Source organism: Eulemur rufifrons, chromosome 7 (assembly GCF_041146395.1).
Source record: "Eulemur rufifrons isolate Redbay chromosome 7, OSU_ERuf_1, whole genome shotgun sequence".
NCBI classification, from domain to species: domain Eukaryota; kingdom Metazoa; phylum Chordata; class Mammalia; order Primates; family Lemuridae; genus Eulemur; species Eulemur rufifrons.
Window position 1 is genome coordinate 204,596,299 of NC_090989.1, and position 72,089 is coordinate 204,668,387.

The following is a 72,089-nucleotide window of genomic DNA, read 5'->3' on the forward strand; positions in this document are numbered from 1 at the left end:
TCCTTTCTTAATTTCCCATATCTAGTTCTGGGCTCTCCAGGGTAGTAAACATCAGAAAATTTCAATAGTTCCAACAACTACCACATAACAATTTATTTTTAAGGATTTAAACATTCCTACGTTAACTCTTTACTGTGATGTTTTGCTAAAGTGTACCATAAATCTTCGTTAAGATTTACTTTAGAAACTTACACCATCCGCCTATTTCTTGGTCATTAGAGAAGGGAATCTAGCTAAAAGGCTGAGAGTTCAGCGATTAAACTCATCTTTGGCTGCAGTTGTTGCAAAGCCAGCAGAGGGAGCAGCGTGCCCATCCTTTCATTTCTGGGGTTGAAATTAACGTGGCTAGATCGAATACTGCTCAAATAATCTAGGTAACCAAGACTTCATTTCCTCTAGAGAGAAAGGAGCCTGGCCCTGTGATCTGGGCTTTTGGCGATCATGATTTTATGTTACGGTATTAGCAGACTTACCGACCTGCCTCATTACCGTTGGAGAACGTTGATGAGGCTGCTGCGCAAGGACCGTCCTTCCGTTTTGCTTCCTTTAGTGAAAAATCATCTGAGCATTTTTTTTTTTTTTAAATCAAGTTCACAAAAAGCTGACCTGAATAAACTAATCAACTGGATTAGATTCCTGGTATCCAGATAGCTTGCGCAACGGGGAGGGCACTTTCGCTAATCCTTGCAACCTTTGATGTGGCGGCAGAGTGGGATCCGGGAGGCGTCCTTCCTCCCTGACTCATCGGCCCCTAGTCCGCCAGTCTCCAGCGTCTGTCCCGCACTGTCTCCGCAGCTGACTTGGCGGAGATAGGAGCCCTCCTGCTCTGTCTCGCCCAACTCACTCCCACGGTGTTACTCTTGCTTAGCGACAGGGCTGTGGGCTGAGCAAGCGAGGCAGCACCCCGCCTCGCCACCCCCCCACCAGCGCCACCCCCTTGGGCGACTGTTGGTTCACGCAGCATTGCCCTTGTCCTTTCCCATAGGATTCGCCCTGTGTTTCCAGTTACCGGCTCACCGGCTTAGGTGGGGGCCCCTTTCTTTGCTTTCGCTTATCTTTCGGCATTAAAACAAATGCTTTAGCAATATTATCAGCTTATCTTTGCTGACATTTCTTTTGGATTCAATTCTTTTGACAGTCACTGTTGGTCTTGTGATAGCTCTTCTATTTCTTCAACAGGTGTTTAAATCTCCTTGTTTCATTTAGCGTTTTTCCCTGTTTTTCTCCTGTTCATGCCTTCTCTCTCCAGCTAGGATGTGCAATAAAACCCGTGGCTGAAAAGAAGCTCTTTTCACCCAGGATCCTGGTCTTCTACACGACAGTCGAGACTTTTCTCATTTGTGTTTTAGAGAAGAGAGATACAGAAATTCAGCACCAATCAGCGACTTCCCCTCTGCCCTTTTGAAGAAAGAACAAGGCATTGTGTTATTTGAAAGTCGATTCATTTCCTCCTTTCCTCAGACAGGTTTTGGTAAATGTCCAACTTCAATACTAAGATAACATTTGCAGGGGCAGTCTGGGTTAAAAAGTAAGTAAATTCTGTTTTGATCTTATTTCCTTTGGCTTTTTCTTACTGTCACTTTTGGGCCTTTTTCAGGGGTTGGGGAGAAACATTCTCTAACAGATCAGAATGTGCCCTACGTTTGTTTCAAGTCAGTATACTTGGAAGAAAGAATTCCAGTCCAATGTTCAATTAATCACTAATCATGTGCTTTGTGAACAAGACTAACCTGACCATTCTTGAAGTATAATTATAATGACAAAATCATTACAAATGTCTTTGGCCACTGTATTCATAAAATATACTAAATGTAAGAATTTTGGAAAGGCAGCTCTATTCTTTAAGAAGGTGTTATTTTGTACTCCCATCTGCTTTACTGTTATTTTGCAAGCTGTTGAGAAACCAAGAAGGACCTGGTGCCTCTCAAATCTCCCAAGGCCAAGATGAGATGGGAAAGGTTGAGTTTTGAGGGTTTGGGGAAGTAGAATAGGTTTGACAAGCATAATGGAAAAAGGGAGAAAGTTTAAGGGTGAGGTTGTGGTAGTTAGAGATGGAAGAACTGAGATAGGGAGCTTGGAATGTGGGACCAGAATCTGTGATGAGGATTCCACGTGTGGCTTACGCCAATGAGGAGTGAAGACAGAAGTCTAAGGGGTTATGGAAGATCAGGAAAAAGAAAAAAAAAAAACAAAACAAAATTGCCATATCTGAAGAATCATCACTGTTGACCTGGGGGTTTTAAAGTTTAGTGAAAGAAGTTCAATTAATCATTCTAATCTCAGAAATAGAAATCTTACTACTGCCTTACTATTTTATCTGATTTTTATTTTTATTTATTTTTTTCTTTTGAGGCAGGATCCAGCTCTGTCACCTGAGCTAGAATGCAGTGGGGTGATCATAGCTCACTGCAACCTTACATTCCTGGGCTCAAGTAGTCCTCCCTTCTCAGCCTCCTGGGTATCTGGGACTATAGGTGCGGGCCACCATGAATGGCTAAGTTAAAAAATTTTTTCGTAGAGTTGGGTGTCTTACTGTGTCGCCCAATTTGGTCTTGAACTCCTGGCCTCCAGTGTTCCTCCCACCTCAGCCTCCCAAAGTGCTAGGATTGTAGGCACGAGCCACTGTGCCTGGTCTATCTGATTTTTATATAGCCACTTTAGCTTTTGTTTTGTTGGTTTAGTACATATTTTCCCATGCTTTTCAATCATTATACATCCTTTGGTTTTAGTGTATCACTTGAAAATTACCTAACCTGGCTGCTTCTTCTCTTTCTGTTTTTAAATCCAGTTTTTTTCCTCTGTCTTTACTTAGTTCATTTAACTTTATTATGGACTTTATCTTCATCTCCGTTTTTTTGTCCTTCTGCTAATTTTAAAAAATTTCTTCCTTCTTGATCTCTTTTAGATTTAGTTTTTATTTGCTTTCTTTAAAAGCGAAATTTTTTCTAATTCTATTTTGGTTTGGAAATTATATTCTCTCTGAGTCACCACCAAAGCTAGTTTAATATATGTGCTTAACAAAGTTTAAGTTAGTCAGTATCCTTATTGTTCTCTCATAAAATATCAAGACCTTGGAATGTTTAAACTCTATTCACTTCCCTTCCACCTTATACACTGTTGCAGTTGTGTTTTATTTTTAGAATGTTTTCCTCCACAAAATAGATTATGCTATTGTTTTAGACAGTGGATTTCCTTAGAGTTACTCATCTAGCTGCTAGCCCAGTACCTTTGCTCACCATTGTTTTTTACATCTAATCCTTTCTATTTTAGATAATTATATTGCCTGAAATAAAGCCCTTACAAAATTTTAGTTTGCCTGAAAATGCCCTTATTGCACCTCATACTTCGAAAAATGTTTTTCCAATATTTTATTGAAAAAATTTTCAAAGATACAGCAATGTTGAAAGAATTTTATTGTGAATACCCATCTACCTACCACTTGGATTCTACCATTTGTGTGAGATATATATATATATATATACACATTTAATTTCAAAATATTTAGGGTGTACAGATGTTTTTGGTTACATGGATTGCTTTTGTAATGCCTTGAGTCACAGGTATAAGTGTGCCCATCACCCAAATAGTGTTCATTGTACCCGTTAGGTAGGTTTTTGCCCCTCTCCTCCTTCCCTCCTTCACCCTGCTTGATTTCCACTAACTTTTACTTCCCTCTGTCACACCTGTGCTCACCAGTTAGTTCCCATTTAATAGCAAGTATATGTGATGTTTTTCCATTCTTTAGATACTTCACTTAGGAGAATGGTCTCCAGTTCCATCTGAATTGTTGCAAAAAGAATTAACTCATCCTTTTTTATGGCTGAGCAGTACACCATGGTATACATATACCACATTTTGTTAAACCAATCATGAATTGATGGGCACCTGGGTTGATTCCACATCTTTGCAACTGTGAATTGTGCTGCAATAACACTTGAATGCAGGAGTCTTTTTGATAAAATGCCTTCTTTTCCTTTGGGTAAATAAATACCCAGTACTGGGATTTCTGTATTGGATGGTAGGTCTATCTTAGTTTTTTGAGGAATCTTCGTACTATTTTCCATAGAGATTGTACTAGCTTGCAGTCCCACCAGCAATGTATGAGTGTTCCTTTCTCTCTGCATCCACACTATCTATTGTTTTGGGACTTTTTGATAAAAGCCATTCTCACTAGGGTTAGATGGTATCTCATTGTGGTTTTGACTTGCATTTCCCTGATGATTAGTTTGAAATAAATTGCTGATGAGAAGTTTGCTGTGAGTTGAATTATCCTTTATTTATACATAGTATGCCTTTACTTTCTCATTCTTTTGTTGTTGAAGCTCTGAACATTTTCTATAACATAGCTACATGTGGATATTTTTATTTGTTTTTAATTTCAGTGAGTTTGTCCTTCAATTTTAGAAGTTTCATTTGGCTTCTTTTCAAATTGACCTGTTCTTTTTCATAGCATCTGATCTTTTCCTTATGATTTTTATTCCTTTTAAAAATCTCTTTATTATCTTAAATAAACTTGTTTGTAGTCTCTTTCACACTGTTTGTAATCTAGATTTTGGGAGTGCTACTTTTTCTGTTTATTGCGTTTTCTGAATTTCCCTCACAGTGTCTTGATTTCTCATTGGGCTTATAAATGATTTTCATCTATTGTAGCTCCCTCTCCCTGCTTTAGGAGTTTCTTAAGACTTTGTTTTTAAAGTATCCCCTAAGAGTCGTTTTGCATTTTCTAAGATGCTTAGTTTGCCTTCAGATGATCTTTATATCAACTACCTGGTTTCTGTGCCTTAATCATATGAGTATTTCATGTTTCAACCTTACTCCTATGTGTGAATGGGCATCTGGAGTTTTGATTTCTCACAGGTAGTTTATTTTTAACCCAAGGCCCTGGAGAGGTGGTAGCCTTTCTAACTGCTTTCATAGTCAGATCGGAGGAGTTATTTTAGTGTGTTCATGGAGGAGGTAGTTCTTGAAGGCTCTATGCTTTATGTGGGATATCCAATTACAGCTCTTCCCACTTCTACAGACATTCTGTCTCCTGTTTTTACAGAGGCATTAGGACCCAGTGCTGAACTTCTAGGGCCTGTAATGGAGTTTGAAACTGCTGTTGAGTCGCCTCTGTTCTGGCCTTGATTTCTCTGTTTATCTGGCACATGGGGTTTTCTATTTTTTTTCTATTATGGCTATGTGTTAGTTTTTTTTCTTGTTTTTGCTACATTTTACTCATGACTTCTGAAAGTTTATAATGAGGAGCCAGTTCCTTCACAGCATAGAAAGTCATGTTCTTGAAAATCTTATTAGTTTCAGAGATTTAAAAATTTATACTCATTTGGTTCTGGCCTGTTTCTTGGTTTATTTTTGTGTTTCTTTGTTGTCCTTTAATTTTTTGGTCTTTTTTTGTAGTTGTTGTTTGCAGTTGAAACTCTAAGATTCTGAAATGATGCATTATCTTAAAAAGTTAATGTAAAGTTAATACATAACACATGTATGTAACCACTTCTCCTTTATCTAGATGACTTTTGCCTGGTATTCCCATTAAATGCATATATTCTTATAAAAATTGAATTTGTTTAAAATTACCCTTCTCAAGATAGAGGACCGTCCTTGAGAAAGTAGGCGTTAATCTTGAAATGACGACAGTTTTCTTCCCTTATTATTATTAATTCAGAATGCTGAAATTAAGAATTTTTAGGATATCAGTGCCCAAAGACTGGTAGGATTTTTTTTTTTTTTTTTTTTTTTGAGACAGAGTCTCACTTTGTTGCCCAGGCTAGAGTGAGTGCCGTGGCGTCAGCCTAGCTCACAGCAACCTCAAACTCCTGAGCTCAAGAGATCCTCCTGTCTCAGCCTCCCGAGTAGTTGGGACTACAGGCATGCACCACCATGCCCGGCTAATTTTTTCTATATATATTTTTAGCTGTCCATATAATTTCTTTCTATTTTTAGTAGAGATGGGGTCTCGCTGTTGCTCAGGCTGGTCTGGTAGGATTTTTTAAGCAAGAAATTCTGGATGATCAATGATTTGTTATTCCTTTTAACTTTTTATTCATTTCCTCCATATGTCAGACAACAAAAACACACCGAACACTTGCCTTGCAGGATCATTAGGTCTTAAGGATGTTATTTTCTTGGGTAAAAACCCATTATTTATTTATACAAAGTTTTTCAATGGAGATTGGTAGTTTGTAAAAGATATGATAAATTATAGTCAGTAAATTCTGTTTGTACTAAGGATATTTCATTTAGTGTTATTTAAAAATTGACATATCTTGTTTCCATATTTATGGAATTTTTCTATTAATTAGGGCAAAAAGTGTTAACCAGAATAATTTTTACAAGATAACAGCACATTTACTGTACACCCCCCCCCCCAACAGAGCTGTTCCATCCCATCAATGTCATTTTCATTTACTTTTTGTTTTTTTCTGGCAACACTTGAACATGCCCTGACAACCCAGCTTCCATTATAAATATTTTAAAAACTAGGCAAGAGAGAGTCATCCCTTAACTCTCCATTACACATAATGTAATGGAGATACACACAGCTGCAGCAACACCATGTAATTACCTAATTTGTTTTTGACAGCTCCCATTTGCAGAGGAAAGGAAAGTATGAACCACACATGGGCGAGGATTTTACATACGTCCAAATTTGTTTGATCATTGTGAATATTCACACATTTTCTCCGTGAATGGCACAGGGTATGTGGCAGGGAACCAAAGCCAATATCACCCCTTTCTAGTGTAGCAAGAACTCAAGATGTTTGCTGTCCATGGAAAGCTGAAGCAAACGTTCACGTCAGTGTCTCCTTACCAAAGGCAGGAAGGATTAATTGGTAAGCACTTCGCAGCTTGTGGCGATGAGGCAGCAGAGAGAGTCGGCAAGGTAGCCTTGCTTATTAGATGGAAGACCTCATTTTAATGAGTAAATGGAGCACAGGGCAGACACCCCAAGCAGAATTTCCAAAGCCACCTTTCTCAGCAGTTATGTGCCGGGCAGTGCAATCGCTCTTCCTGTGTTTTCTGTTACCCAACGGTAAGGGCTCAGGCTGCTCCTCCTCCTGCACCTGTTGGGTATCTATTAGTACTTGTTGGCCTATATGTGAAAGAGGTTGATGGGGCCATGGCATGTTCCCTGGATTCCCTGAGGCATGTCCTTAGTTGTCTGGGACTGGGGTTGAGGTGGGATTGGGGCAAGATAAAACCCAATGAGAGGGGACATACGATTGTGATTTGGGCTCCTCTCAGGGGTATGAGAACTATTCTTCTACACCAACTGGGAGTTGGAGTGATGATCCTGAACAATGCATCCAGATAATTCTGTGAGGAGATGATGGAAGCATCACATAGTAAGGAACAGTAAGAAAAATGGGACAATTTGAGTTAGCTCAGAATTATCAGCAATGGTCAAAACTATGTTCTGGATACAGCAATTGGGTTTGCTTAAGAGGATATCTATCACCTTAGGAAGAAAGGATGGAGAAGTTGATATCTTACATAAATTAGAATAAGGAATTATGATAGAGGATATATCATTATTTTATTAGTACTGTAAGAGAGAGAGAGAAGGAGAGAAACTAGGCAGAGCTCTGAACTAGTTTGCATCCTATCATTGGCCTGGTAGAAATGTGACCTCCTAGAGTCAAAGATGCCTATACCTTCTCCAACCCTGATTGCCTCGGTTCCTTCTGGTGATAGAATTACTGTATAATAAGTCAAACCACATGCAAATATTATAAATAGTAATTAGGGCAGAGCCATATGTGGTCTAGTTAGCTCCACCTTGAAGAGAGTTCTAAGGAGGTGTTTGGGAGGACTTGTTCCTTAAAGAAGGAAGTTATAAATACGGGGGAATTTGACTTATGGAAAAGGGGCTAACTTGAGGCTGCAGGCCCCAGAGAGCTCCTGTTGTTGCTCCTGTTGGTCAAATCATGTAATACATTCACGTTGCTTTGTGTGTTCTACTCAACAGAAAGGAATTAGAGCCTGTAGAAAGTTCCTTTCATGTGTCCAGAGTTCTTTGACCCAAAGTCAAAGGTTGTCTGCAGCTAAGATTGCTCTCACTGCCCTGGCCAGCCTCCCAGAGCAGGGGTACAACATGGCGTCGGGATACGCTGGAGCCTGCCTGAAGGCAACGGGGATGTACACAATGGAAGGTGCCGAGGTTGTGGGGCCTCCTTATCTTCTCTTATTTTTATGTCGTCTCACTCCAGTTATCAGGGTCAGCCTTCCAAAGAGTGTACTTTTAAGCTGTGGTACTTAATTTAGGGTAGTAGTCACCTTTTTCTACAGTCTTTAAGTGTTATTTGTTACTTTCACTAGGAGCACATTTATGTATATTTACTTGAACTTTGGAGTGTGATTTTACTTTATGAATCTCAGCAGCTTAGTATATTCCTGTAAGGATTTGTCTGAAGACATCAGCAAATATAGATAAATGTGCTGAAGTCAAAGACCTGTGGTCCTGCATTGATTTTTCAAGTCCTCTCTTTCACAATAGAAACATTCCAACTTTGATGGCTTACTACTTAGCTCTTCTTTTTTACAGAGCATTGCTTAATACTAGATTATTCCTGAATGTGTATAGATTATTTTTATAAAATTAGTAACTGCTAGTCAAGTTAGATAAATCTAATTCATAAAAAATATTCCTGGGAGAATAATTCAAGGTGGAAAGAATTAACCAAATTTCCAGAAGAAAAAAAATAGTAAAACGATAAAACAATCTAGGTTACTGGAACTAAATGATTGGCAATTAAAACTTAGAAAGAACTTGTTAGCACCATCGTACTCCTCTCCCCCTCTATTTTCCTTTTTTTACTTTTATTTATTCTTCTCCTTATTGCTGTTATTTATAAGGATAATTCATGATTATTATAGCTAATGAAACAATATAAAGATGTATAAGGTCAAATTTAATAATGCCCCCTACCTCTGTTTGCAGTAGATAAATATCCATGGCCCAGAGGAAATGTTTCCACTCTTTTTGCTTTGCATATAAATATGTATACATATGTGTGCATATATATTTATGTGTGCATATGTGTACACAGGTGTACACAGACACATTCCATATACGCCTACATGGGGGAGTTATTTTTGATCATTTGGTTTTGTAAAACCAGGATTATATTATACAGATTCTGCTGTAAATTTCTTTTCTTAGTTTATACAATGTAGATTTCCCTCTGGGAGATAGTTCTAGATCTGAACTCATTTTAAAATATAAAGCTATGGGTTAGCAACATGGCAGAACAGGAGACTCCTGTCTGTCCATTCTCCCACAGACCCACCAAGTAAACACCTACGCCTAGATCAATTATCTCTAAGAGAAATCCAGAATCCAGTTGAAAGACTCCTACACACTGGATCATGAAGAAAATATCCACATCAAAATAGGTAGAAAAAGCAGAGATATATTTGTGCTCCAACCCCATCCTGAGCACATAAATAGATGAAAATATAAAACTCACTAGATAAATTAAGTACACAGTTAAACTCAGAGGTCTCTTATACTTTAATGATGGTGTAAAAGTTAATTATATCTCTAGTATGAACTTTAAAAGACAAAAATGTTAAAAACAACTATAGCTGCAATAATTGGTCAAGGAATATAAACTATAAAAGATGAAAATGTGTCATCAAAAACAAATTAGGTGGGAATAAAAGTGTAGAGTTTGTGTAAGTGATCAAAGTTAAGTCATTATCAGCTTAAAATAGCCTGTTATTAGTACAAGACGTTTTATGTAAGCCTGATAATAACTACAAAGCAAAAACCCTTAGTAGATATACAAAAGATAAACAGAAAGGATTTGAAGCATACCACTACAGAACATCATCAAACCACAAAGGAAGGCAGCAAGGGAGGAAGAGAGAAATAAAAGATCTACAAATTAACCAGAAAACAATTAACAAAATGCCAATAGTAAGTCCTTACCTATAATAATTACTTTGAATGTAAATGGATTAAATTTTCTGATCAAAATACATCGACTGGTAGAATGATTTTTAAAGAAAAGCCTTTTAATTTAATCAAGTGCCATTTATTAGTTTGTGTTGTTGCTGTGATTGCCTTTGAGGTCTTCTTCATAAATTCTTTGCCTAGGCCAATATCTAGAAGAGTTTTTCCAACATTTTCTTCTGGAATTCTTATGGTTTCATGTCTTAGGTTTAAGTGTGTTACCCATCTTGAATTAATTTTTTGATCCATGAGAGATTTGAATCCTGCTTTAATCTTCTACATGTGGCTATCCAATTTTCCCAGCACCATTTATGGAGCAAGGATTCTTTTCCTCAGTGTGTATTGTTATCTCTTTGTCAAATATCAGATGGCCATATGTGGATGGTTTTACATCTGGGTTCTCATAACATTGGTCTATGTCTCTATTTTTGTGCCAGTACCATGTTGTTTTGGTTACCATAGCCTTGTAATACACCTTAAAGTCTGATAAAATGATGCCTCCAGATTTGTTCCTTTTGGTCAAGGTTGCTTTGGTTATTTGGGCTCTTTTCTTGTTCCAAACAAAGCATAGAATTATTTTTTATAGATCTGTGAAAAATGATGTTGGTATTTTGATGGGAATTACATAGAATCTGTAAATCACTTTGGGTAATATGGACCATCAACACAGAGAATAGACAACCTACAGAATGGGAAAAAATATTCGCATGCTATACATCTGATAAAGAGCTAGTAACCAGAATCTACAAAGAACTCAAGCAAGTCAGCAAGAAAAAAAACCAAACAACCCCATTAAAAAGTGGGCAAAAGACGTGACCAGAAGTTTTTCAAAAGAGATAGACACATGCCGGGCACGGTGGCTCACGCCTGTAATCCTAGCACTCTGGGAGGCCGAGGCGGGTGGATTGCTTAAGGTCAGGAGTTCAAGACCAGCCTGAGCAAGAGCGAGACCCCGTCTCTACTAAAAATAGAAAGAAATTATCTGGCCAACTAAAAAAAAAAAAAAAATATATATATATAAAAATTAGCTGGGCATGGTGGTGCATGCCTGTAGTCCCAGCTACTCAGGAGGCTGAGGCAGTAGGATTGCTTAAGCCCAGGAGTTTGAGGTTGCTGTGAGCTAGGCTGACGCCATGGCACTCACTCTAGCCTGGGCAACAGAGCGAGACCCTGTCTCAACAAACAAACAAACAAACAAACAAAAAAAGAGATAGACAAATGGCCAATAAACATATGAAAAAATGCTCAACATCACTAATGATCAGGGAAATGCAAATTAAAACCACAATGAGATATCACTTTACCCCTGTCAGAATGACCACTGTTATTAAAGAAAAGTCAAAAAATAATAGATGCTGGTGTGGAATCAGAGAGAAAGGAATGTTTGTACACTGTTGGTGGGACTGCAAATTAGTACAACCTCTAGGGAAAACAGTATGGAGATTCCTCAAAGAACTAAAAGTAGACCTACCATTTGATCCAGCAATCCCATTACTGGGTATCTGCCCAAAGGAAAAGAAATCGTTTTATCAAAATAACACCTGCACTCAAATCTTTATGGCAGCACAATTCACAATCAGAAAGATGCAGAATCAACCAAAATGCCCATTAATTCATGAGTGGATTAACACAATGTGGCATATGTATACCATGGAGTATTACTCAGCCATAAAAACGAATGAAATAATGTCTTTTCCAGCAACTTGAATGGAACTGGAGACCATTATCCCATGTGAAGTATTTCAGGAGTGGAAAAACAAACACCACATGTTCTCAAGAATACTTTGGAAGTAACTGATGGGCACATACGGCCACAGAGAGATGTAAAAGACATTGGAAATCAAGAAGAGGGGAGGTGTAAAAACCTACCTGTCAGGTACAATGAACATTATTTGGATCATGGACACACTAATAACCTTGACTTAAGCATTATAAAAGCTATCAATGCAACAAAAAACACTTCTACACCCTTAATATTTTGAAATAGAAAAAGAAAAAACAAAATAGAACTTTTTGGAGGCTGGGAAGACCAAGATAAATGTGGCAGCAGATTCAGTGTCTGGTGAAGGCCTGTTTCCTGGTTCATAGAGGGCTCCTTCTCGCTGTGTCCTCACATGATTGAAGAGTCAAGGAGTGTCTCTGGGGCCTCTTTTATAAGGAGACTAATCCCATTCCTGAGGGCTCCACCCTCATGATCTAATCACCTCCCAAAGTCCCCACCTCCTAATGTTACAACCTTGGGGTTTAGGATTTCAACATATAGATTTTGGGGAACACAAACATTTAGATGGTAACAATGGCAATAAGGCTTCGTATGGTCCCATATCTTGCTTTGTTTGACTCTTGTATTTGGCTTTCACGGAATTTCAAAAAAGACTGTAATGATCAGACATGCTTGGTCTCAGGGCAAGGAGCTCAAATATTCGTGTTAGTTGCTTGGCCACCTTTGCTGTTTGAATTTGCAGTCTCTGGCTACCTTGATGGCATGGGGTGACGCAGTGATTAATCCTGAGTCTCCAGGGATGGAAGGATCCAACACCATGTGGAGGTGTAGCCAAGGATAATGTTGAGCTCTGAGCTTTTCGTACAGTTTCTATTCTCCCAGGTGCACTGGGGAGGGGTTAGTTCTGTGTTTTTACATATGGTGCTGCCTCCTGAGCTGTCCATTTCTCTCTGTGGTGAGAAACTGACCTTATATTATCTTTGTATTGAAAAGAACAAAGTTATCCTATAGAGTAAAATGCAACCTGGCCATTAATTTTTAAGATATATAATATTTACAAATGCTGCCTCAGTGCCTGTGTTTTCTAGGCATGCCTCAATCTTCAAGGGTGTGGATCAACTCTCTTCTATCACCAGGAGTTTTTTGGAAAAGTCTGAAGAGCCCAGTGTTAAGGTGCACCTGGGTCTCTTTAGCTTTGCCCTATTTTGGTAAGTGAGCTTGAACCCTGGTGATTTTCTGTCCCTTCCCTCCAACTTGGACTGTTCTGATCTTGGATTGATGGCCTGCTTCTCATCGCTTCTGTTCCTGACTTTTGTGATTCTCTTTGGCTTCAGATTTTTATGTTTGGTTTTTTAACTCTGGTCTAGTTTTCTGATTCTGGTTTTTCTTTTTCTTTTTCTTTTCTTTTTTCTTTTTTGAGACAGAATCTCGCTCTGCACCCCAGTTGGAGTGCAGTGGCATCACCATATCTCACTGCAGCCTCAAACTCCTGGGCTTAAGCGATCCTCCTGCCTCAGCCTCCTGAGTAGCTAGGGGTATAGGCGCACACCACCACACCCAGCTAATTTTTCTATTTTTTTTGTAGAGATGAGGTCTTGCTATGTTGCCCAAGCTGGTCCCGTACGGATTCTGTTTAAAGCCTCGATCAGAAGGACCTGGGTACGTTCCTCCTGACATTTGGGCAAAATGAAGCAAAGGATAAAAAGTGCATGGGGCTTCCAGCTCCTCGGATGTAGCTTCCTCATTCTTGCTGTGGGGCCTTCCTTGCTGTGCTGCTTCTTTCTCTCCTTGTTTGAGACTATCTCCACGTAGTTATTTTAAATGGCTGTTTCACAGACATTTCTGTTTCAAAATGTTCTTCCTGTTTGCAAACGAACTTTTCTTACAAGTGGGTTGCTGACGCTATGCTAACTTATTTCACTTTAACAATAAGATTTCTTGTTTTCTTCAGATTTTTTAAAACCTGAGAATTAAATTTCCAGAAATGTCAAACCACTGCATTTCATCTTGACTAATTGGTCATGTGGGCTGGCTTCACACTGCAAAATCAACATGTGTTTTTTTTTTTTTTTTTTTTTAGAAAAAGAAAGCAATATGATTATTTGGCAGATACTTACCATTACTTTCTCAGTAATCTGATAAAATTCCTTTCATCCACTCCCCAAAAGCAAATCTAAACTTTCAGCTTTTTTTTTTTTTTGGAAAGAGGCTTAAACAAATGCACTCAATTTTGGGAAACAGATCTTCCTCTGGGCAAGGCAGACGGAGCTACATTCCTGTGTTTCTCATGCTGCAGTGGGAATAGTTCACGAATGTAAGGGAATGCTTTTCTAAAGTTATCTGTGAAGGGAAAGGAATAATCACTTCTGTGTATTCAAACCTGGGCACCATCCAGGTTCCCCAATTAGCTGCGAGAACAGGGCCTGTTATTGTGTCTCAAGTTTACCTTGAATTTTCCAAGGAAACTTTGTTTTCTGATCACTGTGAATATCAGAAAGCAGGAGCCCTCACAGTCTCCTGTCTGGTCTTGAAGCAAAGGAGACTCATCTGACTACAGGAGAGGTTAAGAGAAAAACAATCGCTGTAAGCATTTCACTGCCAGGGGGTGAAAAGGGAACTGCCATGTGATTTAAAAATATTTTCTTCGGAAAAAAAATTCAGAAATCTCATGAGGAGTGCTTGGATATATAGACACTTCTTCATGCATGGGGACATGATGGGAGTTATAAAATGTCTTTTCTTTTCCTTTATTTGTGTAACCCTGTTTTCTCATACAACTTGTATTTCCGAAGTCACACTAGACTAGGGGTAGAATTAAGATGAAGTCACAAAGGAGTATTTTTCTGGCTCTGCTTCTACAAACTGTGGCAATTCTAGACTCTCAGATGATTCCCACATGGCTTTGGGAGTCTGCATAGAATAATTTCACACGTGCTTCTTGGGTACTACGTGGGATCTGCCATTCCCACCTTTCTAGGTGTGGTTCCTATGGGACTTTGATGCGGTCTGTTTTTGCTGACAGCAAGGTGGGGAGCTAGTCTCCTGATGACCCTGACACCTGATATTGAGGCTCTGGGGTCTGTTAGAAGCATCAGTGCCATAAAGGCACCATTGCCAACCGAGATGCCCGCTGAAGGGGCTGTGGCCCCCAAAGCTCACTCCAAATCTGCACCCCAAAGCTCACTCCAAATCTGCAGGCTCTTGTTCATGGCGTTCACCTCTGCCACGGTTGTTCTGACAAAGCCATTGCCCCAGTGTGGCTCTGTCTTGTGCTCTCAAAGCCCCATGGAGATATCTGTGTTTCTTTCTTTTTGATAACCCCATCACAGCGGAGGACATAGGGCATGTATCCCTGAGGACTGGGAGGCTAAAGTGAGCAACAGACACATGTTCTATTCAGAAATAAGCTTCTTCTCTTACCTTGGCTTGTTATCCCAGAAGGAGCCTTACGTCAAGTCCTGGTGGTTCCTCGGTCCCTCATGTGTGCAGCCTCTGCTCTCGGACATGCCCAGGTGTGCCTCACATGGCTGAGACATGCCTGAGTACAGATGAATTAGCACTACCACGTGCACCTGACTCCATTCCATGCAGGGCACAAATGTGAACTAAGAGGTAGCATTTTGCAAATTTGTCCAACATACTGACCAGAAAAGATCTTTGCCTCACCTACATAGGTAAAGACAGGCATGTGTTTTTTTGTGGGATGAAAATTTTACAGCCTGTTTCAACACCTCTTTTGTAGAATATCCCACAAATTTATGATTCCAATCTAGATCTTTCTCCTGTGCTTCTGAGTCTCATCTTCCCCTCAAAATGATCCTCCTCTAATCCTGTTTCCATCAGTGGACCACCCACCCAGTCACTGAGCTACCATCATCCTTACGCCCTCGAACCCGTGCACAACCAGAGACTCAGTTACCAAATTAAACACTAAACCTCTGATAATTCTAATATTAGTGGGGAGGAATAGAAGGGTGGGTATTATGAGACCTGTTCTTTTCTTTGGAAAAAATGTCCTGGAAAACAATATCTAACAATAGAAATATCTAATAATAGAAACTTTATTAATACTTCTTATCCCAACAGGAAGAGAAGATTTCCAGTACACATTTAATGGGATGAAACCAACAGAAATTCTTTTCCGGTCATTTGCTATTATCTTCAATAGCCAAAACAAGGGAGGCTTTAATGTGGCCATGTTTAGGATGTGAAAAAAGGAACATATTGTCCTAAAAATAAGTCCGGTTGGGGGGAGCCCATATTTTGTGAATTTGCTACAGGTGCATATGTTTCCCCCTTCAGTGTAGACTAAGGAAATCACTATGTGTAATTGTTTTTAAAATGGTGGCTATTCTCTGCGTTGTATCCACAGAGCATTTTATAGTATTAAAAAAAAAAAAAAGTGACCCATTTGTAAACGCCCCTTAAAAATCCAGTCAAGAGAGAAGACAATTCTACTGTTTGTTGACTGTCGTCTAGGTCAGTTGAAGGTAAGTCTCCAAGGCATAATGGACATCCTGGGAGGTAGGCAGTGGAGGGAGGCCTCCTAGTCAGACAGACTCCACGTTTTCTGTCACTGGATACCAAGGGTGATGTGACAGGCTCCATCTTGCTTGTAAGTCTGGTTTGGTGTGGAATTGAGTGGTGCAAAAACCCGTGGAGGAAAGACTTTCCTCATTAGAATCTGTGAATTAACAGTTGAACTAATTGGACGTCTAATTCAACTAGTTAAACACCTAACCAACAAACTCCTAAACTTCCACTGCAAACCCTGATAATCTCTGCAGAGAGAGATTTACATGAGCACAAAAAGCTCCATGAACTGCTTTTGCTGCCTGACTGCTGCCATCATGGGGCGCATGCGTGCTCGCGGGCAGGGCCTGTCCCAGTTGGCTTTGCCCTATCGCCACAGCGTCCCCACTTGGCTGAAGTTGACATCTGGTGACGTGAAGGAGCAGATTTACAAACTGGCCAAGAAGGGCCTGACTCCTTCACATACCGATGTGATCGTGAGAGACTCACATGGCATTGCACAAGTACATTTTGTGACAGGCAATACAATCTTGAGAATCCTTAAGTCTAAAGCACTTCCTCCTGATCTTCCTGAGGATCTACCGTTTAATTAAGAAGGCAGTTGCTGTTCAAGAGCATCTGGAGAGAAATAGGAACGATGAGGATGCTAAATTTGGTCTGATTCTGATAGAGCCGAATTCATCGATTGGTTCGATATTACAAGACCAAGCAAGTTCTTCCTCCCAATTGGAAGTATGAGTCATCCACAGCCTCTGTCCTGGTTGCATAAATTTGTCTATGAACTCAAGTAATAAAATCATTGTTTAACAACAACAACACAAAACCAAAAACAAACAAAAACCAAATAAAATAAAATGAAATAAAAAATCCAAAAAAGCTCCATGATGAGGTTTCAGATATATCAGGATGCATAAGGGAGCTACTCCAGAATAAGGTTAAAAGGTGTTGTAGGCACATCGAAATGTTCAGGAGATCTTTACTTCTAGCTCTCACATGAAGTGGAGCCCTTAAGTCCTAAAACTCTATATAATCTATTATAGTTCATACTGTGGTTGAATAAAAAGTTCTAATTTTCCAAAAGCAAATTATCTTGACAATTCAGGGTTCCCTCTCTCACTGCAACAATATTAGTTTGCAGTAATATAACAAAAGGGCCAGTGAAGGTTGGTTTAATCTACAATGAGATAATCATGCAGAGTTTAATTAAATCAGCATGGAATGCGGAGCCAGAGGAACTTCAGGGGTTGACTTTCCTGCAGAAATAGCTGTGTGACTTAAACATTCTGAACCCCAGTGTTCCTTACCTGTAAAGTGGAACAAATTGTGGAAGTTAGGCTTAATATTATGATGCTCATAAGGTGCTTATGATAGATTCCTGTGCTTTCTATGTGCAGAGGTGCTACTATTAATCTCTTTATCCCTGGAAGAGTCGAGAACAGTCATGAACTGAGTTGTTTGTGGAGTGTTTGATCCCGGTGGTGGCACTGAGGCATTATATTCCAAGTGCTCACTTGCCATTTTCTTCCACTAGACTGTGAACACTGTAAGGGGTGGCAGGGCCTTATTGGTCTGTGATATCTAGTAGGCTCCTGACGCATGTTTTTAAACAATGATATGGAATGAACTTAACTTCAGACATGCTGAAAAATTTTTAGGAAATAATTTGAAGAGCTATAGATGGCACACTGATTTTTTTTTTTTATTTCCTCCCTTCTTTGACTAAAAAGGAAGGTATGCATTATCTGTGGACATTCGACTGGAGGAGGATTTTACTAAAGTGATTAATTAGAAATACAATATTAAATGTCAAACGCTACAAATTAGCATGAATATAAGACCTGTGTTTTGGGGAGAATTCTTAGGCTTTTTTTCTCACAATTTTTCATTAAAAGTATTTTAACAATTTGCCATAAGAATATTTTAGGTTTAATCAACTCATTGTGCTAAATTTTTTTTTTCCTTAGAGTCAAATGGTTTTGTTGATAAAATTCACTAATTTCATATCACATCTACAATATGATATTGTTGAGTGTGATTTTTTTTTTTCTTTCTGGCCTAAATTGGAACCTTATGAGCATTTAACCTAGAAACATATGCCAATGTGATTTATATGTAGAAATCTCTTTTTATATTATTAACAAAATCACTATTGTGTTCTAGTCTTTGTTCTCTGGGAATAAATCTTAGTAAATCACTTCCTGTCATTCAGATACCTCAGAGCTCAAACTGCCTGAAGCTTAAGAAGAGATTCATCAGAAAATACAATTAAAAAAAAAAACACTGACCCAAAAAGGGTTACGATGACAGGAAAAATGTTTCCTGTTTTTCCTTAAAGGATGGGGGAGGGGGCAAAAAGGAAAGGAGAAAATTTTAGAATCTGGTTTTTCTATGTCTGAAAAAAGACAGTTCAGATTAATTACTACTGCCTTAAAATAAGAAACAGGGAAAAATGTTTTCCATGGAGAGAGTCACTTTACCCAGCCGTAAACATTTGGTACTCATCTGCAGGCTTCAGGCCTAAAGAGTAATGCAGGCAGATTTGAAAAAACTCAGGCCAAGAATACTTTTAAGAATGAAAATAGAACCTATTGTGCTCACACAGTTCCTTTTCAGACGTATCAGCACTCTCTGTATCTTGAGTCTATCACTTTAACAACCCTGGAACGTCCAAGAAGGTTTAGTGAGTATATAACCATATACTATTGTTTTTCCCCTCTGGATAGAACATATTTTACTGATTTAGTTTACAAAGAGAATTCAGGTCTTCCCTATCTTGTTTGACTCACCTATAACTTAGGGATCATAAATACATTTCCATCTCCTAGTGAACATACTCTCATATTATATTTCAAAGATTTGCTGTCCAGATGTGATAGGTTTTTTTTTTTTTCCATTTTTAAAATTGCTTCAGAGCAAGGACCTCTTGATGGAATATAGTATGTTATTCACAAAATGCCAGGTCAGTAAAGGATGTCTTTTGTTAGGACAGACAAGATGTAGTGGAGCTTCTTTTCTTTTCCTGTGTGATCCTGGACTTCTAGTATGGAAGACATGATAGAGAAGAGGCTGATGGTTTGGAGGATGTCAGATTGATTCAGATACATTATTTTTCAATTCCCAAACACTCTGGTTTTATAAGCTTGTTGCTACCTGTGAGTCCTAATTCTTGAGAGGCAGCATACAAAAGCAGGCAGGGCTCCATTCCAGGTGATCAACGCTGTTCCTGCTCAGAGCCCTCGGCGTGCTGATCCGCCAGCGAGGTGCAGTCAAGATCTGTGAGAATTTCCTTTGAATGAAATTCACAGTGGCTTGATCCAGGCTATGAATTAGATGATGCTGGCTTTTTTTTTTTTTCCCTATGAAAACTGACCCTTGCTTTATATCAGTTAGAAAAAAAAATACAGTTTTGGAAAAGGGAAACACTTTAAATTAAAGGGGAAGCAGATGGTCTGGGAAGCCATGTAGTCCCATGAATTAATTTCCTAATAAAGGAGGAATTAATAGCCCCAGAGATCATGAGTACAATAGGACCTTTTATAGGGCTTCTGCTTCTTTTTCCCTTATCCTCATAATTTGCTTTCCAGAACTTAAATAAAGGTAATCTCAATGGTTCTTGGGCTTGAATCTTTCCTTTCAAATACTTCAATGTATATAGGGAAAAGAGATTGTTTAGATCTTGGACATTCTATACAAGACCCCTCCAAAGCACTGAACTATGTATTAATTTCAATATGTAATGGAAAAAAATAGGGTTCAAGATCAGAAGATTTGATGCCTAAGTATTGGCCATTTACTTACTGAATGGTTTTGTGCCAGTTACTTAAACTTTCTGCATCTCAGTTTTATTATTTGTAGAACAGGAATAATAATGCCTGTCTCACAAGTTGCTGTGAGGATTGAATGAGATAATATTACATGGAAGCATATGAAATTGCCAATATTCAACTGTTTTTGACCTTCACAAACAACTATTTTAAAAGAGGAAAACTCACATAAACGATGATTTATAAATTGTAAAGATGATGTAAACTTTATTTAAAATAAAGTGAAAAGGTACCTTGTCTTCTCATGTGCTCAGGGAGAGGTAGAACTTCCCTAACAACCAGAGAAAAAATGTACAGGAAGGTGTATGCAGAATTTAAGGAGAAACAACAAGGCAGATAATAATATTAAGTGAGGAAATAGATTTTTATTCTTTGGACAATCCTTTTCTAAAAGTTAATATGGGATAGTGATTAGGTTGATCCATTTAATGAGCTGTATATATATGTGAAATAGTCACACCATTCTATATTAATAGCACAGAAAATCCTTTTCAAAGGACAAAATGTGTCCTATTCAAACCCCTTAATCAAAATCCTTCAATTTAAAGTGGTTTATAAGGTCATCTGAAATCTGGATAATCTTACACATTGCATAAAGGAAAAGTAACTTGATGTTAGAGGTTATCAGGAATAGATAATTCATATATTTATTTTAAGAAAATGGAAAAGAAAAATATAGCACCAGCAAAATTTTTTTGAGGTGATTAGAGCTTAAGGTGCAGTAAGTGTCAGGAAATGAACTGGCCGGCTATGGTGGGTATCACACTTCTTATCCACGTGAGATATGTTAATACATAAAGCTTGTTTCTGCTTTCCATCTCTCAGACCAATGTTCTGCAGCCAGAGTTAATAGCTTAGGCTTAAATCCTTTAATAAAGATTTTGATGGTCAAAAGTGGAAGATTTAAAACAGTGCTAATTCTCTACATTAAGAGAAAGAGATCAATAAGCTAAGAGCTAGTATTTTCCAAAGATGTGGGAATCCTGTAATCATGTGGTTTTGTGTAATAATCAGATGAAGAGTTCACAGAGACATTCTCATACATGAGTTTTTGTCTTGGGTTTGACAATGACCAGGGATAGGGAACTTGTGGCCTCAAGGCCATATGTGGCCCTCTAGGTCCTTCAGTACGGCCTTTTGACTGAATCCAAAATTTACAGAACGAATCCTTTTATTTTTATTAATACATTTTTGTTTGTCTTTTATATTATTTTTTAAATGAATGTATTTAAAATACCAAATAATAAAATAAGTTTCAACAAAATAATCCTCCCAGATGGACAAGCACAATTGGAGCATTAGTAAGCAATAAGGGATAAATTGATGGCTGCCACACTTATAATTTAGTTCTAACTTCCCCTGACTGACTGGCACCACAGGAGGCTGGTTGGCAAGAGTTTATGGGGTTATGAGTTATGAGTATGCCAGTCTGTTATCAACTTTTGACAACAGTGCACTGTGTTTCTGTTTGAAGTGGAATTTGTGAACAGTTGCACAGCTCGACAGTGTTTTTTAATTCTGTCTGCTTAACAGCCCATCATGTCAAAGAAGACCAAGAGAATGCTGAAGGAAGAAAATAGATTTTTAAATGAGGATTGCGAATTGCAATATTATCTTGTTTCTGTTAAAGATAAGATTATTTGCTTGCTTTGTGATACTGCAATATCAACATTAAAGGAAGTCAATTCCCATCAGCATTATAACATTCATAAAGACCACAGATACTTTAAATTAGTGGTAAAGGCATGAAAGTTTGCATTGCAGAAATAAAAAGATGAAAGGCAAAAAGCAAAGACAATTCTTTCAAGCAGCAATAAGACCTGGCAATAATGCCACTGAAGCAACTTATAAAGTGGCTTATATACTCCAGGAAAATAAGGGAAGCCATTCGGTGATGTAGAAATTGTGAAAGAATGCATTGTTGAAGTTGTAGGATGCTTAGACCCCAGTAATGTTTCAAAGTACAAACAACTGCCTCTTTCAAAGAGAACAACTGATCGACAGCATGAATTAGCCTTGAACTTAACAGAACAACTTCATGCAATATTATAAAAGGATAATACATATTATTCGATCACTTTGGATGAATCAATTGCTGACTTGGTGCAGGTTTCATACTTCATTCAGGTGATAACAGAAGATTTTCTTTGCTGTGAAGTTACTTGCTTTGGGCACTCTTGCAAACAGAACACGGGGAATAGATGTCTTCAACAACTTTCAAGATAAATGTCAGGAAGTTGGACTGAATTTGGTAAATTTAGTGAGTGTATGTACTGATGGTGCACCTTCCAAGACAGGAAAACATGAAGGGTTTATTGAACAGATTAAAAAATGTACTAACAGATCCAGATGCTCTCATTTCTTTTCATTGTATCTTGTATCAGCAAAATCTCTGTGCAAAAGCTACTATTTTAAGTGACACTTTGCAACAAGTTATAAGTATTGTTAACTATATTGGTGCAAATGCAACACAACATCATTAGTTTCATAACATGCTAAAGTTGAACTATGAGGTATTCAGTGTGGGTTTGCTGTATCATTCTAAAGTGCGTTGGTTAACACAGGGACAGGTGTTAGACAAAATTTTATCTCTGTGAGAACAGATAAATTTTATGAAGAACAGAATCAGCAATGTGAATTATCAAAAGAAGATTTCTATAGGAATGCAGCATTTCTGTGTGATGTCATGACAAATTAAAATGACTTGAATATTTCTTTGCAAGGTAAAACTAAGTCTACATATGATATGTGGCAAAAAATCCAAGCATTTTGAAAAAGCTGTCTTTTTTCAAAACACTTATTCTTCAAAAGGAAATTTTTTTTTTTTTTTTTTTTGAGACAGAGTCTCACTCTGTTGCCCAGGCTAGAGTGAGTGCCGTGGCGTCAGCCTAGCTCACAGCAACCTCAAACTCCTGAGCTCAAGCGATCCTCCTGTCTCAGCCTCCCGAGTAGCTGGGACTACAGGCATGCACCACCATGCCCGGCTAATTTTTTCTATATATATTTTTAGCTGTCCATATAATTTCTTTCTATTTTTAGTAGAGATGGGGTCTCGCTCTTGCTCAGGCTGGTCTCGAACTCCTGAGCTCAAACGATCTGCCCACCTCGGCCTCCCAGAGTGCTAGGATTACAGGCGTGAGCCACCGCGCCCGGCCCAAAAGGAAATTTTGGATAAACATTTTCCCCAGTTACCAAAGGTCATTGATGAGCAGGATGATATATGTGAATCATGTGAAGAATACACAGCTGTTATAGACCTATTCATTGGAGAATACAATGAAAGGTTCACTGACTTTGAGAATCAGACATCACACTCAAATTAGCATTTCAGTCTCACCCAGTTGACGTCACTAAGGCACCTGAAGAACTACCGATGGAATTGATTGAGCTCTCAGTAGATGACATTTTAAAGTCATTGTTTGATGCTAAGAAAGATCCAATTGAAATATGGAAAAATGCAGTAGAATACCCATGCCTTTGGCAACATGCCCCAAAAATGCTTTCTTGCTTTTCAACCACTTATTGCTGCAAATCTGCTTTCTCCTACCTAACCCAAATCAAGACCCCTTAAGGTCACAAGTGACTGTGGCCCTCTAATGCTGCAACCAAATATTCAAATGCTTTCTAACAAAAAGCAGACACAACAAAGTCAGTAAAAGTTTAGTTAACTTTAAAATTAACAAATAGTTTTCATTTTTTGACATTATTAAGTATGTAGTAGTTAGAGTTTTACAAAACAATGTACATTTTAAAGTATATCTGATTGAAGTTTCTTGAATGCAGCTTTATTTGATTACAGCTAAATTAATGCGGCCTTCCAACATGAAAATGTTCACCACCTCTGGACAATGACTTATGCAGACTGTTAAACCATTTGCACTTGTACTTTCACTAGTAACAATGCTTCTTTATGGACTTGACTTTTTGTTTTTCATTTCCATTGGAACGAGAGTTTCCATATGTTCAGAAGACTCATGATGAATACTTGGATGTTTTTGGGACTCTGTAAGATAACTTAAAAACACTGAGAAGCTTCACTTCTTGCTCTATACTATTTTGATTCTAAATCATTAGAAAGATTTAGAAACCCAGGAAAGGTTTTTCTTAGGGAAAGACCTGATCTGTGAAGAAATGCTCTGAGTGACCAGTCTTACCTTGGGGAAAAATCCCAGTGGAAACCAAATTGGCCAGCGAAGACAAAAGTGAATACATGTCAGGCCTGTGTGTAGTCCCAGAGCAGGGGAAGGAGACCTGTCTGCACAGACTCACGTGAAGCAGGAGGGAAGGAAGAGAAGGTGAGCACCCCACACATCTTACCTGGAAAGCTCTGTCCCACCATAGTCATTATTTGCACTTGTTTTTATGTTCAAAAGTGCCTCAGCATGGTTGATAAATTATATGGCTACCAAAGGTTTAGGGAGTCTTATGCTCAGGAATAAAACCAGGAACTCAGATACGCCAGAATGTCCACTGGCCACCTCAGGAGGGTTACTGTAGAACTTTTACCGTTGCCTACTTTTCATGGTCATTGCTGATGTTAACTCTTCTGTTTGCCCACAGACATTAGTAGCCTGATCTTAGAGCCTACGAGTTTGTCTTCAGAGTCAGCAGAGGTGGAAAGATCGTGGGGGTTTGCCAGTATTATGGGAGAAGAGCAGTAGAGAATGAGCTTGGTGGTCTTGGGAAGGACCCTGGGGCTGAGTTGCAGAAAGTGCTATGGGCTCTCCCACCAGTTTGGTTGAATCATTGGGTTGTGGTTATATAACAGCAGTTTAGAGTTGGGAGTAGTCTAAGAAGTTAATCTATTAAATAGTTTCTCCTTTTGCCTCAGGTAGACATACGCTGACATTTTGACGGCCTATGGAATCTTGTTCTAGTAGGTAATTGCAGCATCTGCCCCCAGGAGTATTCAGCAGCTGATTTCCCTAGAGAGTCAAACCAGCCTTGGTAGTGGATATTTTGAAGAAATTAGTGCAACAGGATATTAAAATAGAAATCCTAGGTACAGCCTGCTCATTGTTAAATATATTATATAGGATAGACTTTAGCCAGGATATCTCTCTCTCTTTATTTTATTTTTTTATTGTTATTATTTTTTGAGACAAGTTCTTGTTCTGTCACTCAGGCTGGAGTGCAGTGGTGTGATCAAAGCTCACTGCAACTTTGAACTCCTGGGCTCAACCAATTCTCCTGCCTCAGTCTCCCAAGTTGCTGGGAGTAAAGACACATGCCACTATGTCCAGTTGATTTTTCTTATTTTTTTATAGAGATGGGGTCTCACTATGTTGCCCAGGCTGGTCTCAAATTCCTGGCCTCAGTGATTCTCCCACCTCAGCCTCTCAAAATGCTAGGATTATAGGCTTGAGCCACCATGCCCAGTCTCTCTCTATTTTAGATATAATTATATATATATTATGTATATCAGATTATATTTATAATTTTAAATAAAATTGGAACTATAATTCCAAAGTGAGGGTGGAGACTAAGTTGCATAATTTTTAAAGAATATGCGCAAAACCCAATCTGATTATTCTCATATCCTTTCTATTCACATCAAGGTTGTAACAGAGTCAGACTTTGGAGAACAGAGTAGAGGAGTTTTGGGACCATTTGTCTATGTGCTGTGAGTCCTCCCCAGCCATGCAGTAGAGCTGTGGGTGCCCAAGGGACTTGAAGGGGCTTATTTAGAGAGCTTAACATGTGGCCCCCGTAGCTTGGTAGATCCAGTGAACTGGTGTTTGACTTAAACTTGAGGAATCTGAAGGATGAGCGGCTGACTGTGCACTGCTTGATGGTGACCAGGGGAGAGCTTCCTGCTTCCCTGGGATCAGCCTGCCCTCCAGAGTTTGAAGGAACAAAGGATACATGAGCGTTGCCCATGGGCCAGACGTGGGCTACTCAGGAGGGAAGACAGAGCAGGGTGGCCTTAATTTCCGCTCAAGAGGGCCTTCCGGAAGGGCAAAGGATCCTCACCAGAAAGACTCGAGGCATGTCGCTGGGAGTCTATTTGCTGCAAGAGAAGGCTCCAGCAGTCAGTTAGACTAGAGACTCATTCTCCCAGGTCAGAGAAACTGCAAGTACGCAATCCCTAGCCACAAGGGGAAAGGGTGTCCGGAAAACTCTTGAAAGCATTCAAGAAAGGGAAAGTCAGTTTTAAACAACCATCAACTTCAGAGATCGCCATGGTCAGATTCTAGGACAGTGTCAATCAAGAAAGAACTTGCCTGCTTCTGCTTCTCTTCTTTCATGGCTGCAACCGTGGAGGGGTGAGGAACCACGGATGGGGCAGAGGAATAGTGGGTCCAGCTGCGGGAAGAGAGAACGTGCCTGCTGCATCTCCTCCAGCCCTGGGCTTCCTCTCTGCAGCGGACCGGACTTGGGGGAGTGAAACATTCTCCAAAATTTAAAACAAATGAAAACTTTAACCAATTACATGACTCTGGACATTCTAAGTCTGAAACTGAGACTGTGCTATATGACCTGGAATTCACTGTTATTATGTAAAAAGGATCAGAAAAATAAAGGGGCTGCCCAAGTTTTCAGCTGGGGCCGTGGGAAGAAAGGGCCCCACAGAGCACATTTAAAGGGACAGTAGGAAATAAGAATGAAGTTGCTTTCTCTTTAAAGCCTATGATTCCTCTTATTTCAATGTAATATTTACATTGTTTTCTCGTGTTGCAACATTTGGTTTGGAATAAATCTATTTAGATTGTCCTGGTTTATCTAATAGTACTTAATATACATTTGGCCATATCATAATTCATGAGTATCACCTTTAAATTTTTTTGCCTTTTGACGCCATTGTTATACATTCTCTAGGAGACGTTCCAGAGATTGAAAACACACTTTCAAATTGGCACTAGGTATTATCAATGTGTTCTTGCTGCCTTATTTTTCTTTGGTTTCATAACTTTGCCATTAGTTCTAATGATCTGCTGTTCGTCAACTATTATCTGCTTAACTAAAATAGGCTTTCCAGTAGTTATCAGCAGATAAATCATGTAATTGTCACACACTTCCATATTGCACAAATTAAGTGTTAGTTCTAACATCTACATGTCAACTTGCTGCTGCTTGAATGTCATTAAAAAATGCCCGGCATACTCAAACCTTGTTAAAGCACCATTTAGTCGAGGTTATCATTGACCCGACGCGCACCAAAACTTAGCTGCAATCCGTGTTTTCCCTGTTCAGATATCTATCTATGATGGTATTCTCGGAGGCATTCTTTGACTCCAGTTTGCTAATGGCAAGCCAAGGAATAATGAAGAGTAACTGAACACCCAATTAGGAATGGGAAGTGTATAATAAACAACAGAGGGCGAATGATGGATCACATGGCTCTGGGGTTATTGTTTAATCCTGCCTGAATGCAAATTTGTGAAGCGTGGCAAAGGGAAACGTGGTTTTCTCCATAATCTCTGGATTCTTTTCTTTCATTAGCCCATTCGTCTATACCTCTTCTTTGTGGTTGTTCTAGACCCAGTTTCTGTTATTCTTGTGTGTGTGTGTGTGTGTGTGTGTATATGTGTGTGTGTATATATGACATATAAATATATATATTTTAGAGACAGGGTCTCCCTATATTGCCCAGGCTGGACTTGAACTCCTGGGCTCAAGTGATCCTCCCACCTCAGCCTCCTGAGTAGCTGGGACTACAAGCACTTGTCACTGTGCCCAGGTCTTGTTTCTGTTATTCTTGAGACCCGCATGGCCATAGGTCAGCCACTTGCATTTCTGGTGAAGGCTCATGTCATTACCTGTCTTAGAGTGTGGCCCTGCCACAGCAGCCACTGTCCCCACAGACCAAGGAGTCCCCGTGTGTGGTGCTGACAGACTGGGAAGGGGTTCATGAGACCCAGAGACTCTGGCTTCCTCAGTGGCTGCCTTAAAGCGTGGGGCATGGGGAGTGGGGAGGGGAGCAGAGAGATGCCTTGGCAGAAGGCAGAAGAATTTCATGCGCTTCTCTGGAGATTGTGCATAAAGACCAGGCAACAAATCACTTGTCGTGGAGCTGTGCCCTGCTGAGAACATGCCCCTCAAATATCATCTTTCCTGCCTCCCTCCCCTCCTTTGCTGTTATTTTGCTGGAGCTAATTTCTTCCCTGGGAGTCGGCTTTAGAAACGCTCCTCCATTTTATTTCTTACTTATTCATTGCGTAATTCTTGAACACTTCCTATGTGTCATGATGATGCTGGTTGCAGTTCCTTGTGGGCTGTATGTACTGAGGAGTTCGATAGAAGAGTGTTTTTTAAAAGAAATTAAAAAAAAAAAATAGCCAAGAAGGGACATGGCCGAGTAATAAGAGTTTAAAAAGATCCCTCTACCTGCCTCATGGAGACTGACGGGCAAGAGTTGGCAGGAAGAAGACCCCCAAGGAGGCTCTGCTTCGCTGCTGTCCGGGGTGCCTGGACAGGTGTCCACTGGGATGGGAGGAGGGGGAGAATTGACAATGTGCTTTGGAGATAGAAAAGACAATGTCTGGTGATGGATTGAATGAGAAGAAAGGAATTAGCAGTGACTCCTGGGTGTGTGGCACGAGGAGATGGGTGGGTCATTTACTGAGATGGGGACAGTGGTGCACTGGGGGATAACCAGTGTTGTGGGGTCAATAGGAACTTTTCAAACCTTTCATGAGCTTGAAGGTGCATCACTAATTCACCTCTTAAAAATCACCTTTCAGCTAAACAACTCTCTACCTCAAGGTAAGTTTATTTTCCCTTGCTGTGTTGGATTCCAATTGATCATTGTGTAATGGCAGTCACTTAAAAAAGTCTCTCCCTCTTTAATTTTATGACTCTCTGGCAACTTTTCTTCCTTATCTGTTAAAGAGTTCTACATTCAATAGTATATCTTTGACTCATTCCTTTTATTTTATTTTATTTAGATAGGGTCTCGCTCTGTTGGTGCAGTGGTGTCATCATAGCTCACCGCAACCTCAAACTCCTGGACCCCAGTGATTCTCCTGCCTCAGCCCCCTGAGTAGCTGAGACTACAGGCTCATGCCACCACGCCTGGCTAATTTTTCTATTTTTTGTAGAGCTGGGGGTCTCGCTATTGCTCGGGCTGGTCTTGAACTCCTGACCTCAAGTGATCCTGCCACTTCAGCCTTCCAAAGTGCTGGGATTACAGGTGTGAGCCACCGTGCCCGGCCTCATTCCGTTCAAATAAGGTACTTTGGATAACTTTTTGCACTTGTGAACTAAATGTTATCTTTTATAACTACCGACGTTATATCTTCTAGATCTCACACTTTTATATATCAGTACATAGTCACTGCCATACTTATGATTATGTTTTTACATTTTAAATAGTCATTTCCCTCTGTTCAATAGAAAAGAAGCGCAGATAAAAGGACAAAGATCTTAAGTGTAAGCAACTTGTTTGAGACATTTCCGGAGGGACTAAGGGAATAACTTGGAGGAAATTGCCCTGGAAAATAACATAATTTTTATTTCTTTAAATATTGGTTGTCAAGGAAAGTTTTATAAATCATTGGCTAATATTTGAAGACAAATATGGAATTAGATTGAAATGCTTTCCCTACAAATATCCCAGCTGTTTCCCGACAGAACCTCAGAGCCTCACTTTCAACCAAGACTGGGCTTGGACAATAGCCATTTTAGGACAAATGTTCCCCTATGCCAACATTTTCGTGGCCGAAAAAGTCCAGAGAGAATTTTAGAACAGTTTTATTGTACTCATTGAGTGACTTTCAGCACTAGTTCAGTAATCACAGTGGGAGATAACAGCAGAATAATTCTAATTCAGAATATCCTCAGCAAATAATCGTGTGGAATTTACTGTTAGAATTCCCTCTGGACTTCACTAGATTTTCATAACTCTGTATTTTTGTGACTTTCTATGGCTATCATTTGTCTGAACCTTGTGTTCTTGATGAGCACCCATTTTTAGGATTAAAAAACAAATTAGAACTTTACTGAGGTTGAAATCTTGGAAATGATGAGGCTTATATCTGAGAATGAAGATTAGCACTTTGTTGAAAGTTCAGCATTTCCTGACCTCCAACTCTCTTTCCGATTCTTAGATGCAAAAGAGGAACGGCAACAGTTTTTCTTTGGTAGGATATTAATGTTTTCCTTTGATGTTAGCTTGGTGCTTGCAACATGGAGTGAAGACCTCCAGTTTTAGGTTTGAGATTTCCTGTGTGGCTTATGGCCAGTTGGTTCATATCTTGAATTTGGGATTCTGAACTTTAAAATAAGTATAGAAAGTCCTTTCTTCCCTGGAGTGGAGGGCTATTATACAGCTTAATTAATTTGTAATTTATAATATGCTTTAAAGAATAAAAGGACTTTATAGAAATACTAAACTTTATTATAACCACAACTTCTGTGTTTGTAAGCAAACTATTAACACAATTGAGGCCATTTATATATTAAAAATAAAGTGAGAACTTGGCTATGTTCCAGTTGAAAGACATAGTTCATGATATACAGGGGACTTTTTTCCCCCTAGAGGAGGGGGTGCTCTTAAATAAACCAGTTTCCATGGCTGCAGGATTCAGATGAACTGAATGACTGTTAAATCTTCACTTTTATTTTGTGTGTGCAACTTTTGTAAGTGTAGCAAGTGGTTTTAGTTTGCCTTTGTTTTTAAAACAAAGTAGGTACTTCTACAGATAATGCTGAGTGTTGGCAAGGATTAGGGCTGCCAGATAAAATACAGGCGGCTCAGTTAAATGTGAATTTTAGATAAACAACACATAATGTTTTAGTGAAGTATGTCCCATGTAACAATATATTGGAGAAAGAAATGATAGTATATTCATACGATAGAATACTATATAGAAATGGGAATAAACAAACAGCAACTGCACACAACAATAGGGACAAATTTCGGAAACATAATATTGAAGGAAAGTACTACTCACAAAGACTGTATACTGTATGATCTCATTTATATGAAGTTTAAGAAGGGGCAAAACTAAACTATGGGGTTAGATTAGCCTTGTGGTCACTGTGACTGGCAGGGGGCCTGAGGGGATTCTGGGGTGCTGGTCACATTCTGTTTCAGGATCTGGGTACTAGTTACATGTTATTTTCATTTTATGGAAATTTACTGAAGTGTTATACTTATGGTTTGTGTACTTTTCCATATGTATGTTATACCTGAATAACATACAAGAAAAGAGAAAACATAGGGTGCTATAATATACTTTAACAAATTTCTTAAATTTAAAAGGTTTCAAGAGAGAAATTTGAGAAAGTAAGAGACTTGACAGTTATTTATATATTGAGAAATTTATTACTACATATATCTGTTTATTCTGTGAAATTAAGATATTTAATTTGAAGGCTATGTTTACTATCTTATTATAATATTTGCTCTATTTGCTCTTAGATAAATACTTTCAATGCACAAAACTATCTCTCTCTCTCTCTCTCTTTTTTTTTTTTTTAGAGACAGGGTCTTGCTCTGTTGCCCAGGCTGGAGTGCAGTGATGCAATCATAGCTCACTGTAACCTTGAACTTCTGGCCTCAAGTGATCCTCCCACTGCAGCCTCCCAAAGTGCGTGGATTACTGGCATTAGCATCTGGTTTGCTATTGCTTTATATACTGAATAACTTTTCACTGTTCATTGGAGACTGCATGAAACAATGATTATCAAATTTGATTACAATTATTTAGTGAATTCTATTTTTTTAATTACTTGAGTAAGAATAATATAAATGGGTTAACTGATTAATTCAAAGCAAATAACTATTTTTTAAAAAGGAAGAAATTATCAGTTTTTATTTAAAATTAAAAATCTACCAAATAATGACTTCTATTGATGACAGGTAAAGATATGAATTCTGTTGTGGAGTACAAGTATCACTAAATGTTGTCATTAACCATCAAACATCAAATGTTGTAGTACATGAACAACTACAAGTATGTGGTAGCTGTATAGCACCCTTCAAGATAAACACAGAGAACTGCCTGGTGATTTTTAAATTGACTTTTCTGTGGAAAGTAATATGGAGATACCTCAAAGAGCTACAAGTAGAGCTACCATTTGATCCAGCAATCCCATTACTGGGCATCTACCCAAAAGAACAATAGACATTCTATAAAAAAGACATCTGCACTTGAATGTTTATAGTAGCACAATTCACAATTGCAAAGACATGGAAACAATCCAAGTGCCCATCAATACATGATTGGATTAATAAAATGTGGTATATGTATATCATGGAATTCTACTCAGCCACAAAAAACAATAGTGATATAGCACCTCTTGTATTATCCTGAATAGAGCTGGAACCCATTCTACTAAGTGCAGTATCCCAAGAATGGAAAAACAAGCACCACATGTACTCACCATCAAATTGGTATTAACTGACCAACACTTAAGTGCACATATAGTAATAATATTCATCAGGTGTTGGGCAGATGGGAGAGGGGAGGAGGGGATGGGTATATATACACGTAATGAGTACGGTGTGTACCATCTGGGGGATGGACAGGATTGAAGCTCTGACTTGGGTGGGACAAGGGCAATATACGTAACCCCTGTGATATGCTGAAATAAAAACATTAAATTAAAAAAAAATTAAAAAATTGACTTTATCAGCAAAAATAGAAAAAACAGTCTACCAAATAAAATATGCATAAAATAAATATATGCAAATATATAAGTCAACATCAAAAGACTTAATGCTATAGTTGTTGAAAAAAATATAAGATGAATGTAGGAAAAAATTTTCAAATGAAGAACATTTCATCTTGGTAATGGTAAAATTAGTAATGTTGTGTTATTCTTAGTTGATATTTGGATTTATTAATTACAACGCATGTGCCTTATAAGGTGTAATGATATTGTAAAGTGGTTTGAAAGATAAACACCCTAGAACTCGTACATTAAAATGTATGTTTAGGAAACAAAAGCAAAAGTAAACAAGTGGGACTACTCGGACTAAAAAGCTTCTGCACAACAGAGGACACAATCAACAGTGTGAAAAGGCAACATAGGGATTGACAGAAAATACTTTCAAGCCATATGTCCGATACAGGGTTAATATCCAACATATACTAGGAATCACACAATTCAACAGCAAAAACCCTGAATAATCCAATTAAAAATGGGCAATGGACCTAAATAGACATTTTTCCAAAGAAGACATACAAATGGCCAACAGGTGCATGAAAAGGTGCTCAACATCACTAATGATCCAGAAAGTGCAAATCAAAACCACAGCGAACTAGCATGTCACACCCGTTAGAATGGCTGTTACCGCAGAGACAAGAGGCAACAAGTGTTGAAAAGGAGGTGGAGACAATGTACAAGGAACCCTTATACATTGTTCATGAGAATGTAATTTGATACAGTAATTATAGGAAATATTAATAGTATGGCGATTCCTTACAAAATTGGAAATAGAACTATTGTTTGATCTAGCAATCCCATTTCTGGGTACATATCCAACAGAAATGAAATCAGTATGTCCAAGAGATAGCTGTCTTCCCAGGTGCACTTCAGAGTTATTCACAATAGCCAAGATACCGAGGCAGCCTAAGTGTCTGTTGACAGATGAATAGATAAAGCAAATGTGGTATACATCACCTGGAAGCCTGTTAGAAATGCAAATTCTTGGGCACCACCCTAGACCAACTGGGTCAGGAACCCTGGGGATGTGACTCAGCAATCTGTGTTTTAACAAGGCCTGTCAGTGATGCATTCTCAAGCTTGAAAACTGCTGTCTTGCACTGAGTTTGTTTAGCACTTTGTTTAATGTCACCAAAAACTTGGCCACACCAGTTAAGTTAGATAGATGCTAAAATATGTTTGTGCATAAAAATGTAGGCTAAAATGAGTCGGTAATTATTTATGTCATGGAAAAGTTCAGAAAAAATGATATGTATGTGAAGTGATGGATTTGTTAATCAGCTTGATTTAATGATTCCACAATGCCAGCATCTGTCAAAATATCACTTTGTACCCCATAAATATATGCAATTATGTTTGTCAATTAAAAATAAAATAAAATAAATATTGGAAAAAAGAAAATGTGGTATATATAGTGAAATATTATTCAGCCATTAAAAAGAAGGAGATACTGCTATTTGTGACACTATGGGTAAACCTGGAGGACACCATGGTGAGTGAAATAAGCTAGATGCAGAAAGACAAAGATCACGTGTTCTCATTTATGCAGAATCTGAAAGCTTGAACTCATGGAAGCAGAGAATAGGAGGGTGGCTGCGGAGGCTGGGGGTGGAGGAAATGGGGAGATGTTGGTTAAAGGGAACAAACTTTCATGAATAGATACTGGGGATCTAATGTATGGCATGGTGACTATAGTCAACAGTACTGTATTGTTTACTTGAAATTTGCTAAGACAGTAGATCTTAAATGTTGTCAACCCCCCCACCCCAAAATGATAACTATGTATGGTGATGAATGTGTTATTTAATTTGATCATGGTAATCATTTCACAATGTGTACTTATATCAAACCATCACATCATATACTTTAAATATATATATATATATTTTTGTTAATTATACCTCCATAAAGCTGAGGAAAAAAAATGTGAACATACACTGTGTTCTGGAAGACAGTGTGTGTATTCCAAAATGTAGCCTTGTTCTAAAAAGTTTTTGATATTTCTTCTTTAAATTTTTGTATTGAATATTCTTGATTGGTGGGCGATCTTCATATTTAGAAGTCTGATTGAGGTTTTGAAAACAACCAAGACTCATTTAGAAGCAAGTCTGGTAAGTGAGAGGGTAATTAGGCCCGGTAATACTATATTTAGAAAAAGAGGGGGTGATTATAGAGCAATGAGATCTTTCCTCAGGTGGCTTGTAAATGAACTTTGAAGCAGTTTTAAATATGGTGTTCCAGATAGGCACTGAGTATTGGAAGCACCAATGAAATTAGAGTATAGTGTCCTATGTCTGCTCGGCTATTGAGATGGTTGAACTGAGTTGTGGTCACCGTCCAGGCCACCGCTCCTTGGTACACAATGGTCCAGTCTGCCACGTCATTGTTTAGCTGTAAGGGCCTTTCTAGGTCTATGATTTCGATTTCCCTGACATTCCATCCCTTGAAGGTGACACTAATAGCACCATTTATTTCCAAATGAGAAATAATTATAAAAGATCAAAAAGTGTTCCACGTTGCCCCCAAATCAGATAAGCACAGTTTTTGGGAGGGAGCGGGGTAGAGTGATGTGATTAAATACATACACAGGATTTGAAAATAGACCTATCCTTGATCTTGACTGAGACACTAACTAGCTACATCGCCTCAGACAGTTCACTTAACCTCTCTAAGCCTCATTTTCTATCCATAAAATGGGGACAATGATAGCTTATGCTTTATAGGAGTGGTGTGTAATAAAGAAAACAATGATAAAGCATTTAATAATAGCACCTGTTAGGAGGAAGGCACCCAATCCAACAAGCAGTACGTTAAAAAAACAACAAAGCAACAGCTTCTTTTAGGTCTGAAATCTTTAAACCTTTCTCTTGTTGGCAGTTTTAGCTACAGAGATCATTACGCTCTAGGTCAAGTAGAGGGTAGATTTTACAGACTGGGTTGGGAAAATAGAGCATAAATTTGCTGGTGCCAAGCTCTAAACACATTCACGCAGTGTGGTAAACCAACCTCTTACTTTCATTCACTTACATGTGGCTGGCTGGAGCCGGGGCTGAGAGCCTTGCTTTTCTGGTGCTGAATTCCATGAAATCAAAGAATCAGACTGAAGTGGCACCTTACCTATCAAATGGGCCTATCAGGGGCAGGGCTGTCCATGGTGACCTTGCCTGTGGTCTTTCAGCTTAGTCTCATTGCTGGTCATCTCAAAGTCTGCCTTTGGGATAAACCTGTGGGTAGGACTGGGCGTACACGTGTATGTCAACACTAGGTGGTGTGAAGACAGGGCATTCATTCAAAGACGCTGCATCTCCTGTTCGCGCTGGCAGTACAGCTGCAGCAGTGGGTGAAGTTAGTGACTTGCATCTAAGACACTTACTGCACGGCCCTGGAACAATCTGGCTCCTAGTAAAAAACTGAACACATGTTAATTCACTTTAGTGGCCATAATCATCTTTTAAAAATGTCAATGAGATCATTTTGCTTTTCTACTTAAATCTCTTCAAAGGTTTCCCATTGTTGCTTAAATAGAATTCAAACTCGCCCCCCCAACCTGCCCCACCAGCCCCAGCCTCACTGGACTTGGTTCCCCTGCTGTCCTAAGGTGCCTGGAGCCACCCCCCACCAGGGTCTTCAGCCTTTTCTTCTCTCTCATGGTGCAGCTCAGGAGTCGTCTCCTCAGAGAGCCTCTGTCTGAAGCACGCGCCCCTCAGCACCCTTCTCTCTCTCCACCGCGAGTGGTGTTTGCTTCCTTCATAGCCTATATCATAACTTGTAAAAATTAACTAACTTGCTCTCTTACTTTCTGCCTAGTACGCAGTGAGCAGCTCCATCAGGACAGGGACTCTCTCTGCCCTGTTCACGGCTTCATTTCCAGTGCTCCTCACAGGTCCTGACACCTAGTTGGGGATTAAAGTGCGTTTGTTGAATGAATGATTGTGTCCGGCACATAGTAAGCTCTCAGTAAATGTTAGCTGATCGCTTTATGGTAGAAGTTCCCAACTTATCAATTGGATGTGGTATGTCCAGATATTGCTAGCATGTTACTTTAAAAGATGGTCATTAACCCATTAACTCTGAGTCCCTCTCTGCTGGGTTATAGAAATCCAACTCCACCCCACTCCCAAAGTGTTCCTAACTTATTTTTGAAAGTCTCCCAGGTCATTGTCATTGTGTGACACATTGTGTGTTTGTGGGTATCTTTTTACTTTTTGCTTAGAATAGTAACAGGCACATGGTAAGCACCATATGACATTAGCTATCATCATCACCAATATCGAGATGTGGTTGGATCGAGTTCCTCATATTCCCTTGTTAGCAGCCTTGGTGTGCCACGCCATGTCTATCCTGACGGCATCCTTGCTCTGGCTGGTGCTACCACCACCCGGCGACCTCAAGGGGCAGGCGCTGCAGTTCTTACCACTGCGCCTCAACTGGGGCATTTTCTCTTCCCTACTCTTCCCCCCAAAATGAAGTCCAGGCCACAACGTTTGATAGATCCTTATTAAGGCCTAGGAATAATTGAAGAGAAGAACAGCAGAGAAAGTGACTTGTGTAGCCCTTGGCAGTGGTTCTGCTCCAAGCTCAGGGACCCAGACTCTCTTTGGGATCATTTTTGGCTGCCCTCAAGAAGCAGTAATCGGCTCACTTCCACCCTGAGGGAATACTTGAGCAAGACTAAGAGAAGGGAATAAGTTTTTCTTACTTAAGAAAGCAAGAAAGCCCTGAGCCACAACCCTGGCTCAATTCTATGTGATAATTTACATTCCCAAAGCGAGGCTTCACTTCCTGTCCTAAAAGAACTGAGTTTATGGGGTCCCCCTCACCACTCCTCTAAGAATCATTGGGAATATTCTTGATTTACATTAGTGTAACCAAGCTGCACATTTTGGTGTTTTTCCTAAAATAAACCAAAAGTTTGCCTGAAAGGTGAATTCAATCATTCTTTGAGAAGACAGAAAACTGCTTTTAAATGTAAGATTTTCTTCCACTAGCCGATGCCCTCCCTTGCTGTCCACTATGAGCTTCCTGCACTCATTGCCTGAACATAAGGACCATGTCAATCCTTCTGTGTACTTCAGAGGGACAATCCTACCGCTTCCCTGGTGCAGGTGTGCTTCAGTCAGGGTTGGCATCATCATGCTGCAGTAACAAACATCTTCAGAATGTTAGTGGCTGAAACCATGAAGGTTTCTTGCTCACTTACAGTCCACGTTGAGTTCAGAGACTGCTTGTGGCTTTCTTTCAGAGAACCAGGATGGCTGAGCAGCCACTGCCTTGCACTGCAGGCCACTGTGCCACAGGGATACAGAACTCTAAGACCCACGACGGCAATCAAATGTTCTCTCCTGGAAGAGACACATGTCATTTCTGCTCTTCACTCATTTACCAAAACTAGGCACATGGCCCCAGCCAACCACCTGGGAGTCAGGCAGCGCAGTTCTCCCCTGAGCCTGGGACAGCTGACGTATTTGGTGAGCAGCACCAATGACCACAACATTCTGAATAAATATTTGGTGACTGACATCACTTTCTTTCTCCAGAAAGATCTCATAGGTCTTCTCTACTTCCAGTTGCATTCTCTTTTATTTCTCTTCTTGAAGACTTAGCAATAAAAATAGGGTCTATCACCTAGCATCAAGAATGCATTTTATTTTTCCATCTGCTGTTCTAACTTTATTTTCCTTGTGTTATTTCTTCCACTCTGGGAGCTTCTGACCCTGTCTGTCTCCTTCTAGCTCTGAAAGAAAATCTGAAACTGGAGTTTACAGGGACTCCTGACCAACACCGAGAAAAAGGGGCATTCGGCTTGGCTCCATTTCTGGGTCCTGCCTTGTTTCACATTTTTCTATCCTAAATACTCATACTTTGGTATTCCAGATTCCAGAGCATTCCTGAGAGAGCCTCTCCATCATCTCTCCTTCCTCTCCTGAACTTTCAACTCCAGAGCCTCTTAGCATGTAAAGAGAATTGTGTTGTGAAAACACAACCCTGGTTAGTGTTCATTTCCTTTTCATGAAGCCCCAAAAGGTGGGCTTCATGAAAAGGAATTTTGCTGCAAGATGATTCTAGCTACTTCCTACATTTTATCTGTTCAGATTTAATGTCCCTGACGTACAGTTTTATAACCATTGTGATGGTTCAGGCCAAAGCTGCAGTAATACAAATTATCTACTTAGGCATTGCTAAGAAGAGCTGTACAAAACTAGCTTCTTCCAAGTGAAAACATTGTGTATTTTTAAAATTAAAAACCTGAGACATTGCTTATAATTAAACACTTTACAAATTTTGGTGTATATTTAACAGACTTAAACTTTTTGATGAGACCGTTTCCTCTGAGGTAAGACAGATAGATATGTTTATCCAAAAATGGGTAGTCTTGCTTCTAAGTAAGCTCTTTCCTTAGAGTCATCTATAGAGATATATACAACTACAGAAATGTCTTTGCAACAGGAAAATACAGTGGAAAATAAACCAGACCATGCACAGCATTAAAAGCAAGTGATGTGATATATTGTAGGGCAGGCAATTTTAGACACTTCTCTTAGGTCAGGCTGATTTTTCAGTCTAAGATCAAAAGATGTTAAACCAAAATATGTGGGTTTCTATACAAAGCATATATGAATAATATTATCTTTTGGAGAGATTATGGGTAGGCATTTTCTTGTAAATATAATTATCTGGGATTATGGTTGAATTCCTGGCAATGTCAGTGAGGTTTAGGAGCTTTCCAGGGACTGGAAGCTTTTGATTTTTGCATGTTATAGCTCCATTTTGACCAAGAATGACAGTGCATGAAGAAAACAGAAAAATGTCCCCACTACCAGGCTACAGATGCTACTGTAATTAGGTCAGCACAGAGGTTCCTTTCGGAGAAAGAAAAGTGATCAGAAATGAGAAAAGTGTTTTCAAGTGTGACCCAAAATTGACTAGAGTAGGCCTTTTACAAATAAGGTTAATTCTGTTCCACAAGGTGGCGGTAAATACATTCCTAAGTAGCCATCTGCTTGGGCGAAGCATGAAGCCACTAAGTGGCAAAGTATTATTTAATCTCTGTGCTATGGGAATCAATGCTATTGAAACCAGAGTAAACACATTTAAAGAATGGGTGAGCATTGTCTGTAAGAATTTCCCTCTGCAAACCCCTTCCTTAATTCACAGGAGGAAAATGAAAATGGGACCTTGAACTGGAGACCACAGATTGTACTTTCTCCTGCAATTGTGAGGTTTTATTGAAGTTAGGTAATAAGCAAACCATGCTGTTGGCTTCCAATCTATAACTGTGAGATAAATTGGGCAAAAAGAAATTCAGAATCACTGTACTTAGAACAAGTGGTCAGAGAATGGCCTAATGACACTAACATTAGTTTGGATTTTTACCTAGAAAGATAAATTCATCTGTAAGTTAGAAACAGCATATTAAAATAGTTAGAACATCTTAAAATGTCAATTTTTCAGTCTCTGTACGCTATGGTTTCGAATGTCCCCTCCAAAACTCATGTTGAAACTTAATCCCCAATGTGGTAGTACTGAGAGATGGGGCCTTTAAGAGGTTACTGAATCCATTCATGGATTAATGGATTAATGGGCTATCATGGGAGTGGGACTGGTGACTTTATAAGAAGAGGAAGACAGTTCTGAGCTAGCACACTTGGCCCCCTGACCATGTGATGCCCTGAGCCACCTCAGGCCTCTGCAGAGGGTTCTCACCAGCAAGAAGGCCCTCACCAGATATGGCCCCTCCAGTTTGGACTTCTCAGCCTCCATAACTGTAAGCAATAAGTTAGTTTTCTTTATAAATAACCCAGTTTCTGATATTTTGTTATAAGCAACAGAAAACAGACTCAAACACTACACACAGTCTTGATAAGCAGGATCAGAGTGATGATTTTATAGGCATGTTTTCTGGACTCCATTAATGGTAGAATACGAGGAGTATGTGAGATTTAAGTTAGATACAAAGACATTTCTTTCTTCTTTTTTTTTTCATTTTTTGTAGATGAGGTCTCACTATGTTGCCCAGGCTGGCAAACTCTTGATCTAAAACCATGCTCCCTCCTCGACCTCCCCAAGTGCTGGGATTACAGGCTTGAGCCACCATGCTCAGCCCAAAGATGTTTTTAAATGTGGGAATCGATGTTCCTTTTCTGAGGGCCTAATCTAATCAGATTATTTTGTATGAATTGTTTAGGACCCTCCTAATCCTATGTGTGAATCCACATCTTTCCCCTGAAGGGGGAGGATCAGGCACTTGGAAGCTCACACTGACCACTCACCACAAATGTCAACAAATGTTGATTGAGCTCCCACATTTCCATTTGGGCCTTGAAAGTCAAGGATGGGAAAGACTCATTGTCTGCCCTCAAGGAAAGAAAGTCTCCTTCTTCTCCATCTCGTTCCAAAAGTTGGTTGGTAACCTTGTTTATGACCTTTGTTTCCATATAAAACTTGAGAGCACTGATGATGAAGAATTGACCGAAGCTCTGGTTGAGTCCCCGAAAAGGCATTTAGCTGTGCAGCTGTCACCTTGCCAGGCCTTTTCATGACCATTGCTTAGCTGGCACAATATGAGTTCCCACTGATTTTCCCTGTCAGGGACTACAAAATAGGGCTTATTTTCTATTCATAGGATGATCCATAGTTCATAAGTAGTACTCCTTGGGAGAAAGCAAGAAAATAAATTCTAACATTTAATGTAAATATTATATTCTTTGAGGATCTTCTTTCTAGTGAGCTCAGGCTACTCCTTACAATGACCATCTCAAGGCAAAAAACATGGAGAAGCGCTATTGTCCCCATTTTACAGATGAGGAGACTGAGGCAAAGACAAATTCACCCATCCCTTCTTACGTCATCTCTTAGGGATAGAGTTGAAAATGGGGAATTGCAGCCTGTTGGCATCTGACCCTATGCCATATCTTCTGCACAAGGCCTCTGTTGGACTAGACAATGGTGTTTTGCACATCAGGAAAAGGTGCACCCTCTGGGCAGATGCAGCCCCATGTGTGAGTGTCTGGATTGGCAAGAGGAGCGTGGGTTGGATTTCAGTCCCCACTCACTTCTTTGGTTGGGTACCCTTGTGCAGTGTACAACTTACAACTTGCAACTTTATGTCATCCTCGTCTTTCCCTCTTACCACTTCATACTTGGGAATCAGATTCTTAAATGATTTGGTGAGAAAAACTGAACATTGGCAATTCCAGGCATATGACAGGTGCTTAGTGAGTGTTTGTTCAATGAATGAATTAGGGCAGGTGTCCTATCACATGTGCCTGGTCCCCCTGCACCACTGCATTGCTGTGGCCATGGAGCTCCCCACAAAGAGGTCAGGGTTAGGCATGGTCCTCATGTGAGTGCCTCCTTTTCCTAAGAGTGCTATATTCCAACAGTTATGTGAGGAATAACCACTTCTCATTTCTATGGGGCTAACCACACACATATAAATAGGCAGGGCACCTCTGCGGGGGGTGGGGAGAGGAAACCACCAACAGCTGTTTTCCTTCCATGCCCACTAGGAGTCACAGGAGACGGGTGCATGGAGGTGGCCATCTTAGGCTTCTGTTAGATCTGTTAGCTTGGACTGAGATTCACGCATTAGACCTTGACCTGTTCACTGGGAAATCTCAGGGCAGTAGGGCTGGAGGATGCTTCTTCTCTTTCATCAGAGCCAGAGATATTGTTCAATAAGGAGATAGAGAAAATGTATTCTTGTTTTCAAGGGCTTGAAAAGCACCCTGTCAGCACTTTCTCAGATGCAATGGAGAGCATCAAGCCTGTGGGGTTCCTTATTTTACAGTTCTAATCAATGCAAAACTTGATGAGGAACAGTGTCTTTTCTTCCTCCTGCATCTTCTATAACACCAAGTATGTTAGACTGGGCAAGTCAGAGTAGGTTCTCAATTAATACCTAGAGGTTACTGATAATGCCCAGCTTGGTCTAGACAGGCTGTGAGCCTAGGAGGCGTGGGCTGTTAGATAAGCCACAGAGAGCTCTTTGTAAATGGCAGAATTATTCCATTTGGGGTATTATCAGTTGTTTGCACAATGCAACTGTGAAAACGAAATGATCCTACATTGAAAAGGAGACCCTCCCTTCCTCCTCCCCCAACACAGTCTCATAAACATGACAAATTGCCTTTCCTTCCATATCCCAGGTCCTTCAATTTTCATCTTTCTTGGGCAGCTCAAGGATTATATGTGGATCCTATAAGTCCCCAAATAAACATGACTTTTTTTTTGTTGTTTTAATTTTCACATTTTGACTGAATGGTTTTTTAAATGGCTGCCTTTATTTAGTCTTTTGGTTGTTTATTTATTAATCTGGTTTGTGGGGAGGTAAGTGAACAGGTGGGAATGCACTAATGAAAGGATTGTCTGACATAGGAAACTCTACACCAGCAGCCAAGCAGCAAGCATGACCCGCTGTGCCCTGGCTTCTGAATTCTGACACACAGGATTTTTACTACATGTACGGTTTACTCACTGGTCAATAGATTCCTGCTGCTATAAAAATTTTATAGCTGTCTTGTGACAATATGACTCTGAGGCCCCTAGAGAAGTCTAGGCATACACAAATGTCTTTAGATGAGGAGGTTTACTCATGAGGGCAACCCCCAGAGGAGCAGATAAAAACCAGCTTTGGGGGTATCTGCTGGGGACTGTGTTACTTATATCTGAACTTTGCATTGTGAAAAGCAGAAAGGTGCATGTTGTTATGGCAATGTTTCCCGGTAGGTCTTGTTTATTTACCCTCAGTGGGTGCACCATTTCTAAGGATAATTTTGATTAATATTTCTCCAGGAGAAATATTAATGGTGGGTAAAGATGGGTTATTTGTCTACTGGCTTTCTAAGACCTCTTTTTTGCACCAGCTCCTGAGAAAATAACTGAAACTGTGGTCAGTTGCCATAAATGACATATTAATTAGGCTAATAATGGTTTCCCACATAAAAGCAATGCCAAATTGTATATTTATTTTGCTATGAAGTTTAATTCTTTTCTAACTCAACCCTATACACTTTTGTGGTTTGTACCTATTTTTTGCTTGGAATTGAAAAAAAATCTTTGTAATACCAGTTTTTACCCTAGTGTCAGGCACACAGAAAGGGTTGTAACTGTGGAATGAATAAATGAAGGCATGAATGGAATGGCTATCATGCTTTTGAGGTACACTGAGCATTGTGCTGTTTGGAGCCTGCTGCATTGCTGTCAAGTCTCATCCAAACCACAGACAGCTTCAAAAGCTACTGCGTCTAGCCTCATGGATTTGGGGCAATTATTGAGCCACAAAAATGCTGCTGATGACATAAGTTTTCAATGGTCAATGAGCATTTCCATGGTCATCTCTTTCTTTGTTTGCCTATCCAAAGGCTTAAAAATCACAAATCATATGCACTGAAGAGTCCTCCTTTTTGTCCTATGAAACCCAAGGGGAAAGAACACAGAAACAGCGGCACATGGTTTAGCAGTTTTGTTGTTGTTGTTATTAGACCCATTTTCTAGTCATTTCTAGGTCAGCCCTGATTTCTTTCAGGCCTGTGCATGTGGGCCAGTGTGCATTTGCATGGTTACCTGGAGACACAGTGCTCTAAATTTGACCAGGCATTGATGGAACTCACCACACTCATACGGCCACAGGATCAAACTTCTGCTCTGGATTGTGGTTCTAGACTCAATAATTTATGGTCACACCACAGATGTGAGTTGGGGTGTCAAGCCCTGTGGCCACACTCCTGTTAGTGGCATTCCTCCTTGAGGCTCCAGCTTGGGCTGTCCTATCCCTGGCTTGTGTATTCTTCTACCACTAATTATATCATAATGACAGCTTCCATTTGTCCTGTACTTTGAAAAGAGACAGTGGTTAAAAAGGATGTTCTATACACATTGTGGAATGTGCAATGGGCCATTCAACACGCAGATTATGAGCTTGATTGATTCATTTATTTATTATTCTGGTGTTTAGCACAATGCCTGGCAGGCAGGGGCACTCAATCAAAACATGTGCGTTGAGTGAATGAGAGAAAATATCCTATTATATCTAGTTTTGGAAAAGTATGCCAGAAGATTTTAATGCATAAAAACTTCTATGGTTTAATGTCAGGCACAAGTTTAAAGACTTTGCCTATATTAACACATTTAATCCTCGTAACAATTCCTAGAGGTGATATTTATTATGATTCCTGCCTTGCAGATGGGGAAACTGATTGCACATGGAGGCTGAGTGCGCTGTCCAAATGAGTGAGTGGCACAGCTGAGATTTGAACGCAGGCATTCTGTGCCAGAGATTGTGCCTTTAACCACAATCCCACACTGCATTTCAGGTTATGATACTGCCACTTTTGTGGGTGCTTGGGAGAAGGAGCACACATAAAGAGTAATTTATTAAAAAAGAAAAAGATAGTCCCTTACTTCCAAGTCTTTTCCAGACTTGAAGCAAGGGTCTGGGATTTAGTTTGGGAGTTAGGGAGGACGAGTGGAATCCATTGAGCAAACCAATGTCCTAAAATCTTATCTTTGCTGATTTCCTATCTCATATTTTAAGTTGCATGTGAAATAAGTCTGTACTTCTTTGTCTCCAGAAACTTACACAAAAGACACTCAATTTAATGACGTCAAGTGATCACTCGTTGTACAGTAGTCTTATCACCAATGTTAAGAAACTATTTTTATTGTTTCCTTTTGAGCAGCTATTGAGACAGTTCCATAGCTAATTCCCATTCCTATGCAATTTCCTTAGCATAGGGTGGGTGTTCACATCTAGACAGTCAACGCTTAATGGTGCATGTGAAACGAAACTTGAAGATAATGAATCATAAAGCTGAATCATGGATTCAGTTCCACAGGCACCTCTGCAGTGTTCTCTTTCTTATTTGAAATTTTCAATTATGCTTGCTGTTTGTGAAAGTAACATATGCGTGTTGTCACAAAGAAGCAATATAAATATGTATAAAGAAAAAGTAAATCACTTCCCTCAACACATACAGCACACACTCCTTTCCTTTCTAGAGTAAGTAATGGTGACAGCCTAGTATTTATCTTTCTTTCTTTTCTTTTCTTTCTTTCTTTTTTTTTTTGAGACAGAGTCTCACTCTGTTGCACTGGCTATAGTGCCATGGCTTCAGCCTAGCTCACAGCAACCTCAAACTCCTGGGCTCAAGTGATCCTTCTGTCTCAGCCTCTGGAGTAGCTGGGACTACAGGCATATGCCACCATGCCTGGCTAATTTTTTCTGTATATTTTTAGTTGTCCGGTTAATTTCTTTCTATTTTTTGGTAGATACGGGGTCTCGCTCTTGCTCAAGCTGGTCTTGAACTCCTGACCTTGAGTGATCCTCCCACCTCGGCCTCCCAGAGTGCTAGGATTACAGGCATGAGCCACCGCACCTGGCCTGTATCTTTCTATACTTTTGGCTATTCTAGTGAAAACATATACAAACATATATATTAAATATATATAATATACATTAGTGTGCAATGCATTTTTTAAATTTAATCGACTTTATTTTTAAGAGCAGTTTTAGGCTCACAGCAAAATTGAGCTTAAGATACAGAGAGCTCCCATATCCTTCTTGTTCCCACACGTGCACAGCTTCCTCCATCATGCAACCAGAATGGTGCATTTGTTACAATTGATGCACCCATACTGACACATCATAATCACCCAAAGTCCATAACTTACATTACAGTTCACTCTTGGTGTTGTATATTTTATGGATTTTGAGAAATGTATAATGACATGTATCGAACATTATAGTATCATATAGAATAGTTCCACTGCCCTAAAAATGCTCTGTGTTCTGCCTATTCATCCCTTCCTTCCCCCTAACACCGGGCAATCACTGATCTTTTTACTGTTTTCATAATTTTGCCTGTTCAAGAATGTCATATAGTTGGAGTCATACAGTATGTAGGCTTTTCAGACTGGCTTCTTTTACTTAGTAATACTCATTTAAGGTTCCTCCATGGCTTGATAGTTATTTTAATTTGAAATTCCCTAAGTACATATGAATTGAGCATCTTTTCATATTCTTATTTGTCATCTAATATCATCTTTGGTGAAGTGTATGTTAAGGTCTTTGGCCCATTTTAAAAATCAGGTTGTTTGTTTTCTTATTATTGAATTTTAAGAGTTCTTTGTATATTTTGGGTAACAGTACTTTATCGATATGCCTTTTGCAAATGTTTCCTCCCAGTTTGTGGCTTGTCTTTTTGTTTTCATGACAGTAACTTTTGCAGAGCAGCAGTGTTTAGTTTGAACAAAGTCTAGCTTATCAATTCTTTCTTTCATAGATTATGTCTTTGCTGTTGCATCTAACAAGTCATTGCCATACCCCAAATCATCTAGGTTTTCTCCTGTGTTATCTTCTAGGAGTTGTATAGTTTTGTGATCCATTTTGAGTTAACTTTTGAAGGGTATAAAACCTGTGTCTGTAGTCATTTTTTGCATGTGGATGTGCAGCTGTTCCAGCACCATTTGTTGAAAAGACTCTCTTTGCTGCACTGTATTGCCTTTGCTCCTTAGTGAAAGATCATTTGACTATAATTTATGTTGATCTATTTCTGGGCTCTCTATTCTGTTACATTGATCTATTTGTCTGTCCTTTCGCCAATATCAGACTGTCTTGATTACTATAGCTTTATAGCAAGTCTTGAAGTCAGGTAGTGTCAGTCTTCCAATTTTGTTCTTCTCCTCTAATACTGTTAGCTATTATAATCTTTTGTCTGTCCACCTAAACTTTAGAAGCAGTTTTCAATACTCACAAAATAACTTGTTGATATTTTGACTGGGATTGCATTAAATGTACAGATAAAGTTGGGAAGAACTTGCATCTTGACAATATTGAGTCTTCTTATTCATGAACATGAAATATCTCTTTGTTTATTTAGTTTTTCTTTGATATCTTTCATTAGAGTTTTGTACTGTTACTTGTATAGATCTTGTGTATATTTTGGTAGATTTATACCTAAGTATTTCATTTTTTTGAATGCTTGTGTAAATGGCATTGTATTTTTGGTGTCAGCCTAGCTCACAGCAACCTCAGCGTCTTGGGCTGAAGCAATCCTCCTGCCTCAGCCTCCCGAGTAGCTGGGACTACAGGCATGCACCACCATGCCTGGCTAATTTTTTCTATATATTTTTAGTTGTCTAGCTAATTTCCTTCTATTTTTAGTAGAGACAGGGTCTCACTCTTGCTCAGGCTGGTCTTGAACTCCTGAGCTAAACGATCCACCCGCCTCAGCCTCCCAGAGTGCTAGGATTACAGGTGTGAGCCACCACGCCTGGCCGTGACTGATTTTTTTATATTAACTCTGTATCCGGCATCCTTGCTATAATTGGTTATTAGTTCCAAGTGATATTTTGTTGATTCTTTTGGATTTTCTACATAGATGATCATGTCATCTTCTAAGCAAAGACAGTTTTATTTCTTCCTTCTCAATCTGTATACCTTTGATTTAATTTTCTTATCGTATTACATTATCTAGGACTTCCAGTACAATGTTGAAAAGCAGTAAAGACAGGGGATGTCCCTGCTTTGTCCTGGTTTTAAAGGAAAAGCTTCCAGTTTCTCACTGTTAGATATGATGTTACTTGCAGGTTTTTTGTAGACACTCTTTATCAATTTGAAGAAGTTGCGCTTTAATCCTAGTTTACTAAGGGTTTGTATCATGAATGAGTATTGGATTTTGTCAAATGCTTTTTTTGCATCTATTGATATGATTGTATATTTTTTGTTCTTTAGCCTATTGATGTGGTAGATTACACTAATTGATTTTTAAATGCTGAATTAGCCTTGTATACCTGGGATAAATTCCACTTGGACATAGTTGAACTTCATTTGCTATTTCTCTGAGCATATTGTAGCTATATTCATGAGAGATATTGGTCTGTAGTTTTCTTTTTAGGGTCTTCATCTGGTTTGGTATTAGGATAATGCTGGCTTCACAGAATGAGTTAGGAATTATTTGCTCTGCTTCTATCTTCTGAAAAAGATTTAAAGAATTGGTATAATTTCTTTTTTAAATGTTTTGTAGAATTCACCAGTGAACCCATTTGGCCTGGTGCTTTCTGTTTTGGAAGGTTATTAATTATTGATTCAATTTCTTTAATAGATATAGGCCCATTCAGACTGTCTATTTCTCCTTATGTGAGTTTTGGAAGATGTGTCTTTCAAGGAACTGATCTATTTCATCTAGGTTATCAAATTTGAGCACAGAGTTGTTTATAATGTTCCTTTATTACACATTTAATGTCCATGAGATCTGAAATGGTGTCCTCTCCTTCATTTTTGATAGTAATAATTTGTATCCTCTCCATTTTTTTCATAGTTTGCCTGGCTAAACACTTATCCATTTTATTGATCTTTTCAAATAACCAGTTTCTGACTTTATTGATTTTCTCTATCAATTTATTTTTAAAATTTTATTGATTTTTGCCCAATTTTTATTACTTCATTTTGTCTGCTTATATTGAATTTAATTTGCTCTTTTTTTTTTTTTTTTTTTTTTTTTTAGATTCCTAAGGTGGAAGCTTAGATAACTGATTTTAAATCTTTTTTGTTTTCTAATATTTGGATTCAATTCTATAAATTTCCCTCTAAGCACTTCTTTTGCTGCCTCCCACAAATTTTGAGTTGTATTTTCATTTTATTTAGTTCAAAGTATTTCTAAATTTTTCTTGAGATTTCTTCTTTGACTCCTACATTATTTAGAAGTATGTTGTTTGATCTCCAAGTATTTTGAGATTTTCTAGCTATCTTTCTGTTATTAATTTCTAGTTTAATTCCATTGTGGTCTGGGAGCAGACATTGCCTTATTTCTATTCTTTTAAATTTGTTAAGGTGTGTGGTCTATATCACACTTGTGGCAGCCAGTGAGTGTTTCTCATAGCTTCCTTTCTGTTTTTTTTTTTAAATGACAGCTTTATTGAGATATAATTCATATACCATACAATTCACCCATTTAAAGTGTACTATTTTAGTTATGTTCACAAATATGGGCAACCGTCACCAACGTCAATTTTAGAACATTTTCATCACCTCAAAAAGAAATCCCATTGCTTTTAGCTATCCTCACTCTATTTCTCTCCCCATTTTACTCCTCATCCTGAAGAAGCCTCTAATTTGCTTTCTGTGTCTACATATTTCCTAGTTATGGACATTTTATATAAATGGAATCTTATGTGGTCTTTTGTGACTGTCTTCATTCAATTTGTGTAACGTTTTCAAGGTTTATTCATGTTGTAGCATGTATCAGATTTTTATTTCTTTTAAAGGCTGAATAATATTTCATTTTATAGATAGACCACATTTTGTTTATCCATTCATCAGTTGATGGACATTGGGGTTGCTTTTAATATGGGGCTATTATAAATAATGTTATAAACATTCATGTGAACATTTTTGTGTGCACATACATTTTCATTTCCTTTAGGTATACACCTGGGAGTGGAATTTCTAGGTCATAGGGTTTAACTATCTGAGGAATTGCCAGACTGTTTTTCCAAGCACCATTTTACATTCTCACCACCAGGGTACAAGGGTTTCAATTTCTCTGCATCTTTATCAACACTTGATACTATCTGACTTTGATTCTGGCCATCCTAGTGGGTGTAAAGCGGTATCTAATTGCGATTTTGATTTGCATTTCCTTGATTTGATTTGCTTATTGGTCATTTGTATATTTTCCTTGAAAAAATATCTATTGCCCATATTCTAATTACATTATTTGTCTTTTTATTATTGAGTTGTAAGAATTCTTTTTTTTTTTTTGAGACAGAGTCTTGTTCTGTTGCCTGGGCTAGAGTGCTGTGGTGTCAGTCTAGCTCACAGCAACTTCAAACTCCTGGGCTTAAGCGATCCTACTGCCTCAGCCTCCTGAGTAGCTGGGACTACAGGCATTGGCCACCATGCCCAGCTAATTTTTTCTATATATATTTTTAGTTGTCCAGCTAATTTCTTTCTATTTTTAGTAGAAACAGGGTCTCACTCTTGCTCAGGCTGGTCTCGAACTTCTGATCTCGAGAGATCATCCCGCCTCAGCCTCCCAGAGTGCTAGGATTACAGGCGTGAGCCACCGCGCCTGGCCCAGCTTCCTTTTTACTGATGCTCTCCACATGGTATTCCCTATTCTCTTCACTTTTGACTAATATACCCACGAGGCACACAGGGAATCAAGAGGAAAAATCTGTGTAAAAGCATAAAGTATGACTGTTTTTAGCCAGCATTCAAGAGCATGCCATATCTATTTTCTTACCCTAATAAATCCAATAGCGATAAAGCCAGAACTGGTCTTTTTCAAAAACTACCTCACTGCAGAGAGCTGCTTATTGGTTGGCGGATTAATGTCCAAATCTCTTAGCTAATTAGTGTGAAACACAAATCACCTTTATGCAATTAGGCTTGACAATAAAATGAGAAGTCAAAGCAGATGTTTCAACGGGGTGTCTGCCCCTGAGAACCTTTGAGACAGGCTGGATGGGCTGCAGTGAGCCTTCGTCTAGTACAGTGCTGATAGATCTCATGTTATGAGTAATAATTTGTATTTTGCACTATTAATGACTTCACGGGAAAATCCAAGGACACTTTATATTTTAAGATTATTTTTCTGGAGTTCAAGTGGAGAATTAATCTTAAACAATTGGATTTCATTTCAGAATGAAATTTTAATGGATTTCTATAATAGGAAGAGTCTGGATTAGATAGGAGATAAGAGCAATGGTACTGATTAGTGAGGTAATTGTTAAGTTGTAAAAGGAGAAAAAAAAAAATTCACTATCCAGAAAACCCTCCCAATAAGCCCTTGAAATTCTTAATAGACATGATATATCTAAATTGGTATCTGAAGCTGTTATTCCAAGGACATTCCATTGGACAGATGTCCGATATTAGTCCCTGTTACATAAGCCATGCTTCATTTCAAGAGCATATTGTATAATGGTAATCAGTAAATGATAAATTTGGTAGTGATTATCAGCTGTTCAGAAATTGAAATATTTAGTCTGTGGCAATGTGAATATTTGTTTTTGATCTGATGCTCTTGGTGATTTTAAAACCACCCACCCTAGGGAGAATTAATTCACAAGAGAGTCTTAATAATTATTGTAAGTCAAAAACATTATGTGAAACTGAAATGCCAGTTAGAGTTGGCTGGGCATATGAACAGAGGTATTTGGGGAGAAGGACTTCAAGCCATAAACAGGGCTTCTCAAGATGCTTATGAAAACTCACTTCTACATGGCTCTTCTGTGCAGGCCACAGTGCATTTCTTAGGTTCCCACTTCGGCTGGGAAAAAGCATAGCTGTGGGAGTCACACAGACCTGGGTTGTACTCCTAGGTCTATCCCTCACCAACTGAATGATTCAGGAGAAGTCACTTGGCATCTCTGAGTCTCTGTTTTTGCATCTCTATGGAGATAATAACCTACTTCATCTCAGAGGTTCACTGCAAGGCATAAATGAGAATATATCTATAAAATACCTATTCCAGTATCTGGCCCAAGATAGGCACTCACTACGTCTTACTTTCCTGCTGTTCACCTTTTTTCCTTCTGTCACCTTTCCTCTCACCAAACTGCTCCTCCACAATTGAGGGCAACTCAGCACTTGAGCTCTTAGGAGAGTCTGCTTCATCTATCGCTGGAAGAGAATAGTTTCAGAAGCCCACCTGCAGATCCACGTGTAAGGTGGAATTCCTTCTCGTTATCACCAGCCTTTTGGCAAAATCGACTGACATCCCCATTTCCTAACTCTTTTCCTTGCACATTTTCCTTTCAGTTACTCTTGATCTTAGCTGTGAATTCTACCTACCTTCTGCTCACCTTATAGGTGCATCACTCAAGAGGCAATGTAGGAAAAGACAACCCAGTAAAAATATTGGCAATTCATAGATAAATGACTCAATATGATCAAAAGAGTTATGAAAATATGTTCAAACCACTGGTAATTAGGAAAATTCAGAGAAATGCCACTGGCAAAAATCTGAAGACTTTTATGTCCATTGCTTGTGGGGACACAGGGTAAAGGGCACTCTCGTTCGTGGCTAGTAGAAAGGTGAATTGTTACTGTGTTTATGGAAAACAACCAGACAGCCTCTAGTGAATTTATCCGTTAAAAAGATCTCTTAAAATTTAAATATACATATGCTTTTCAACCTAGCAGTCCACTCCTGTGACTGTATTCCTTAGGAGTTAAAGCATCAATATGGAAAGTTCTATTTACAAGGACATTTATTGAAACATTGTTAGTAAAGGCAAAAAACCAAAAACACCAACAAATACAAGCTGGAAACAAAGAGCTATAGGGAAATGGCCAGTGAAATAATTAGATCCTAGAAATAATGGATCAGAGCTATCACAGTTGACAAAGTATTGTTGAATAAGAAAAAAAAGGATGCAAAGAAATCTATATAAAATGATCAAATGATCCAATTTGTAAAATAAACATGGTCCAACACAATTCCACATATAGATGTATGTTTATGTGTGTATTTTCATGATGATATGAGCATAGAGACAAATAAGGACTGTAGTTTAGCCTATAGTCATGGGATAGGGAAACGGGAGTAAACAAAAAAGAAAAAAAGAAAAGTGTGCACTAAGCATATCTCCACCAAATATTACATGATTCCATTTATGTAAAATGAGTGTATATGTAGATATGTACAAATAAATAGGAATAAAGAGTTAGAACTTGATCTACTGAAGTGACAACTGTTACACAGTAAAAAAAAAAAAAAAAGAAAATATCAGAGTAATGGCAGTAGTATTATACTAGTTTGTAAAATCAAGCCATCCAATCAACCAACCATGAACCTGTCCTTCTTCCCACTTAGATATATGTGTGTGTCCTTTTGTATTTACATGTGCTTGTATACATGTGTTTGAGCCTAGAAACATTAAGGAAGATGCACATGACACATTGGATAGCTTTTTCTTCATACATCTTGTGGCGCTAAGCTTTTATTATTTTTATAATTTGAAAAAATATTTAATAAAGAAAAGGAAATTGTAAAATAACCAAAAGCTTTTTTTTCAAGGAAAGAAAAAAAAAAAAAAAAAAGAAGCAAGCTAATGGTTACGAACACCTGAGAAGTCGTTTATAATTCTGCCAGAAAAGAATCCGGTTACCTGCCTCAGTGGGCCTTAACACAACGTCCCATATGTATATGAGTGAGCTATAAATGAAAATGGTTAAGAGGGAGTCGGTATGCAGAGCTTGCTCTGGGCCAGAACCATCTTGTCCGTGTGAGTTTCAGCCAGAGGGTCAAGCTGCAACAGCTCACTGTGACCCTGGCCTCTGTCTCCAAGGGGCTTCTCTTCCAAAGGCAGGGCCTAGCTGACAAGGGTCTAGACAGGGGCTGTGGTTTTCTTACCCAGAACACCAGACTTCAAATTGGACTGCCATTGTGGTTTCCACGAAGAGTCCCAGGAGTTCTATAAACTCGAGGTGAAACCCTGGCCAGTACACAGAGACCTGGGAACAACCTTCCCAAAACAACCCTTTAAAAATGCTCTGCTTTAGTGGGAGGAAGAGCAGGAGGAAGGGAGGGACACACAGCATTCTGTGGCTGTGAATAATTGATCGAGCAGCCGTGCTGATTAGAGCGCTGGACAGAAAATTAATGAAAGATTTTGTTTTCCCACGCCTTGGGGTTTGTCTGACTGCCTGTGTTGGAATTCCAGACTCTTGGGATCACTGTGATTGTTTAAATCCTTCTGATATTTAAAAATGAGATCCCAGGGATTCCGAGAGGTGAGACTCTGAGTAGCTCCCATTATCCTGACATCCTACGGCCCCAAATGAACAGTGGATGAACAGGCCTCCTATACAATCTCCCAACATTTCTCTTCCTCCCTAATTTACCATATCACAAGGCAGTTATCGTTATTGACCCAAAGTATATCACTGCAATGGAATTTCATCTCATGCAAGTATTTCTTTCACTGGAGATGATGAACCTATAAAGGGCTCTGATCTATTAAGTAGCCCTAATCCAGAACATTCATATAGACACTGTCTAACTGTGGCATAGGCACGACAGCATTGACTGAAAGGTCTGCCGATAATTTCTGATAAATATTAAGCCTCTTGCAGCTTACCCCTTTGGATTTTTACTTTTTAAAAAAAAAATCCAAGACTGCTTTATAGATATAACAGGAGAACAGATATATTTCTGGGCATATTTATTCCTAATCTTACCAAGAAAACATTGGTCTTTAAGAAAGTATGGAGCAATTCAGACACGTAAAACACTAGTTATTTTTGAGCAAATCTGCATTCTTTATATTTAAGCTTAAAGTTGGACAAATTCTTAAATAACTACTAGGCTTGCAAAGAGAAAAAAACACCAGTTTTAGTACCTTTCCTTCAAGTGACCGAGGATGTTCACCCCTTCACTTTCCCTTCTACACATTTTGTTTCTTTAACTTCTCTTTCACATTTTTATACTTTTAGAAGATGCCTCAAATATCATATCTGACACACAGTAGGCATTCACTGTATGGTTTTTATATGAGAATATGCCATGATAATTAATTTATACATTTAGTTAGGTTAGGATAAGTTATGCTTTTATAACAACTCTGAAATCTCACTGGTTTAGCACAACAAAAGTATATTTCTTGTTCACCACAAATTCTGATGTGAATTCATGGGGGTGGAGGGGTGGGGGCTCTACATCTGGTGGGTTGGGGATTCCTTTGAACTTGGGAGGTCATCATCTCTGCGCTTGAATTCCAGAGTTGTTCTAGCAAGAAGTGAGAAAGGTGAAGGAGACACACTGACTCCCTAGTGTCTTGGAATGGAAATGGCGTAATACATCACCGCCTCTCATCTTCCTGTTTGCCAGAGGCAGTCATGTGTCCCAGGCTCTACAATCAGAGAGTGTGGGAGACTCAGGAAGCCCAGGAATACTCAGTGAGTGCTGATGGCCTCTGCCGCCCTCGAGTTTTAGGAAACAGTGAGGTGTAAAGTCAAAGCCAATGAATGTTTCCACTTTTACTTATCTAGACTTCATTAAAACTAGTCTTGCAACTAGACTTTGTGGAGAAAATGGTTTTCTTTTCATGATGAAACAAGTTTGGGAAATGCTGTGTACTATATTTACCTCATTGAATTTATGATGTGCAATTATGTATTAAAGGTTTCGAAAAATTTAACATTAAAGAAACTAATTATAGAACACAAAAAATCATGTTGTGAATCTAAGTTATTTTTTATTTGATAAATATTTTTTGACACCTATTATTTGCTAGGTATTGAGCCAGACTTTTAGGGGAAATTAGATGAGTAAGGCCTTTTTCTTGTCCACAGGGGATTGATTCCAGGGGAGGAACATAAAGCAATTCCATAACAGTGCTCACATTATAGCAGGGATAGATATTTTATCTTCTTGCCAATTGGTGTCTATATCTTTTTATGCTAAAGCAAAAAGTTTTATAATTCACTTGAGTGCATTTGAAGTGTCGTTTTACAATCTATTCATCCTGAAGTATCAGGCAATTTAAAAATACAATGACTCCAGTTTACTTCCTAGTAGTTGAACTTTTCCTTTGTAGTATATACTGTAAAACAATTATGCTTTAAAGATAAACTACCGTAGGATGTCAATCACATAACAAAATATACTCATGTGATACACATTTTAAACATTAAAACAGTTATGTATTCTTTTGGTAAAAAATATTGAACAACTCCAGAGAAAGCATACACAAATTCTTAGACTTTTGTCTACAGCCTTCAGTCTAATTTCCCTAGTATATCTTTCCAGAAGTAACTACTGTTACTAGTTTTTTTTCCTGTATTCTTCCAGAGATAGTCTGTTGTATATAGCATTTTACATATATATAAATATATACCTTTTACTATATATTGTAATTTATAATATTATTTCATTTTATTATATATATGTCTCTTTTTTTTTTTTTTTTAATTTTAATTTTAATTTTTTTTGAGACAGAGTCTCACTCTGTTGCCCGGGCTAGAGTGAGTGCCGTGGCTTCAGCCTAGCTCACAGCAACCTCAAACTCCTGGGCTCAAGCGATCCTCCTGCCTCAGCCTCCTGAGTAGCTGGGACTACAGGCATGCGCCACCATGCCCGGCTAATTTTTTGTATATATATATTTTAGTTGTCCATATAATTTCTTTCTATTTTTAGTAGAGACGGGGTCTTGCTCTTGCTCAGGCTGGTCTCGAACTCCTGACCTCGAGCGATCCACCCGCCTCGGCCTCCCAGAGTGCTAGGATTACAGGCGTGAGCCACCGCGCCCGGCCTATATGTCTCTTTTAAAAACATAAATGAGAAACTGTGATAAGCACAATTTTACACTTTTTAAACAATTAAAAACATCTGGAATTACATTCTGTGAGTGTGTGTATCTGTGTGTACATACATACACACGCATATACATACACACTGAATGTACCATAATTTATGTAATTAATGCCCTACTGATAACCACTGAAGTAAAAATGATTTTCAGAGTTTATTTTTTGAAAAATTCATGTGTTTAAATTTCTTAAAAAGCAGCCAAAGTAAGTTAATGTATCCCTAAAATTGTGGCTCTTGTGAGACATTTTTAATATCTAAATTGGTTTTTTAAAAAATTATGCATTTTTTAAACATATGAGAATATATTTATGAGTTTATTCTATATCTGTGTGTACATGTATGTGTGTATGTGCATCTTAAAAATGTGTGGCTATTTTTTCTTTTTAAAAGAAAGTTAACTGATTTAGGTGTTAGGCTCAGTAGAAGATAGCATTCAAGATTCATCTGTTTTTGAATTCATAGAAATGTACCCTTGGACATAACGCGGACATAAATTAATGCGTGTGGAAACGATTATTGGTGATAATTCCATAGCTTTTGTGAGATTTTATGAAGATGCTAATTTTAAGTTATTGCATCCAAAATTATTAATACCTTGAGTTGTGATGAAAACATGTAGACCTGAGAGCACAGAAATTTAGTAAAAGGGTTAATATGTTTCACTTTGGATATTCAGTGTTGGGAGGAAAAGGAGCTGGAAAGAGTGTTACTGTCTGTCTCTTTAAGGTGAGGCCTGGAAACCCGGAGAGAGAACTCTTCCACCTGCCAGGGTAACCAGCAGCCCATCTTCAAAGTGATTTACAAACTTTAATGGAGCTTTCCAAGAGCCATAGAAGGCAGGGAGGTTATAATTACCCCATTTTACAAATGGGAGATGTAGACACAAATAGGTTAAGTGCTTTGCCACAGGCGCACTGTGGTTGCTCCCAGAGTTCTGCCGGGGAGAGCCTGGTTTCCCCAGCTTGGCTCACACCCCAGCTCCCGCGCTCCAGAAGAGACCAGCACTGCACTGGGAAACTCAAGGCCAGGTCTTCACCACCACAGAAAGGTAGAGAGTTAGGGTCACAGGTGAGGTAATTCACTGACTCCATGTAGATATCTCTTTAGCTGTCTAAGGCCGAAGACTGAGAATGTCTTTCCACAGGGATACGTACCCCGTGTGCATTCAATAACCTGCTGGCAATCATGGCCAAGTACTCAGATTATAAAGGCAACGGACATCCTTCCACCTTAACTATTTAGATAATCGTCCAATTTGACTTTTCGAAAGACTTGGAGGACTCCAGATTTCAAACTAGAACAAAGGTCTTCAACACCCCACTGAATGAATTGTACAGATCTTCAAAACAGAAAATAAGCAGAGAAATAATGGACAAAGCTCTAGAACAAAATGGTCTGACAGAACTTTACAGAGCATTCCACCCAAATAAAGCCGAATATACATTCTTCTCATCAACTCATGGAACTTTTTCCAAAATTGATCACATTTTAGGTCACAAATCAGACCTCAACAAATTCAAAAAAATAGAAATAATACCACGTATCTTCTCAGATCATAGTAGTATAAAATTACAGTTCAATTCCAACAGAAATACACACCACTTCACAAAATCATGGAAATTAAACAATTTATTGTTGAATGACTATTGGGTATTCAATGGAAGTATTCAAAGGAGGAAATACAGAGAGAAATCAAAACATTCTTCAATCTTAATGATAATGGGGACACAATTTATCAAAATCTGTGGGACTCAGCAAAAGTATTCCTGAGAGGAAAACTAATAGCATTAACTGCTCACATCCAAAAAGCAGAAAGCTCAAATATCAACAATCTAACAAACCGTCTTAAGGAATTGGAAAAGGAAGAGCAAATCAACTCCAAACCTAGCAAAAGAAAAGGAATAACTAAGACCAAAGCAGAACTAAATGAAATTGAGAATAAAAGAACTATACAGAAGATCAACAAAACCAAAAGCTGGTTTTTCGAAAAGATAAACAAAATTGACAGCCCTATTGCCAGATTGACAAGAACTCAAAGGGAAAGGACTATAATAAACTCAATTAGAAATGAAAAAGGAGAGGTCACAACACACACCATGGAAATACAAAATGTTATCTTTGAATACTATAAAAACCTGTATGCCCAAAAACTACATAATGTGGAGGAAATGGACAAATTCCTGGAAACATACAACCTCCCTAAGTTCACCCAGGAGGAGTTAGAATTCCTGAGCAGACCAATATCAAGCACAGAAATTGGAGCAGTAATTAAAAACCTTCCCAAAAGGAAAAGTCCTGGACCGGCTGGCTACACTTCTGAGTTCTACCAAACACTCAAAGAAGAACTCATACCTATACTACAGAAATTATTCTACAACATTGAGGAAGATGGTATTCTCCCTAACTCATTTTACAAAGCCAACATCACTTTGATACCAAAACCAGGAAAGGGCACAACAAAAAAAGAAAACTACAGACCAATATCCCTCATGAATATTGATGCAAAAATCGTCAACAAAATTTTAGCAAATCGAATCCAACAGCATATCAAAAAAATAATTCACCATGACCAGGTATGCTTTATACCAGAGCTTCAAGGTTGGTTCAACATATGGAAATCTATAAATGAAATTCACCTCATAAATAAAAGCAAGAACAAAGACCATATGATTCTCTCAATTGATGCAGAAAAAGCATTTGAGAAAGTCCAGCACACCTTTACAATAAAAAGTCTTAGCAAAATAGGTATAGACGGAACATACCTTAAAATTATCAAAGCCATATATGATAAACCCACAGCCAATATCATTCTGAATGGGGAAAAATTGAAACCATTCCCGCTTAGATCTGGAACCAGACAAAGATGCCCACTATCCCCACTTCAATTCAACATAGTGCTGGAAGTCCTTGCTAGAGCAATTAGACAAGAGAGGGCATCCAAATGGGGGCAGAAGAGATCAAACTCTCACTGCTGATGATATGATATTATACCTAGAAAACCCCAAGGATTCAACCAAGAGACTCCCGGAATTGATAAATGAATTTAGTAAAGTCTCAGGATACAAAATTAATACACACAAATCAGAGGCATTCTTATATGCCAATAACAGTCAAACCGAAATTCAAATAAAAAACACAGTATCTTTTACAATAGCCTCAAAGAAAATCAAATATCCAGGTATATATTTAACGAAAGCGGTAAGAGACATATGCAGGGAGAACTACAAAATACTAAGAAAAGAAATTATAGAAGATGTACACAGATGGAAAATTCTACCTTGTTCATAGATTGGTAGAATCAACATTGTTAAAATGTCCATACTCATTGTGGTTTTGATTTGCATTTCCCTAAAGATTAGAGATGTTGAGCATTTTTTTATATGTTTGCTGGCCATTATTCTGTCTTGTTTTGAAAAGTTTCTGTTCATCTCCTTTGTCCATTTATTGATGGGGTTGTTTGATCTTATCTTGCTGAGTTTTTTGAGTTCTAGATAGATTCTTGTTATCAGCTCTTTATCGGATGTGTAGAGAGCAAATATATTCTCCAATTCTGTAGGTTGTCTATTTTCTCTAATGATAGTTTCCTTGGCTGTACAAAAGCTGAGATATCACCTAACTCCAGTAAGATTGGCTTTTATCAAAAAATCCCAAAACAACAAATGCTGGTGAGGATGTGGAGAGATACGAACACTCTTACACTGCTGATGGGACTGCAAATTAGTGCAACCTCTGTGGAACAGAATTTGGAGATACCTCAAAGAGCTACAATTAGAACTACCATTTGATCCAGCAATAGCACTATTAGACATCTACCCAAAGGAACAAAAGTCATTCTATAATAAAGACATCTGCACTCGAATGTTTATGGCTGTGCAATTCACTATAGCAAGGATGTGGAAACAACCCAAGTATCTGTCAATCCATGAGTGGATTAATAAAATATGGTATATGTATACAGTATTGATACAATTGAATATACAATTGAACACTACTCAATTATAAAAAACTATGGTGATCTAGCACCTCTTATATTTTCCTGGATAAAGCTTGAGCCCATCCTCCAAAGTGAGGTATCACAAGAATGAAAGAATAGGCACCACATGTACTTGCCATCAAACTGGCACTGACTGATCAACACTAAGGTGCTCACACAGTAGTAATATTCTTTGGGGGTAGGGGGTAAAATACTTTGTGAGTAATATTCTCACAACTAATGGACGCGGTGAGCATTGTGGGAGGGGCGGAAATGGCACGTCTCAAATCATAGTTGGGATGTGGCAAAGTCGTAACATGTAACCAAAATGTTTGAACCCCATAACTTCCTGAAATAAAAACAAAACAAAACAAAACAAACAAACAAAAAAGTGCAGTTCCAATGCATAGTAAGTGTTGACTGAATATTTGCTCTGGTTGGTATTAATTAATGTTGTATTTGCAATAGTGCCTCACACACAATAGATGCTAAATAATTGTTATCTATTACCATTATTACTATAATTATTAAACAATACAATGAGTGAGAAAATAATTCTGCTATTGAATAGGCTGTTGAGTTTGACATGGATTTTAGAAACCTTCTAGCCCAATTTCCTCATAAAAGTGACTTGAAACTTCGCAATTTGAAGCAATTTGCCCAATGTCACTCAAACAGTTAAGACCTAGAACTTATCTCACATCTAACTTCCAGTCACACACCCATTTTACTAAATTATGTTGCTTTCTTAATGTGTAATGCTAAATTTTAGCTTAGTAACTATAAAGCATTGTCCATCCATCTATACCAGTGTTTAGCTCATAAATGATGTGCAATCCATGTTTGTTGAGTCTAACTGATCCATTAAAACTGATGCTCTCAGAATGTAAAAACCCAAAATGACAAAGTTTCTCTTTTATCACCATGGTGGTTACTTCCTTTCACAATAATGCTTTAAAATGCAAAGCAGAGAATTGAAAAAATTGGCTGACAAATAGCTAATAAGGTATAGATGGGCAGTCTAGCAATCTGGATCATGCGGATCCCAAAGATGGATAATTGGATCTATCGTGCTACTTGTCCTAATCTTGTAACATTCAGCTGTAGTAGTTGTTAATCTTGCTGAAATTCTGAAGGTGAAAATATGTAAGGGAAAGTATAGAGAACCTTATTAATAAATATCATGTATGTATTCATTTGCTAGTGGCTGGGCATAGGGTAAGTTTTGGGAAGGGTAGCAGTCAGAGCGAAAGTAGATTTTTTTTTAAAGAAAACAAGTGCTTTATTATGGCTCCAGAATTAATGAACAACCTCAAGCCAACTTTATATTAACTACGACAATGGGAACCACAAATAGGCAGACTAATGCGAGGCCTATGAAGATGGGACTTGGACACACATGTCACATAGGGAGGAGGCCCAGGGAATAAATCTACAAGTGTCTCTCTGAGAGTTCTTTCCAACATATCCCCAATACAATTACTCCTGGTTTAGGGATAGAACTCAAAGATAAAGGCCAAAGTTTGTTTTTTAAATGTCTTCTTTGTCACTGTCACATTGTATTTTCCTTATAACAATGAACAATGGTTAACAAAAATTAAGAACTCCCTGCCGAAGATGATAACAAAATACTAAAGTGATTAGTATTTTTTAAATCTCACCTATATTTTGGGGGGGTTATAATTTCAATAAATTTCAGTGAGTTCTCTGCTTCTTTCTTTTCCCCTGAACTCCTAGCCCAGTGAATAACCTTCAGTGTTGAGCTACATTTTCATTTTCTCTTGAAGAGTTCTAGTTAAGACTGCAGATGTTACAATTGCACTGTAATTAAGGTCAAAAGGCACACATCTCTAGTTTTTCAAATGATTAAATTCATTCCTCTCATATATGTACATAGATAACTCAGAAAGTTTTTTTAGAAATAAATTCCACTGACATTTATGCTTTTTTTTTTTTTTTTCATTTTTGTTTCAATGAAAAATCTTGCTGCTATTGCACTTGCTGGTTACAATACTACCTAATCTTTTGGTTGCTTTCCTCTTTGGTTAGCTCGCTTCTTGTAGTTCTGGGTTCTGGCTGGCTGCTGGCTGTGGTGCAGATTCCTGCTTTATTGCTGTGCACTCTCCCCCAGGTCCTAGGTGTGCTTTCAGGCAGCGCCAGGGCTGCTCCAGCGACGCTTGTCCACCTGTGGGTCGGTCAGCTCCATCTGTCCTCAGGACTCTTTGAATACTGGCTCACTTCAGAGCCATAAATGCCTAGGCACATGAGCTAATCCAGTCTCCAGTGCTGATATAATCCATGACAGGATCACAAGCTGCAGGGTAATAAACTTCATTTGGGTGCTAATAAATTTCAAGCTTTGAAAGTAGGTGTTTATGTCTAGAGAGAGATACTGTTGGCAGAAGGGCCTTTCTTGGGGTATCTGCACATTGTTTGGTAGCAGTGACACCTCAGTGGGCTGGCAAGAGGACTGATCTGAGGTCTCAGGTAGAGGGAGGAAGGGGCCACTAGGAGCAAGAGCCCTGGGACTGCCCAATCGACTGTCTCATTCCAGGCCCAGCCCTGCCCCGATACCCCATTCTTCCTTGAGCTCCGTCTTTTGTAGCTGACTCTCTCCATCTGTAAAGGGATGCCAACGTAAGCTTTGATCTTTTGGGGACAGGGGAGTTAATTTTTATTACATTCTTTACCTGCCTTTAGTCTCCCCACTTGCATACCCTCCTACTTGCATGAGAGAATTTTAGAACTTTGATCTTTCAGTCCAAGGTTTGGGGTTGGATTACACAATAAAATATATGGAATTTTGTTCTTTGGATGTCTTTTAAAAGAGGGTAAATTCCTGTTTCAGTTGGTCTGTATAGTGTGGGCTGATGTGTTCAATTGACTGCTTAGACAGGATCAACAATTTGTGAATGATGTTTAGCTTACTCAGGACTCTTCGGTGATAGCAGAGATGCAAAGGAAAGAGACGGCACAGACTTGCAATCTAGAGGGGAAGGAAAGAAGTATGACCATGAGAAGTGAAGCAGTAAGCCTGCGGGTGCTTGGTGTGCAGCTTCTCTCTCAGCCTCCAGGGCAGGGATGGCGGTCGGCGTGGGCACGTTCCTTTCAGGGCCGTGTGCAAGGGCACACGAGGGCACACAGCCTGGCTTCACCAACTGGCCTGCAGGAGCTCAGTTTTTGTGCTGCTTCAGTTGACTGCTTTGCAAGGACAAAAACACACGAACAGAAGCCAGCGTGGGAACTTCACCTTTCCCGTCATCCTTCCCAGCTCATTTGTGTCCCAGAGATGCAGTGTGGACTGTCTAGTAGTGGAGGTTTGCTACTTTGAGGCACTTCTGGTTTCCTGTCCCCGACACCACCCTCTCATTCTGATGCCTCTATCTGCCTGTCCTCTGAAAGTCCCTGTTAGACACTCACGTGCTGGTGTTCCCTGCCCTCCAGTGTGGTTGGAAAGGCTGCTGGGTTAATAGGTGAATGCCAACTTAGTTCTTTACAGTGTAAAACGTCTGATTGTCATATGAGTTTTGCGGCCAGAGGGAGAAAAGAATATCAGGTCAACTTACGTCAGTCTTCTGTGAGGTCCCTTCGGTGGGTACTTGGTGGAACTATTTCTTTATTTTTAAAGTAGGTGGGGGGAGTGTAGTTGCCATCAGCATGAAGGTCCCTGCCAGCAAGAAGCATGTGGGTAAGTGACAGCTCCCACCTTCAACTTTTGCCCAATTCCTGAATGTCCCCTCCCTGTATGAAACATATACCTGACACTCTGACGGATGCTTGTCCCTGTAGGTACTGTGGGTAATGAGTCTGCCGCTGATTAAATCGCAGGTTTCCCATATCACTCTTATTAGGCCTGCAGCGCAGTTCCTTGAGCTGACAGCTGTACAATAGCACCTTTTGAGTCGTTCCTGGTCTCATGCCAGAAAACTTATCTTTTAACGATTTTGCACCCACCTCCCAACTCCTAGGGCAAGTAGAGAACGGAAGGAGTATGTTTTGAAAGAAATTCCAAACTTCTTTGTGTGTTTTCCCGCTTGGTAGTCCAGTTTGTCATTGATTAAAAGCATCATGGAAAACAGCTTTAGAATGTCTGCACGAAGGCCAAGTTCATCATGTTTTAACACTTCTATAAATTATCTTTTGAATGTGTCGGGCACTATGCTAGGTGCTGGAGATAGCAGGGTAGCAAAAACTGTTTTGTCGTCAGCATTCTTGATTTTCGTGATCTAAATTTCACACCATGACTAAGAAGTAGGTAAGTTAGTGTCTGTTTTGTTGCTTTGAAAAAGATCCCATACTAGAAAGTAAAGTAAAATATATTCTTTCTTCTCTATTTTCCATAACCGGATAGGTACTGAAAGCAGTAAAAAACTCATTTTTGTAGCAATTTTTTGAGAACCTTGTCAATGTATCGATATATTGTCTTATGAGGACTCATGAAAGAAATTAACCCCCGGGAATCTCCACCCTCAGTAACGGAGCTCTTCACAAATAATTGGTTTGCCTTGCTTTTATGGGCACAGTGAAGTCTAGAACAGTTGTTTCCCTGTTTGCAGTGATGTTAGTACACTCAAAGCTATGGAGACAGCAGGATATTATAACATGCATTTTTTTCTACTAACACTATTTCCAACTTCATTTATTTTTCCACCCCCATTTCTCTCCTGTTTCATTTTCTCACTTATTTTATTTTACATTTCAATATATAATACAATTTTATCACTTATAGTCCTCATGTTGTACACTAGATCTCTAGACTTGTTTATCCTACGTATCTGCTACTTTGTATCCTCTGACCTACATCTCTCCATTTCTTCCCCCTACCCTCATTCCTGGTAACTACTGTTTTGTTCTCTATATATTTGAATTTGTTTTCTTATGTTTTCCACACATAAGTGAGATCATGAAATATATTTCTTTCTGTGTCTGGCTTATTTCCCTTAGCATAATGTCCTCCAAGCTCATTTATGTTGTGGCAAATGGCAAGATCTCGTTCTTTTTTAAGGCTGGATATTATTCCATTCTATATATGTACATATATAGAATGGAATATTATTCATTTGTCTGTTGGCAGACATTTAGGTTATTTCCACGTCTTGACTTTTTTGAGCAATGCTGCAATGAACATGGGAGTGCAGGTATCTTTATGAGTTGGTGATTTTATCTCCTTTGGGTATATGCCCAGAAGAGAGTGTGCTGGGATGTGTGATAGTTCTGTTTCTAATTGCTTTGGAAACCTCCGTATGGAGGCTTTTCCAAATGTTTTCCATAATGGCTACATCAATCTACATTCCCACCAACAGTGTACCCGAATCCCTTTTTCTCCACATCCTCAAAACCATTTGTTATCTGTTGACTTTGTGTTAGCAGCCATCCTAACAGGTGGGAGGTGGTATCTCATAGTGGTTTTGATTTGCATTTCCCTGATGATTAATGATGTTGAGTGTCTTTTCATATAACCGTTGGCCATTTTTATGTCTTTTGGGAGAAATGACTTTCAGGTCCTTTTGCCCATTTTTTAATCTGCTTATTTGTTTTTCCACTATTGAGTTGTATGAGTTCTTTATAAACATTGTGTATTAACACCTTAACAGATTTATGGTTTGCAAATATTTTTTCTAATCTGCAGGCTGCCCTTTTATTTTGTTGATTGTTTCCTTTGCTGTGCAGAAGTTTTTTAGTTTGATGTAGTACCATTTATTTATTTTGGCTTTTGTGGCGTGAGCTTTTGGTGTAATATCCAAAAAAATCATTGCCAAGGCCAATGTCCGGGAACTTTTCCCTTATGTTCTCTTCTAGGAGTTTTATAATTTCTGGTCTTTTTTTTTTTTTTTTTTTTAGTTTTCTGGTTTCTGTTTTTATTTATTTATTTATTTTTCTAGGTCTTTTATCTATTTTGAATTGATTTTTGTGTATGGTGGAAGAAAAGGATCCAATTTCATTCTTTTGCATATGGAAATCTGATTTTGCCTGTACCATTTATTAAGGAGACTGACCCATTGCACCAGGAATGCACTGTGACGTCTGGAACTGTTGTATTTCCCTGCTTGGAGGGATGTTAGGATGCTCAAAGCTACGGAGATACCAAGATGTTATAACGTTATGTGTTTTTTCCCTGCGAACACTCTTTCTGACTTTATTTTTCTTCCTGTAGTTCCCTTCTGTTTAATTTTCTCACTTATTTTAATCTTACAGAACAATTTTTTTTTATTTTATTTTTTTTCAATTTAATTTTACAGAATCAAAGAGTCTAACAGTATATCTTGTTAGATACAGTATGTCCTCATAATGTATACATTATTTCTTGTACAATGATATGAAATAATATGGGAAATATTCATGATAAATTATTAAGTGAACAGTGCAAGTTAAAAACAATAGTTTCATATTTTTTTCCCCACCCCCCCCTTTCCCGAGTCAGCACCTTCAAGTGTTACCACTCCCCAAACGGTGCGCAATGCACACATTGTGTAGGCATACCCCCATCCCCTCCCCCACCCCCCACCTCAGTCTGATGTCCAATTGGTGTCGTTTCCAGATTTGTATTTAGGTGATGATCAGGGAAACCAATTTTCTGGTGAGTACATGTGATGCTTGTTTTTCCATTCTTGGGATACTTCACTTAATATAATGGGTTCCAACTCTCTCCAGGAGAACCATAGAGATGTCGTATCTTCATCATTCCTTATAGCTGAGTAATATTCCATGGTATACATATACCACAGTTTACTAATCCAATCATGTATTGATGGGCATTTGGGTTGTTTCCACATCTTTGCTATTGTGAATTGTGCTGCTATAAACATTTGGGTACACGTGCCTTTGTTACAGAATGACCTTTTTTCCTTTGGGTATATGCCCAGTAATGGGATTGCTGGGTCAAATGGCAGGTCTACCTGAATCTGTTTAAGATACCTCCATAATGCTTTCCACAGGGGTTGCACTAGTTTGCAGTCCCACCAGCAGTGTATTAGTGTTCCTGTCTCTCCACACCCACGCCAACATGTGTTGTTTTGGGTTTTTTTGATAAAGGCCATTCTCACTGGGGTTAAGTGATATCTCATTGTGGTTTTGATTTGCATTTCCCTGATGATTAGAGATGTTGAACACTTTTTCATATGTTTGTTAGCCATTTTTATATCTTCTTTTGAAAAATTTCTATTCATGTCCTTTGCCCACTTTTTGATAGGGTTGTTTGATTTTTTCTTGCTGATTTTCCTGAGTTCTAAATAGATTCTTGTTATCAGTCCTTTATCTGATGTGTAGTATGCAAAAATTTTTTCCCATTCTGTAGGTGGTCTGTTTATTCTCTGGACTGTTTCTTTGGCTGTGCAGAAGCTTTTTAATTTAATCATGTCCCATTCATTTATTTTTGTTGCTGCTGTGATTGCCTTGGGGGTCTTCTTCATAAATTCTTTGCCTAGGCCAATGTCTGTAAGAGTCTTTCCTACATTTTCTTCTAGAATTCTGATTGTATCACGCCTAAGGTTTAAGTCTGTTATCCACCGTGATTTGATTTTTGTGAGAGGTGAAAGCTGTGGGTCCTGTTTCAGTCTTCTACAAGTGGCTAACCAATTCTCCCAGCACCATTTGTTGAATACGGATTCTTGTCCCCAGAGTATATTCTTTCCCGCTTTGTCAAAAATTAGGTGACTATATGAGGATGGTTCTATATTTGGATTTTCTGTTGTGTTCCACTGGTCTGTGTCCCTGCACTTGTGCCAATACCAGGCTGTTTTAAGAACCACGGCCTTGTAGTATAGTTTGAGGTCTGGCAAATTAACACCTCCCATTTTGTTTTTGTTGCTTAAAATTGCTTTTGCTATACGGGGTCTTCTTTGATTCCATACAAAGTGTATAACTATTTTCTCTATGTCTGTAAAGAATGATGTTGGTAATTTAATAGGGATTGCATTGAATCTGTAGATCACTTTGGGTAGTATAGACATTTTAACAATGTTGATTCTTCCGATCCACGAGCATGGTATATTTTTCCATCTATTTGCAAGTTCTGCTATTTCTTTTCTCAGTGTTTCATAGTTTTCCTTATAGAGGTCCTTTACCTCTTTAGTTAGATATATACCTAGATATTTTATTTTCTTTGTTGCTATTTTGAAGGGTATTCAGTCTTTAATTTGGTTTTCCGATTGACTGTTACTGGCATATATAAATGCCTCTGATTTGTGTATATTAATTTTGTAGCCTGAGACTTTGCTGTATTCGTTAATCAATTCCAGGAGTCTCTTGGTTGAATCCTGGGGGTTTTCCAGATATAACATCATATCATCAGCAAAAAGTGAGAGTTTGATCTCTTCCTTCTCTATTTGGACTCCCTTGATTCTGCTCTCTTGCCTGATAGCTCTCGCAAGGACTTCCAATACTATGTTGAAAAGTAATGGAGACAATGGGCAGCCCTGTCTGGTTCCAGTTCTAAGTGGGAGTGCTTTCAGTTTTTCCCCATTCAGTATGATGTTGGCTGTGGGTTTGTCATATATGGCTTGTATCATTTTTAGGTAGGTTCCATCAATGCCTATTTTGTTAAGCGTTTTTATCATAAAAGGGTGTTGAATTTTGTCAAATGCTTTTTCTGCATCTAATGAGAGTATCATATGGTTTTTGTTTTTGCTTCTATTTATGTGGTGAATTACATTTATAGATTTACGTATGTTGAACCACCCCTGCATCTCGGGGATGAAGCCCACTTGGTCGTGGTGGATTACTTTTTTGATAAGTACTTGGATTCGATTTGCTAGTATTTTATTGAAAATTTTTGCATCTATATTCATGAGGGAAATTGGTCTGTAGTTCTCTATTTTTGTTGTGTCCTTTCCAGGTTTTGGTATTAATGTTATATTGGCTTGGTAGAACGTGTTGGGGAGAACTCCATCCTTCTCAATATTGGAGAATAGTTTATGTAGGATGGGCACCAGTTCTTCTTTGTATGTATGGTAAAATTCAGGTGTGAACCCATCTGGACCAGGGCTTTTCTTTTTGGGAAGGTTTTTTATTGCTGTTTCGATTTCAGTTCTTGATATTGGTCTGTTCAGGTACTCTATTTCTTCCTGGTTGAGCCTGGGAAGACTATGTGTTTCTAAAAATTTGTCCATTTCCTCCACATTCTCCAGTTTGTGTGCATAAAGATTTTTGTAGAATTCATAGATGATATCTTGTATCTCTGTAGCATCGGTTGTGATTTCTCCTTTCATGTTCCTAATGGAGGTTATTAGAGATTTTACTTTTGTGCTCTTGGTTAGTCTAGCCAGAGGTGTGTCTATTTTGTGTATCTTTTCAAAGAACCAACTTTTTGTTTTATTAATTTCCCTTATAGTTTCTTTGTTTTCCTTTTCATTTAGTTCTGATTTGATCTTAGTAATTTCTCGCCTTCTGCTGGGTTTGGGATCGTTCTGTTCTTCTTTCTCCAGCTCTTTGAGTCTATTCGTTAGGTTGTCTATTTGCATATTTTCTGTCTTTTTGATATAGGCATTTATGGATATGAATTTTCCTCTCAGGACTGCTTTAGCTGCATCCCATAGATTTTGATAAGTTGTATCTCCATTGTCATTTAATTCAAAGAAATTTTTGATTTCCATCTTGATTTCTTCTTTTATAGAATAATTATTCAGGAGAAGGTTATTTAGCTTCCATGACTTTGAGTAAGAGTGAGGGTTTCTGTTTGTGATCATTGTTACTTTTATTCCGCTGTGATCTGAGAAGATGCATGGTATAATTTCTATTTTTTTGAATTTTTGAAGACATGATTTATGTCCTAGGACATGGTCAATCTTAGAGAATGTCCCGTGAGCTGATGAGAAGAATGTATATTCTGTGGACTTTGGGTAGAATGTCCTATAGATGTCAGCCATGCCCATTTGTTCTAGCATTCTATTTAGGTCCATTATGTCTTTGTTTATTTTCTGTTTAGAGAATCTGTCCTGTACTGTCAGTGGGGTGTTAAAGTCTCCAGCTATTACAGTATTGTTATCTATCATTTGGTTGAGATCTAGTAGGGTTTGCTTTATGAATCTAGGTGCACCTAGGTTGGGTGCATATATATTGAGTATAGTCATGGCTTCTTGATGAATTGTGCCTTTAATCAGTATGTAGTAGCCATCTTTGTCTTTTATTATTTTTGTTGGTTTGAAAGCTAAGTTATTGGAAATTAAGATTGCCACACCAGCTTTCTTTTGGTTACCATTTGCTTGAAATATCGATTTCCATCCTTTTATTTTCAGTCTAAATGCATCTTTGCAGGTTAGGTGAGTTTCTTGAAGACAGCAGATACTTGGATTGTATTTTTTTATCCATTGGGCCAGTCTATGTCTCTTGAGCGGGGAGGTCAAGCCATTCACATTTATTGAGAAAACTGATAAGTGAGACAGTTTTTTGTTCAGCTTGTTGGGTAGAACTTCATTGTGATGTTTTCTCTCCTGGGCCATTGTGGTATCTGGAATTTGATCTTTAGCTCTTGAGTAGTTTTACATTCGTGGATCTTTCTTGTGCTGATGCGTGTATAATTCTCTTTTGAGTACTTCTTGGAGGGCTGGTCTTGTCTTGGTGAATTCCCTCAACCTTTGTTTATCTGAGAATGTCTTGATTTCTCCTTCGTATAGAAAACTTAGCTTAGCTGGGTACAAGATTCTAGGCTGGGCATTATTCTGTTTCAGAAGCGTGAAAATGGGGCCCCAACCTCTTCTTGCTTGTAAGGTTTCAGCTGAGAAATCTGGCGTAATTCTGATGGGTTTTCCTTTGTAAGTTACTTGTTTCTTTCTCCTTACAGCTCGGAGAAGTGACTCTTTAGTGGATATTTTGGTCAGCCTGATGACTACGTGGCGTGGTGTTTTCCTATTTGCTATGAATCTCCCAGGGGTCCTTTGAGCTTCTTGAATCTGTATGTCTAGAGTATTGGCAAGGCCTGGAAAATTTTCCTCGATTATGTCTTCAAAGAGCTTGTCCAACCCTTGCTTGTTATCTTCTTCACCCTCAGGAATGCCAATAACTCTCAAGTTAGGTTTCTTCACATAATCCCACATTTCTTGAAGACTCAGATCATTTCTCTTACTTTTTCGATCTATCTCTGTGACTGACTTATTTAGTTGGAAGGAGTTATCTTCAATTTCGGAGATTCTTTCCTCTGTTTGATCTACCC

The 72,089-nt window shown here is 38.6% G+C and overlaps 1 pseudogene; it reads left to right on the forward strand.

Moving 5' to 3' along the window:
- The first annotated feature begins 16,528 nt into the window (after window positions 1-16,528).
- LOC138387151 (small ribosomal subunit protein uS15-like) lies at window positions 16,529-16,993 on the forward strand (annotated as a pseudogene).
- Window positions 16,994-72,089: the final 55,096 nt, after the last annotated feature.